General features: G+C 31.5%; 4 protein-coding genes across 4 annotated transcripts; 3 read left to right on the top strand and 1 right to left on the bottom strand.

Moving 5' to 3' along the window:
• Window positions 1-20,523: 20,523 nt before the first annotated feature.
• LOC103491945 (aluminum-activated malate transporter 2-like) lies at window positions 20,524-29,345 on the top strand. The gene is made up of 6 exons (XM_051081746.1): window positions 20,524-20,864; window positions 21,630-21,770; window positions 24,484-24,756; window positions 28,803-28,915; window positions 29,089-29,232; window positions 29,337-29,345. The coding sequence occupies exons 1-6, from the start codon at window positions 20,597-20,599 to the stop codon at window positions 29,343-29,345; spliced, it is 948 nt and encodes a 315-aa protein (XP_050937703.1). The 5' UTR covers window positions 20,524-20,596.
• Window positions 29,346-30,186: 841 nt separating this feature from the next.
• On the top strand, window positions 30,187-30,716 carry LOC127147755 (aluminum-activated malate transporter 8-like). The gene has a single exon (XM_051080900.1). It carries the CDS (start codon window positions 30,220-30,222, stop codon window positions 30,616-30,618), a length of 399 nt encoding a protein of 132 aa, XP_050936857.1. The 5' UTR covers window positions 30,187-30,219; the 3' UTR covers window positions 30,619-30,716.
• A 19,221-nt stretch (window positions 30,717-49,937) lies between these two features.
• Window positions 49,938-54,470, top strand: LOC103491946 (aluminum-activated malate transporter 2-like). Its single transcript, XM_008452074.2, has 5 exons — window positions 49,938-50,402; window positions 50,510-50,650; window positions 51,869-52,141; window positions 52,824-53,065; window positions 53,883-54,470. Exons 1-5 carry the CDS (start codon window positions 50,123-50,125, stop codon window positions 54,309-54,311), a joined length of 1,365 nt encoding a protein of 454 aa, XP_008450296.2. The 5' UTR covers window positions 49,938-50,122; the 3' UTR covers window positions 54,312-54,470.
• Window positions 54,471-56,093: 1,623 nt separating this feature from the next.
• Window positions 56,094-60,236, bottom strand: LOC103491947 (aluminum-activated malate transporter 2-like). Its single transcript, XM_008452075.2, has 6 exons — window positions 59,932-60,236; window positions 59,378-59,518; window positions 57,692-57,964; window positions 57,448-57,551; window positions 57,174-57,320; window positions 56,094-56,898 (listed from the first exon to the last, which is right to left on the bottom strand). The coding sequence occupies exons 1-6, from the start codon at window positions 60,215-60,217 to the stop codon at window positions 56,434-56,436; spliced, it is 1,416 nt and encodes a 471-aa protein (XP_008450297.2). The 5' UTR covers window positions 60,218-60,236; the 3' UTR covers window positions 56,094-56,433.
• Window positions 60,237-72,089: the final 11,853 nt, after the last annotated feature.

Below are 72,089 nucleotides of genomic sequence, written 5' to 3'. Positions count from 1 at the left end.
AAAAATATTATAGAACGGAGGTTTTCTTAACACAAGATATGTGTCACGAATGGATGCCTCTACCGACGAGGCGTTGTCACAAGGTATTTTGATGCCGCATTGGTGGTTCATTTATTCTGGTGTACACGACGACATCGAAAGTACAGTATCGTCAATGTGTTGACGGGACGTAGGCAGTACCCTATTTGTGACCCTCTAACCAAACGTTGGCATTGCCCCACTGTCGACGTGCTTACCATGTCGATGAATCATGAGTCGCATTACCCCTTTAGCGACGTCATCTTATTTTTGTGTTGACGTTTCTTTTCATGATGCGTCACTCACGACACGCTTGCCAATGTCCGTTTCTGCATCGGCGTAGCTTTTCTCGATGCATTTTTTATTTTTGACGACGCATGTATGCGTCAGCAAAACCCCTAGTTCTTGTAGTTAACATCGTAATTGTTTGACATGTTGATATTAGTAGATTATATTTCCTGAGCAAACTATCCCCAATCGTAAGTGTTGAATCACCAAACTAGGTTATCAATTCCTGTGTGTTTTATTGTTTCACTACAATAAATATGACCTATGATGTCGGTTGGAAGAAATGAAAACCGATGTTCGATGTTAGATTTTAAAATGGAGATCTTTAATGTGAAGTTTAAACCGACTTAGAGAAGAATGATTAATGTTAATTAAAATCGACATTAAAATTATCCTTTACTTTTTTTTTGTAAAATTAATATTTATCTTTTCTTCTCTAAGATTTCCCCTCTCAACCTACCCTCCTTGATCAAACTCTCTTTTCTCATTCACTATCTTGTCGTCATTCAAGCCCCGTCTGTCATCATCGTAGCTCATCGCATGTCCACCATGCGTCATCATCGTAGCTCATCACGTGTCTACCTTACTTGTTCTTGTTGATTCAACAATATCCTAATTCGTTCTTATTGCTCGGGTAGCTAAACACAATTCAATCCTTTTCTACATTGGCCTGCTTCACTCTACAGTCCACCACGCAATCATTTTCTACATGGCTGCCCTTCACTCCTTATTTATACATAACAATCAGCTCATTTATAAGAAGTAGATTAATGGTTTGAACACAATTTCATAATCATTGAAATTCATAAAACTTGCTTGAAACATAATAAACATGCTTCAAACATAGAACAGACTTTACTTAGAAATCTCTTTAGAAATATTTGTATTGAAATCATCACTTCAAATCAATAAACATTTTAATAAAGAAGGCTTGAAATAATTTAAATACTTTGAAGAAAACACTCACAACACTTTATGAACTAAACTCATAATGCCTTTCTTCTTCCTCTTCTCGAGTAGCCTAGCAGCAAAACTTCAGAATTTTGCCTTTTCCTCTTTAAACTTTCAGAATAACAACACTCAACATTCTAATCTTATCCTTTATTTATACTAGTCTTAAAATAGCTTAGTCACCCTTAAACTCTTATTAAATTGCCACCTCCTGCTTCTTTTTGGTACACGTGTGATCTTAAGATTTAACTTAATCATGCTTAACTTAAACTTTAATGACACGTGGGCCATTAAGTACATTTAGGAAATTTCTGAAAATTTCCTTATTTTTTCTCTCCAAGTTCCATTTCGCAAAGAACTCTCATTGCCTAACCTTTCAAAAGTCTTGTCGCATAACCTTTCTCGTAGTAACCAACCTCTTCTTGGATAGACCACCCAAAATACCTATTTTAGGACACTTAGTCAAATTTTACTTCTTATATTAGCTACAGGTCTTACATAAATAACAAAACCTTTCAAAGACCCAAAGTAAATTCTCAAATTGCTTAGAACACAAAGACAAAAACATTTAAAGTAATGAGATTGGGAGAATGATAATGATAAAAGATATGCATTGTACTGAATAATAATATAGGACTCTCGATCATGGACTCCATAATGTTCAAACAATACATAAAGAAATATTAAAACTAGAAAGTAGGAAATAGTGTTGAGTTGTAGGATGCAATGCTATGCATTCCTAGGCTCTTTTACAAGTTTTCGGAATGACTAGCGGACTTCTCTCTTTAGTCTCTATCTATGCTCTCACTCGGAATTTGATTAGAGAAGAAGTGGGGAAAGGTAGGCTTCTACAGAATTTGGGCACTTGTTTTATGTATTTGTTCTATTCTATTCTATCTATTTCTAGTGGAGTTGAAGGGTATTTATAGGCATGCTTAGGCGGGAACTATACCCGAGCCCTATTGTGCAACTTGTTCTTATTCTCTGAACATGCCAGCGTCGATGCCAGTCTCGTCAGCATACATCAACACCACTACCCACTTTTGTCTTCGAGCTAGCGAATCCACACGTGTTATGAGATTGTTGTCAAAATGCATCGTGATTTGGATCATTTGTCATCTTCTCATTGCCTAATTTATCGACGTGTTCCTCTACGATTCACTTTATTTCTTATTGTAATTATCATGCGCTTAAAAACACTTAAATTTATAATTAATCAGACGTAATGGCTTGCGTAAGTTGCTCTCCTTAAGTTTATAATTTCGCAACAAAAGCTACATGTTTTGGTCTTTTACTTCATGTTTTGACTCCACTGTTTTACATAAAAGACCATAACAACTTGTATTTTTACAAGTTATCACGCCCTAAAATTTAAAATAATGTTTGTCCTCAAGCATAACTCTACACCCAAGAGCCTTTATTTTCCTCCTCGTGTTCAGTTTTGAATACTTCCTACTATGAAAATGTTTCCAAGTTCAGAACGCTGCAAGCTTAAGTCTCAAAATACTCTTATCCATTTCTAGAAAATCTTATTTTCCTTTTTTAGCACTAAGCATTTTGTTTAAAAGAATAATCTTTGTTCTTCTTGACTTACTTAAATTACATGAGACGTTGATCAGCAAATCTTAGATTACAAGGAGAAGCTAGAGGAAATTAGCCTTTCAATTTAAAGCTCAACTTTGATTTGATTTTGTATGTGATAGGGGAATTATCTCTGTCATGTTAGCTTAGATTGCTCTAGTTAGTAGTGGGTACTTTTAATTCCTAAACAATTTGAGTTGTATTAGGAGTTTCAACTTGAACTTGATTCGATGATGATTAGACTCTACAATAATCCAACAAAAAAGGAGGTTCTCACAGTTAGACGATATTTGAACATGCAAAGTCCTTGGGATTAATTGCGTTTTATTTTAAAGCAAGATAAGACATAAAGGTAATATTTTAGCTAACCATCAACTTTACAGTCATAATATATTGTTCCCAAAATGTTATATATGAGAATACAAAATCATCTGTCAAAGTAGAGGTACATATTCAAACCAAATTTAAAAACATATTCCAACTCCAATGCTCCTATCCATTGTTAATAGTCACCTCTCCATCTCAAGTTAAAACTAGCCAAGTCTTTTTCTTAAGAAAAAAAATATATTTTCATATGAATATTTGATACCGTGAGAAACTGGTTATGAACCACTACAAAAGCATTACTTTAATGGATTTTAATTTCTTTATATTTACATGAGAATATATAATATTCTCTACTTTGAATGTTTGCATGATTTTATAATAATGGAATTTTACGATTGAAATTTTTGTCTTTATTCATATTCCTAAAATCTTTCTCTTCCTGTATATTTAATCATAGAAAGATAGAAACACCTCAGATTACAAAGATAAATGAGTTGATACTCCTCTTTTATTATTAATTTGGTTTAGAAATGTAACAAACTATTTATTCTATATTTTATCAGAGCTTCAAAAAGACAAAACATGATTCTGAAAAATAAAATCCTTGTGAACCCAAATAATTACCATATATATATTTAGGGCATAATATCTCTTGATCACTCACGTTGCACAGATATCAAAAGAAAAAAAGTCATTAAAATGCTAGTATGAAGAAAAGAACCTTTGGTTTTCCATTTTTTGGGTGGCTGCAAACATTTAATTTTTTCTTATAGAATTAAGTTTCTTTTAACACAATTACTTAAGAATAGTTTTAAAATATTTTTAGTATTATATATTATATTAAATTCACTTTTATCCTATTAGTTTAAGTTTTTGGATTGAATTAGTGATTTAAGATTGTACAAGAGCAGAATGTTCTTGGTTTAAGTCTTAGCTTTGTTGTTTCTTCCAAAAAAAATTAATTTCCACCTATTGGGTCATTCTCCATAGTTCAAGTCCACAAGGGAGAGGAGTACTTAAACTTTGGTGATTTAAAGATCTAGTTAAATATTTAAATTCTTAGACAAATTTCAAAAACAAAAACTAATTAATTTTAAAAATCGACTGGAGGGCACTCCTAAAATATAGACAAGAAAGCATAAAAATTGATGGATAAACATCACCTATATAATTTATAGGTTTTGTTTAAAAAAAAAATCCAAAAGTAAAATGTATAGTTATGGTGAGGGACTTAGAAACTATACCGTTTGAAACCTTTTATACATTTAGAAGGGGAGAAGTAAAAGAAAAGTAAAAAGAAATAAGGTTCTTGAAAGATGACCAAAGTTAAAGCCAAGTAATTATTGCACCATTCATTAGTTTCTCTACTCTTAAATCAACTTGGGGTTTCAAAGTAAGCAAACAAGTTGAATGCCATGATTTGTGGCAGTCAAATGAAAGAATAAAGAAATTTCTGTCAATATTTAATGTATGGTAGAAATTATAAATGTCTGCCAATGAATTTTGGGGTACATATTTTGCATTTTCCATTGAAAAAGATAAATCAAATTAAAGATATTTGATATTGTAAAGAATAAAAAGAGATCACCCCTTGATAAGTATATGAAGTACAAGTACTCTAGCTAGTCTACAACTCTAGTCTACGAGTAAATAAAATGAGATTGTGATGTAAAAAAGTTAGGAAAAAGAAAATTAGAAATTCATTTAATGGAAAGACAATAACTTCGAAAGTAGTCTCTATCATTCCAAAGAAAAAAAAATGAATAAATTATATGCAAAATTATAATCTGTCTCTCACTCACTTTTCTCTTTTATTTATTTATTTATTTATTTATTATTATTATTTTATAATTAAAGAACATTTTAATATTCGGTTTTCCATTCATAATGGTTTACATTTCTAAATCTAAATAGGAGAAATGAAAAGGAACTAAGATTATAGCTGCTTCATAGTACATAAAAAAGTTGCAAGGGAAGGAGCAAGGATCATTTTGGTTTATGGAGAGGAACATATTCAAACCATATTATATAAACATTAAACAATATAATCTTACTTTTTTTAAAATAAGATTATCTGCAACATTTAGATATTATAATAATGTTACACATGATGCTCCCACATTTGCAAATAACAACCAAAAAGATGCGAGAAATAAATTTTGAAAGATAAGTCACAAGGTCGCTTGAAAAACATGCACTTATAAAACCCCTAATACTAATGTCTAAAAGAATATATTGACAACAATTTTTTCATTATGTTCAGTCTAATAAAACAAAATTTAGATTTTGGTCATAAGTTTACATATTTATTGAAAATAGGAGAGGCTAATTAAATAATTCTAACTAAGGTTGCACCAAACTTTAAATTGTATACGTCTTTGAATAAGAAGTAAAAGTTGTGAACTTCTGTAGTTCTATCGTTATTTGATGTGTTATAGGAGCTCTATCAAATAAAGAGTGATTAGAGACATGAATTACTGTTTGAAGGACACAGATAAAAACGACCCCTTCACTCTCCAACTGACTCGATTCTTTCGTTCTTTAACCAACTGATTTCGGTTTAGTTAATTGGCTCAGTTTTTCGATTTATCATGTTCACTTTCTATTATGCTACATAAAGTTCGAAATTAAGAATTTGACGCTTATCAGATATTTAAACGGATCAAAAGGGTAATTTAGCAAGAAAGATCCTTTGTTTGATCTCTTAGGTCTTAGTAATATCATATTTTCTTCGGTGGTAATGAGAGGATTTAAATTTAATTATCATAATAATTTGTTTTAAGTTATTTGTACAATAATGATTGGACAATTACAATCATATATTGTTCGTAATGTCCAACTTAGAGGTAATTTTATTCTAATTATTTTGAATTAATTAAGTGTGTCAGTTAGTTTATATAAGATTAAGTTCTTATGGATGTTGAATTAATTGAATTTGGAAGTTCTGAAAATAAAAGTTGTGATATGGTGAATCTGGTTAAGTAATTAATATATAAATTTTAGGTAAATTTAAATAAGGGGTTTTTTTCGAAAATATAGCAAAGTGTCAAAATATTTAAAGATTTTAACCACTATAACCCAATATAGAATGTCTTATTACAAGTTTGATCTAATATTGTCAAAATTTTCATAAATGTTTCAATGAGCTTCAATTTTATACAAATGTAGAGCCTAAAAGACCAAACTACTCATTTTTATTATTAATAACATATTAAAAAAATTTTAAAAATGAAATAAGGAAAGTGGACTCAGATTTGCTTTTATTAGATAGCATATCTGAATATGGTATGTAATTAATTCTATTATGTTAATATTATAATCAAAATTACCCTATAATTAATTTTCTTTTGGTGATTTTGTTAAAAAAAATTTACTCCATCCGATCTCTCTCTCTGCCCATTATTTCTCTCTGCCCATTATTTCTTATTTTGTTCATCTTCTTCAAAAAAATTTGGTGAGTAAGGGTTTATTGATTATATACAAAATTTCTTAGTTCATGCTTTGGAAAATTTTTAGGGTATATAAAAAATATATAGTATATTATGTAATTCATGTTTCGAAATTTTTTTAGGATATATGAAAAAATATATAGTATATTATGTAGTTCTCAATAAAAAAATTAAAGTATATGAAAAAAAATGTATAGTATATTACGAAAAATATATAGTATATTATGTATGTATATGAAAAATATAAAACGTGAGAACAAAAATGTGAAAAAATTAGATGAAATTTTGAGATATTTGTTTAAAATTATCTCTAGAGTATGTGATTTTTTAAATATTTTTTATTCTTATTATTATTTCATCATAATTAATTTTAAAACACAGAATAACTCTTCTTATCATTATTCCAACACAACCTCCCTTCTCACCGTTTGATCTTCATTCCCGACAACGATTCTGATCGTCTCATCTTCCAGGGCAATGATGGAATCTCACTCGTTGATTTTTGCTTATGTGATGGCTCCCACATTTACATCTTTTTCTGTCCCCTCGATACCGATGATGATGATGAGATTGAAGCTCGCCGGATGAAAATTGATGATGTTTTATGTGGTAATGAAAATAATCTTGATGATTTCTTGTATGTTAAATTTAATAACTAAAATATTTCCATATTAGAAGGGATTTTATTTGATAATAATTGTAAATCTACCATAAATGATAACGTAAAATATTGAATGTGATTAAAATTGCATTTTAATTATTAGCATAAGTAAGGGAGTAATAAATTATATAATAAATTTAATATAATGTAAGTAAGGAAATATTTTGTATTTAGTTTTAAAAATCATTTATAACTAATATTTATGATAAGGTTATAATTGTCCTAAAAATATACTAAATTCTAATCCACTTTAATCAAGATAATAAATTTTATTTTAAGACATTAATGAAAATTTCTAGCAAAACCAGGTCTTTTCTCTAAATGTTTCAAATATTTACACTATATATAACAGTTCCGAAAATGGAAAAAGCTCACAGACCCATAATAGAAAATACAAAAAATGTCTCGTCATCCATGCCGTCAACAAAGCACGTAATATATTTGGTACACGATCATTTAGATTTGGTTATTATTTGGTACACGATCGTCGAGATTTGATCGTTTAGATTTGGATAGTCAATTCTAAACCACTTTTTTTCAAGATTCTCTATGCATAATCATTTAATTTGGTTATCCGATCGTTTAGATTCGGTACACGATCATTTAGATTCGTTTAGATTTAGGTAGCCAAATCTAAACTTATCTTTTTCCAAGATTCTTTGGTACACGATCGTTTAGATTTGGCTATATGATCGTTTAGATTTGGCTACATGATAGTTTAGATTTGGCTACATGATCGTTTAGATTTGGCTAAATGATTTTTTCAAGATCTTTTGGTTTTAGACTTGGCTGCAAAATCGTTTATTTTTTTGCACACGATCATTTAGATTTGGCTACTCAAATCTTAATGATTTTTTAAAGATTCTTTGGTACATGATCGTTTATATTTGGCTACCCAAATCTAAATGACGTTTTCTAAGATATTTTACATTTACTACACGATCTTGAACAACCATATAATAGTTTAAAAAAATAGATCTTTTATATTTGATATATGATCTTGAACCAAATAACAATTTTAAAAAAATAAGAGGAAGAGAAGAAAAACGATGGAAAGAAAAAAAATCACACAAAAAGAGGAGAAAAAAGACGATAAAAGAGAAGGCAAATCTGGAATATTTAAAAAAAATGTCCAACTTCATGGGCTTTTTCATTTTGTTACACGGGCCGTATATATTTTACTCATTTGTTATATTTATGAAAATTTCCCTATAAATAAATATAATAGAAGTGTTAAATATTTCCGGTCTATATAACAATTTAAGAAAAGCCTTGAAGCCAATTACTTTTTCATAAATTCCATATTTACCAGCCTTACTGGATTTTGATTATTGTGGGATGATTTTTCAGTTCTTTTTCTTATTCTTCTTTGTGATTTATTCTTCTCTTCTTCATATTATTACTTCTCCTCTTCATATTTCCACTCTTTTTTTGCAATTTCTTCATTTACTCTTCGAGAATTTCTTCCTTCTTCTTCATTTCTCATCTTTTTTTTTCTTCTTGGGACAAAATCTAAATGATATTGGTACAGGATCTAAACGATCGTGTACCAATATATAAATAATCAGTTGTTTATCCTAGGTAGATAGAGATTCAACACCATCACTAATAAATCGTTTAGATTTGGTACAAGATTATTTAGACTAAGTGCACGAGTACTAGAGTGGATACAAGATTATAAGATCGTTTAGACTTAGTACAAGGGTACAAGATTGTTTAGACTTGCTGCGAGATCATTTAGACTTGCTACAAGATTGTTAAGATTGGGTAAATCATTTAGGCTTGGTACAAGGTACAAGATCATTTAGATTTGCTACGAGATTGTTTAGACCGGGTATGAGATCATTTAGACGGGGTACAAAATCATTATTTCACGCATGTGTGATCGATTAATCGTGGGGTATTTTTGTTATTTCACGTTTTGGGCTTTTTGTGGGCTTTTTCCTTTTTTTTTAAATTGTTTTATACGGTGTAATATTTTTGCATTTTGTTCTATTTTTGAAAAAACCTATATTATATATATATATTCAGTACTTACAATTTAATTTAGCACATAATCTAATATGCATTGTTATTTGATTTTGTGTTATAATGTCCTTTACAAGTAGGTACTGTTGAATGTGGATATTATATCATGAGAGACATGTATGGAATCGTGAGTAAGGACACAAGCATTATTACTGATGTGGTATGTTTTTAAACTACTTACATTGTAATTTTATAAATAGTTTAATATGACTAATTTTTATTTTAACAAAGTGTATATTTGACTTTTTATGATTTATAGGTTGATACAAGAAACTCATACTCATAGCTTAAATTAGATAAAGTACGAATGGAGTGGGCTGAATTTTTAACTCGGTACATATGATAGACACACTTAGATATGAGAATGCCCATAACCTTTTTTGTGTAAATGTTTTGTTCATAGTCATTATACTTAAATACACGAGGCAATAGATATAAGGGGATAGACTTTAGTTTTGTTATACAACATATATTTTTAGTTATAGGTCACAGATAGGAAATTTTAGTTGGCTATATTTGGATTAGAATTGTGTAATTGTTGATGACATTGCTGAGAAGAATGAAATTATTGTTGGTTTACTTATTATACTCAATTATTTGTCTTTTTTTTTTTTTTTTTTTTTTTTTGTAACTAATAGTTGAAAAGTTGATTTTGTTGATGGATTTGTTTTATTGAAACGAATGTACCTAATGCAAGAAACAGAAAATGAAAAATTTGTATATTTAATATATTAATAAACAGTATGCATGACGTTAAATACATGTCAAGTATACTATCTTACTTAAATCAAATATATTATTTTACTTGATGGTTTTTTAGTGTCAACTATACAACTTTATTTGACATGTAAACAGTGTCAAGTATATTATTTTACGTAACGTGTAAATAGTGTCAAGTATACGATCTTACTGGATGTGTAAAAACCGTGAAGTATACGTTTACTTCACATGTAAAATGCGTCAAATATACGACCTTACTTGGCACATAAAAAGCATCAAATGCGATGAATTACTTGACATTAATACAGTGTCAAGTAAACGTATACTTGACGGTTTTTTTCGTGTCAAGTAATCTTACTATACTTGAAGTTTATTACTTGACGCTTTGAAAAACGTCAAGTGAAGGTTTACTTGACACTGTATTAATGTCATGTAATCCAATTTCTATAGTAGTGTTAATAGCAGTATAGAGATCTCAAACAAGCCAAAAAAAAACTACACAAAAATATTCCTAAGAAAAACATCAACATCGCAACCAATCCCTCTTGCAGATTGACAAATAAACTAAGAAGCGGGTCAAGGAGATTCAAAAGGTCACCCTTGAGAGTCAACAATTAACGAATGTATAGCATGTAACACATAATCAATAGCAACACTGCCACTAGTAAGACCAGAGACAACCCTTTGCAAGCCTTGAATGGAAACACTTAGAGAACGTGATTCCTCTGACAGTAGTTAAACCACTTGAGTAGCCGAATCAGAAGAGAAGTGTAATCTATTTGACGAAATCCTCATATTATTATTGCCTGCAAAAGATTGAGGACTAGAAAAAGAAGGTACGTCGAAAACTAGCAGGAAGATTTGGTACATGAGACCCCTAAAACAATAGATAACCGAGAGGCAACAAAACTTTAGAAGCAAGACAAATAACATTAGCTTCAATGAGGATGGAAGGATGCTGGGACAATAAAAAGCCACATAGCAGATAAGGGAAACAGATAGAAATGTTGATACTAAATGTATCAATATGTTGCCGAATACATCTCAAAAAAATAAAGTCACCTACATCGACCTTGGAACCAGTTCCAACCAAATAAATTAAATTTGCCAGAGTGGTAGAGATAGTGGAGACATAAGAAGAAGGGTACCAATTGATACTCAACTTGATGGTAGAGAATTGACCATCTAATAGGCCATGAATGAACAGTTCCCCCATAAAGCTCCAACACTAGTTGTTTAGGAGTAGGCAGAGACACTGCAAAGTCAGTAGGTAGAGTTGTCATTAGGAAAGAATTGAAAAGAGTTGGAGAGATATTGAAGCATTATATTGACCATGAACATGAACTTTTTTTATACTCTGAAGCCCTAAAATCATTAAGATCAGCTGCTAAAATGGCGATAAATTTTCGAATAAGCTGAGGATAGAAGAGACCTACCTAAATAATTGTAGAAAGCAAGCCAACCTTAGCAACCAGATCAAGAGAACTTGAGTACAGGAACGATATGGGTACATGATCGTTTAGCTCTTAATACACGATCATGTACACAATTTAAATGTTATATATTGGTACAGGATCTTATACCAAATATGAAAGATATTGATACACGATCGTGAATAAAGATCGTTTAGATCTTGTATACGATCTTTTAGTTTTTGATATGTGATCGTGTACTAATATCTAACCGATCTTAGTTCATGATCGTTTAGAAAAAGAATTACACACAATCGTGTGGTTGATCTTGATACTTCCTACACAATCGTGTATTATTTTTTACATGATCGTGTGCCACTTTCTACACGATCGCGTATCATAATCGTTTAGAAGAAGAATTACATGCGCGTGTGTAGTCGATTAATTGCATATTGACTATGACATTTTTGGTATTTTTCATCGTGAGCCTATGAACTTTTTTCGTTTTCAAAATTGTTTTATACTGTATAAGTATTTGCTGGTTTGTTATATTTTTTACAAAACCCCTCTTCTTTACTTGTTAAATTTCCTTTACGATATTTAAAAGTTCTTTGAATTATATCTTTTGTGATTAATTAAAAGAACTAATATGTATTATTTCAACACTTCTATTTTTTTTTTTTTTTTATCTTTCTAACAAGCATATCCTTTCTATAAATTTTTCGACGGTGGAATATAAAAATTTTGGGAGTTCAATTTTCTAGAATTCTTGTGGTGAGGAAATTAAATTTTTTGGAGTTCAAGATTGATCACCAATATGTCTTTATTAAAATCTTAAGATGCTTATTTACTCTTATTTTTACCTATCTAATTTTCATATTAAGTCTCATTTTGATTTCCTTTTCAAATTTATAAATCTTTTAAATTAAAATTTTTAATGTTTAAAAGCTCTGTTATTTAAATTTCTCCCTGAGTTTTAAAATATTTTAAAATACTTTTTTTAAATCATTTAGAAAACATTTCTTTAAAGTTATAATCATTTATGTTTCCAAATGTTTAAAATTCAATCTATGATTATATTTCATAAGATATTGTAATCAATCTTTTCTAATAACTGATACTATTTTCCTTAAACAAATTCTTACAACGTAATCTAGGAAAGTTGGGAATCCAATTTTCTAGAATTTTTAGGTGAGGAATCACATCTATGGGGTACGAGAATTGATCCAAATAAAAATGATTTAAATTAATGTTTTCTTAAAAGAATTCTCTTTATTAGAAGGTTATTCTTACAATGGATTTTGAGAAATTGTACTAGTTAATTTTTCACTTTTTTTAGATGAGATCATAATTTTCTTCAATATAGTCTAATTGATGGAATGCTCTTCACTTTTTTTTTTTTTTTTTTTGTGAGAACATTGCTTCAAATATATATTGGAGTAATGAAGGGTAAAATTAAAAAAAATTAAAAAGAAATTAGATAATATAGACAATTCAAGATTTAAACGAGTGTTGTGAAGTGTTAACATCTTCCTTATACTTATACACAAATGACACCCCAACTCAACTCTTGTTTTCACAGACTATTTTTTTATAATTTTATTTAAAAATTATTTACTTTATTTTGATGTCTAAGCACACAGTAGAAAAGATTGGTGGTGACTTTTTTTTTTTTTTTAAATTAACCTATTTTGAGGACGCCGGCCACTCCACATAGTCTCAAACACATGGCAACATTTAGCTTTAATTTGAAATTATTAAAGCCTATGCTTAGCATGTTCCTAATCAGTTTTATTTTCTATATATAAATCTTATATTATATATTTCTATATATATGTAGGACAAAGTACAAAAGAAGAATATATTGTTAATGCATACCAAAACATTTTGTTCCATAATCCTTAAAATTAACGCTCTTTGTTGCAAAATACCTTTCTAATAATAAGCAAAAAAAAGAAAAGTTAGTTTCAGCTGTGATTCATCTGTTCCTATTCTTCTATAAAGGTAAAATTTTGAGATTTTGAAAACATTAAATTTTATCTCAATTTTCAAATATATACATTGTCAAAATTCTTATAAATGTTTTTAAAAACTAAAGTAGCATATTTTTTTTATAATATACCTTTACAACAAGGCATGTGATAAGATATTGTAGCCTGTTTCTCATTTGGCATCTTATTATATTCTTATAATAAATTATAAGAAAAGTAACTTGCTATATGTTCATATAATTATATAATATATAACAGAATCACGTCAAATTCTTTAAAATATTTACAAATGTATTAAAATTGACGAATCTATCTCGATAGATAAATCATTGGTATAATTATGAAATTTTGTTATATATTTGTAAATATTATTTTGGTTCGCTTTACTATATTTTGAAATAGTATCATGTATAATTTTCTTTTTCTTTTTGGAATTTTTCTAATCCATACTTTTGAAAAAAAGAAAAAAAAAAAACTATTCCCTACCACCTAAGAACAAGTTAAATGAACGAAATAATAGATGAAGTACATTGGTTATAGAAGATGGGTGGCCAAAAATAAAACTCCAGCTAAAAAGAAAATTGGAGGGAAAGAAAAGATGGTTGGCAGAGGCAGCCAAGTTTTTGATGCCTCAGCAGATTTTGCAGAGAAAGTTCCTATGATCACCAAGTTTATTGGAATCAGAATATGTCAAATGTTTGATTCTTGCTTGCAAACTTTGTAATGATTTTTATTTTTCTAATTTTCAAGTTGGGGGATTCATTTGATTTGAAAGCCAAGTTTCTTTTCTTTTATAGTTTATTTTGAAGGGAGAATATATATATATATGAAAAAGTAAATAATGAAAATTTTTCTTCTTCTCCAGCGAAATAAGTTAAAAAAAATTAGATCTATGATACAAACTTATTTACTTTTGAAAAATAGCAAAAAAAGCTCAATGCAGGTGATATACATGCTATACACTCGGTAAACTTGATCTACCTTGATACACTCTCGATACACTTCGTATAAAACAAATATAGACTTAATACACTCTCAATACACTTGATATAAAACAAATATAGACTTAATACACTATTGATATCTTCTTTGATACTTATTTTGTCACACCCCACCTCGCCAACCACTTTAGGCGAATAGAAGGAGACATGTCGCCTAAACATCCAATGTGTATCTCTTCACAAGATAACCAATTGAACGCTTAGTAAGCGAAATTCTTAACTAATCTCCATCGTGAAGCTCCAACTTTGAACTCGGAATATCTTTCCAACTCATTGCAACGGAAAACGTTAGATCAACAAACTTAGCTTAATCGTCTAGCCTTCAACACTTAACTCAACTTCTCAGAGATAAGCACCATTGAGATACAAACGTAACACAGCAGAAAATACACAACTCTAATTTTATTATTTGGTTCAACACTTTGCAAAAATACATTTCTTCCTCACAAGCCACTTAAATAAACCTAAGTTCTAAGTCCACGCTTTCCTTCATCCACTGGATTACTACTTTTCGCACCAAGGTGTTCGAGAATATAAGAACCTCTTCCTTATCCTTCATCTTGATTGCGTAGCAATTATCTCCCAGACAAGACTTAGCCCACACATAAAATTGTGCTGCAGCCCTCCGTGGACATATAATTAACTCTAAACCATCTGAAGATGGGTAACTTGATCAACTTTACTGCGTCACAACTCATCTTACCTCTTCTTACTTGGCCTCAACGCCCGATAACTTGGGGAAGGAAAACTTAAACAATAAGTTAAATATTTAGTGAGTGAGGAATTTAGAAAACCGTTTTAGGAATACAAGTCAAGCACAAAACATTTTCATTTCTCAAACGCATCTTCATGCCTCACTTCATAAATGACAAAAATCTCACATTAGCTGCTCTTCTTCCTTTCCACCAAGAACATGAATCCTTCTCATCCTTTCTGCCAAGCCTACTGCAATTCACTCTTGTCAGTATCTTGCGATTAAACTACTATGTTGTTCACTCCATCCACAACCTCTGGGAAGTTTCCTGATTCACTTCTTTCTTGTTGCATCGGTCGTCCACACGACGCCATTTGCATTATGCGCACACTACATAAGCACTACTCACTTGATAGGAATAAAGACTAATGGTTTGCATGCATTCATCACGATCATCACATAGAAGACAATCATTTTCTCTTTTCAAATAACAACAACAATAATAATAATGCAAAGATACAAAACACGTTATGCATAACTCAGACTCAGAAGAATCATTTAAGAAAATGTTTACGAAACATTAGCTTTACAAATCACCCTCGCAGGAGTGTTAAGAAAGATCACTCATGTACGAGTGTTTAGTTTAAGAAAATCACTCACGTAGGAGTGTAGACTTTAAGATAGTCACTCAAGAAAGCTTTTGGTCATTTTCTTTCCCGAATGCTTCTCCTTACCTATAAGTCTCTCATTAACAACTCAACTCCTTACACTCTCTTAACGAAGCTTCCAAATAACAAAAAGTCTCTAAGGTCTTTACTCCTATTTATACTCATATTTTGGACTGGTTACTTTCTTTACCCTCCAGTTCAGAATTAAAACTTTACACGCGTCACTTTACCTGTAATGCCCCAAGTTAAGGTAATCTTATTCTTAATTATTTTAAGTTTAATTTAATTATCTTAAGTTTAATTTTGACAATTATTGAAATTACTTTGGGCGCTATTTAGTTTAATTGTTGGAATCATTGATTTGTAGAAAGTTATAATTAATTAGATATTTTAAGAAAAAAATCTAATTAATTATTTGGAATTTGGAATTTATGAGTGAAATTGTTTGTTTTAGTGAATTGTGGTTGGGGAAATTTGTATTTGAGAGAATTGTGATTAATTATACATATGATTATATACTTAATTGAATTTGAAATTAAAATAATTATATTATGAAGATAGTATAATTATTTATGAATATATATTTTTTTGGGAATATGAAAAGAAGATTTGGTGGGAGAAGTTATTGAAGAGAAAGAATATTTAAGTTAAAAGGGGGATTTGATGGGTTTTAAATGAAGAGAGAGGGAATGAGATTTTATTTGGGGATAGAATAAGGAAAAATAAAAGAAAATGTTATAATAATTATATTATTATTATTTTTCTCTAAATAGGACCTCGGGATATGCATAGTAACTATTTATTGTCTTCTTTCTCAAAGAAACCCCAACCTTCAAAACCCTAGCCGCCTCCACCAACCTCTGTCGCCGTAGTCGTTTTCCTCTATCTCTGTTCGACAGCCGTCACAAAACGCCCACGATCGTCGCATCTCCTCCATCGCAGCAAGTCGTCTTCCGCCCGTCGTTCCATCGAGCAGTAGCCGTCGATGAACCGTTAGCTGCTGCCAACATCTAACGTTAAACCAAGTCATCTGCCCGATTCGCGCAAGTCATCCAAATAAGTTCGTCAGTGAGCCACTTCCAGCCAAGTTACCGTTCAAGTTGCGTGTGTACGTGCGAGCTGCATCTTCTTTAGTTGTCCGCCCGAGCCGAGTCGTTTGCCTTAGTCGAATCCTACCCAAGCCGCCCTTCGTGAGCCGTCAACCATCCAAGCCACACACATGAGCCATCCTTTTAGCTGAGTCGCATGCGTGAGTCACCTTTTCCCTTGCTAAGCCGTCAAGCCTTTTCGGAGCCGCCAGTCTAAAATTTGATCCTTTTCCCACCTATTTTAGTAAGTTTTGGTAAGTTTGATTGGATTTTGGCATACCCAACAAATATTAATTTTGGACTCTAAATAATTAAATTTTAGATTAATTTGGTTAGATTTAAATGAAAGTTTGGGCTGTGGAATTTTCCCAACCAAAGATAAATTAGATTTGACCTCAACTTCGGGTAAGTTGAATTAAATGAATTTTTGGATCCTTATGCAACTGTTAATTAAGTTATTGAATTTAGTATTTTTCCTTACTATTTAGGACTTCATTGTTTTGGAAAGCTTACTATTGTTGTTAGAACTTGGTTAACCTAATATCCAAGTAAGAGATTCTCCTACTAGACCCTCGTAATAAAGTTAAAGGATTTCCATGTTTTATCCTAGGGTGTCCTTTGGGTTCACCGAAGACCAAATATGTTCCTACGGGATCACAAATTGCACGTGTTCAGGAACGTGTAAATTTAGGGGTACAACTTTACAGGACTCTAATAGGAAGTTAACAGACACCTAGCGGGACTAGCAGTAGGTCCCTTGTACTCACTCTTTAATGTTTAATGTTTCAGGCATAGGTAGAGGTAAGGGCAGAGGAAAACTGGCGAATGACAAGAAGTGACTGTGGCATGCCATAGAAAAACATTTTGCTTCCGCCTTTATGTTATTAGTTTTGATTTCAGTGTTTATGCATATTCATTTTTACTCTTTTAAAACTAGATAGGGCTCGAGCTAGGATTTTAATTTTTTAGATTTATTTCTACTTACATTTGTTTATTTATGATTTTAATGAGTATTTGAGGTTTTGGTTATGAACATTCGTTTTATTTTCCATTTTTTTTTAATTTTTCTTTCAGTAGTAATGATCTCAGCTTAGTATAAAGTGTTGAATCGTTACATTACCACTTTACCAGATTATGTAGCCAAACCATGCTTGACACGTAAGCCAAAGGTCAAATCTCCCAATTTGACATTCCCTTGAGACACCAATCTTATCATCTCGAGATGCCAAACTTTTCATCACCTAAACTTCTCAGGAAGCTAAACTCCTTTTTTCTGCCTCTTTCATCCTCGCGACAGGCTACAACCGCTCACTTCTTTTCTGACTTCTCTTCACATTCACTTCACCCAATTGCCTAACTCTTCTCGCGATAGGACTTCTTTGTCACACCAACGTTTCCTCCATCGCCTTCTCTCAACGCAACTTCCTTCCCTTCAAATTTTTTATCTTGAGAATGATCGTTCCTTTCATCTTGGAAGGATCACGTCTCTTCTTCAACAAGATTCCCTTTCTCGAATCTGTGCCTCACACATTTGATACACATGTTATATGCATTTGACATCCTTCTAATAAACACTTGATATACGACATACATTTGGTACACGTGATATGCAAATACACATTTGACATATAATTCGTAAACACTTGGTACCACTTCAAACACGTGATATACACTTAGTACACTTTTGGTACGCATTAATTGATACAGACTTGAAATACCAAATATTTATGTTTATGATAAAATATTTTAAATTTTTGTTAAATGATTGAAAAAAGAAAGCTATATATTTGTTGTAAGAATATAAAACCACAAGTACCTACTATTATATCCTATAGACAAATTTTGCAGATATGACAAAAAAAAAAAAAAAATCCAATGCAAATGATACACCCAATCTATACTTTATACACTTGTTGCATCTCATAGACACTTAACATACCTAATATACACTTAATACACTTGTGATACCTAATACATATATTTATATAAACATAAATGTTGAAAATGACAAAATATTAAAGATTTTCAATTTAAGGGCAATTAAGTAAAAATGTCTAATGGAATTTAGCTAAATAAAGCAATATGAAATTTTTGTAAATACGTTAATTTTTATGAACTTTAGGGTAAACCTGTGAAATTCTTTTTTAAGGGGCGTTTGGGTCAAAGAGTGAGTTATTATAGTTGATTTTATAATAATTTGTGTTTAAAGCGTGGATTAATTTAGTTTGAGTCATATAGTATGTATTTATGGTTTATGTTTTTATAATAAATATATATTCTTTTTCCAATTCTTTAACAAAAATTTAAAATATTTTATCATAAACCCAAATATTTGGTATTTCAATTGTGTATCAAGTATATTAAATGTGTATTAGATGTGTACCAAATGTATATCCCGTGTATAAAGTGTGTATTAGAAGGGTATCAAGTATTACATGTGTATCACGTGTATGAAATATATCGATAGTGTATCAAGTGTATATTAATAATGTGTTATAAATATGTCAACTTAATTGAAGAACTATTCTATTGTTTTTTCTAAAATTGTTTTTTCTATATGTGTGTGTTAAATAGTAGATAAACCATCCACTGAAGCATTTTTATGCAAATAGTGCTTAATGTTTGTTTGGGAATGACTCAATCAATGTCACTTGATTTATGACTTTGATTGGTTCATTGTGTGAGTAATATAGATATGATCAACTTTATAAAAGTTGGCCTTCAATGGCTGAAATTGATACCATATGGTTAAGGAATATATGCAATAGCACATAACCCCATAACCAAGAAGATCAAGCCCTTCTCACACTAATGGTTGCAAAAATCTTAAACCTTTACTTTACCTTTAGCGGAGTAGTGAGCACCTTTTCACCCGTGTGCCTCACACGCTTTTCAAATTATATTTTTATGCAAAACGTTTTTTTTTTTTTTTTTTTCCTTTTTGTAATGATTTTTAACCAAAATGTTAATTATATAACAAATTGATTTTCTTGGCACTTAAAAAGATATTCCTAAGTTAAAAAGAAAACAATGTTTATAGGTATTTAAAAACTCCAAATGTTTATCTTATAATGATTGTGAACATTATCTATTTTTTGATGGTAAGATTCTTGGCATGTCTTTCAAGATAATGCTCCTATTAATACAGGTTTAAAGTTCTTACCTCATATATAAATGTATAGATAATCAATTTTTGGACTTAATAGGTTTTGTTATCATATTATAATATGAACATAAGATTTGATTTCAAAATTGATTGACTATACGAAGAAGAAGAGTAAGACTCATAGATCTTATAAAAATTCTTCCCACTTTTTAACCCTCATTTCAAAGTTAATTATCTAGTTTAAAACACTAGTTTCTTCAATTTTAACCAAAACACTTTACAATTTAAAACAAATACTTTAAAGAGACATATTTGCGAAACACACACCTCAGAAAAAGTTAATGGATGACAACAAGAATCCAAGTTGGGAGTACATTTTCAAACAACTTTCAGTAACCTTTCATTTGGTTACTTTTACAATTTACAGAAAAAAAAAAAGAAGAAGAAGAAGAAAAAAAAAATGTAGAGACAAACATAATATTTTGGGTTATTATATATATAATAGATATGCTCCAACACACACACATTCCACAAAGCCATTGAATACCCTTTTGAATTGCCAACAATTCTTCTTTCTCTCTAGCTATATCCCTTTTTTTCCTCTCTTAAGCAAATGGAAATGGAGTGTGATGAAAAAGTAAGGGTATGGAGGAGAATGTCTTTATGGGTGAAGAGTTTATTTGCAAAATTAGTGGAAATTGGAAAGAAGGCAAAAGCTCTGGGGAAAGATGATCCAAGAAGGGTTATTCATGCACTAAAATTAGGGCTTACACTCACAATTGTCTCACTACTTTACTATTACAAACCACTTTATGATAACTTTGGAGTTTCAGCAATGTGGGCTGTCATGACTGTTGTTGTTGTTCTTGAATTCTCAGTAGGTATGATTACTTTTTTTTTTTTTTTTTAATTTTTAATTTTTAATTTTTTAACTTTTGGCCTTTTGACTCTCTTCTCTTGTTGTTGTCTTTGAATTTTCAGTGATTGTTCATCACTTTTTACACTTCTTTTTACCCAACATCTAAGAATAAAGCTTACCCCATGTGCCAATCTTTTTTTATTTAACTCATCCAAGAAAAACAAAATTCAGGAATCTTTCTCCATCGACCAAGATTTTACTGGTCAAAAGCAAGTTTTATTTGCTTTTAACCTAGTTAGCACAGGTAATTATGTTTAAGCTTTAGACACATTCTTTAAGGAAAAAGGACAGTGTTAAACTACGTTTTGTTAGTTAAATATAATATATAACAAAATTTGGCTGTATATGATCAGAGGTGCCCTTAAAATTTTTAATAACTTTACAGTATATGATGGATTTTTTTAAAGGATTAAAAACCATTTTATTGTTTTCAAAATCTTTTTAAACAGTGAAGATTAGATTTGAATTATAAAATGAAGATTTTGGAATGATTTAAAAACGTGATAAAAATGATTTTAATGGTTTGAAATTTGTCCCAATATCAATTATGTCAAAACCATGTTTGCTAACCAAACACAATGTGAAATTCAATATATTGGAATGCAATAAAATGTGTGAAAATGTTTGAATGGTAGAGTGGAAAATATGAGTTTGATATATGTGTGTGTGTGTATATTGTAACGAAGCATTGTATATTATAATTATATGATGGAAAAAATAATGACAGGGGCAACACTGGGAAAAGGGTTGAATAGAGCATTTGCAACACTGTTTGCTGGTGGTTTAGGAGCTGGAGCTCATCACTTGGCTGCTCTATCTGGACATGTTGGCCAACCAATCATTACTAGTATCTTTGTCTTTTTAACAGGTAAACTATATTTTCTTCTCCATATATTTTTCATACTTTTAATGAAATAACGGTTTTCTTAGTATCTAAATTTACAAGAATATATGTTTGATCTCTAGTTTTTTTACAACATACTTTATTAACTCTTATCCTTTTTTTCCATTGTTTTATATAATGATATGACATTTCAAATGAGAAAAATAATCGTAAATATTATTTAAGAGTTTTATCGAAAGTATAATAAATTGGCAAAATATTTACACTTTATAAAACAATTTCGAAAAAAAATCCACAAACACACAATGAAAATACCAAAAATGCCCCCATCAACACGATCTTATATTTGCATAATATATTTGGTTCACAATCTTGTACCACGATCGTTTAGATTTGGATATACGATCTTTCAAATTAACAATTTTTTATTTGCTACACGATCGATTAAATTTGATTACTCAAATCTAAACATTTTTTTTAAAGATTTTTTGGTACACGATCCAAATCTAAACGACGATCGTGTAGCAATATTCGAACAAGTTTTTTTTTAAAGATTTTTTGTATTTGGTACACGATCTTGAACAACAAAATAACAATTTGAAATAAAATATAAAAGAAAAATAGATATTTTATATTTGGTACACGATCTTGAACCAAATAATAGTTTGAAAAAAATAAAAGAAAAATATTTTTTATATTTGGTATACGAGAAGAAGAAGAGAAAGAGAATAGAAAGAAAAAGAAAAACTCCACAAGGAAGAAGATGGAGGTTAAAGGAAGGGTAAACCTGAAACATTTTTAAGAAAAATTCCAATTTCATGGACTTTATAATTTTGTTATACGGACCGTAAATATTTGGTTGTTTTGTTATAATTATAAAAATTTTCCATTTATTTATCATGTCTTTTTTCTTGTTCTTCTTTCCTTCCTTAACTAATCAATAGATAATTAATGGATATGAATCACTCCAAATTTTCTCTCTTTTTATTTAATTAGTAGATAATTTCAAACTTCCTTGTCTCCCTTTCCCTTCGACAGATAAAAAGATTTTTTTTTTTAATTTTAAACCTAACAAAATCAACTAAAATATATTTAAAAAATATAACAAAATTAAATCTACATTAGGATAAATATCTATCTTTACTAAAAATCTATCAATATATGTATCATTATTAAATCTGAAATTTTATTGTATTTTATAAATATTTTAAAGTTTTATCATTTGTAATAATTTTTTCACACAAAAATAGGTTATTATTATTAATTTTATCTCTTTCTAATTTAGGGTTTTAGTGTAAAGGAAACCGAGGAGATGGAAGAGAGAATTTTGTAATTTATTTTTATAATTTAAAATCCCATTTCGTATTAAAATAATAATAAAAGATGAGGTCAAGTACTACTTAGTAAACATATTCTTAAAATGGGAAGACTAAACTTAATACTTTAATGGGTATAGAGAAGTGTTTTTATTTTAAAATAGTTGCTGTTGTTTTTGGTAAAAAATTGTAAAGAATAGTGAAAAAAGTTTTTTTTTTTTTTTACACAGTCCTTTACTAACTTTTTATAATCAAAAGTTGTTTGAAAAATAATTGTAAAATCAGATTTTTTTTTTAAAAAAAAAAAAACCCCACTTTAAAAGTGTGTTTTTGACTATTTCAATAGTGCTTATGGAAGAAGTTAAAAACATATATATGTAAACATATATACATATATCTATATATTATATTCTTTAAAAGGCATGTGCTACTACATAGTAAAAGTTTTGTTGATTTTTAATTAATTTGATCTATAAAGTCCAAAAAAAAAAAAATCCAATTTATCCATAAACTTTCTATGTTACGAGAAAAGTAATTATAATTTTTCTTTAATTTTGAAAAAGTCTAGTTCCCCATCTCATTATTTCATAAAAATCCACTTCCTTTCCTACCCAAAAATTTTCCCATTCATCTCTACTGTTTTAACTTAATCAAACTCTACCATCCATCTAAAGTTTGAAAAGCTATAGATCTTTTCAAGGGAATGTAACCAAACATTAACAACTAAAATTAACTTTATAAAACCAATGATAAGAATAAAATCAACAAATTCCAAATCATGTAAAGAAGTAGATTAAAAAAAATAAAAAACAATGGACAATGTAGTTGTAAAATTAAATGTATTAGTTAGTTAACTAATATAACGGTTTAATGAAAAATTCTTTATGCGTGATAACACATTCCAAGGAGTAAGCTATATGAATGATAGTCTTGAGAGTCCTACCTAATAAAGTTTTCAATTATGTGATATTGATCATAACTATGTGATAATACTAGCTATGCGAAATGCTAAAATATCTCATCTCACATGCTGACATCTTAGGCGAGATGACCAAGTGAGATGAGATGTGATGAATGACATGATTTTTGTCACATTGTTAAAGAATCAAATATTTTATTGTGCAACAACAATAACTTACCCAAAATAATCTTAAATCACCAATCTAACTCTAAAAATCATCTCTTTTAATAACTGTTTGATTAATCATTTTTTTAACAACATTTAAACATGAAGAGATAAGTGATGCATCGGAAAATCTCAATTAGGTTGAGCTAATTCTATTATGATTATTGTATGCATGTTTCTTCTATATTGATTATCAATGAAGCATCTCTTATGAAAAAAATTTAATTATGTCAGTATTTTAATGGTAATTAAAGTCAGGACAGTAGGAATGATTTGTTTTTTTGGTGTTGAACAGCTTGCACATTGACGTTTATGAGGTTTTTTCCAAGCATCAAAGCAAAATATGATTATGGAATGATGATCTCCATTTTATCATTCTCTTTGGTATCCATATCGGGGCTTCGAGATGATGAAATATTTTTGCTTCTTCAGAAGAGGGTTTCTACAATCTTCCTTGGTGTTTGTGTCTGTCTTATCATTTCTATCTCTATTTCCCCGTTTTGGGCTGGTCAAGATCTTCACAATCGAATTGCTCTCAACATTGAATACCTAGCTCTCTTCTTTGAAGGTATACATATCTATAATATTTATTTACATAACAAACTATTTGCACGTTAGAGCCCAAATAATATAACAACATACTTGGATCACTTCCAAGACAATCAACCCAACCATAGTACTACTCAAGTGCACCACAAATTAATCACCAACCAATCAACACATAATGGATAGCAATAAAACCATAAAATCTTTGAAGATAACACAAAGAACACAGGAACTATACATGGAAAAACCACGGGACATTTGAAAAGCCAATCCTTGTCACCTTCTCTTATTATTATAAAATTGAAGGAGAAAAAATCAAAATGAGTCGTACAACAATTTATTACCCACCAAATACTTTCATACATAAGAGGTAACACTAATAAAAGGAATGAAAAATCACCCGTTTTATAGATTATGTTCGGTAACAATTACGAATAAACGAAAAGTTAAAACAACGATCCAATCGTTCAAAAAAAATTCAGCAAGATCCAACAACTCAAACTTTGGCATTGGCAAAATATTGTGTGGAAGCTGTCCTCGAAAAAGCCCAAACTGCGTCTGCTTCTCTCTTATTTCTGTCTCTTCTTTTTGTTTTTTTTTTTTTTCTGTTTCCCTCTCCTTCTGCTTGGGTCATACCCATATAACATGAAAGAAAACATAATGCTTTCAAAATGGGTCGACCAAAAGTTAATCCTAGTTGGGCTAAACATATAACCCAATATTTTGGGCATACAAAACACAAGTTTAAAAATAGAATCTTTGCTTGTGCAACAAGTGGGCTCAACACCCACAACACTATAGTCTAAGTATGTTATAGTTACAACTATTTTATAACACTTTATGACTAATACTATGCTCTAACATTATAACACTTTTAACCTACAATCTGAGTGACAAAGTGATATCGATGATCCCTAAATTATAAACCGTCGTCTTAAACACCAAACAATAATGGGTTTGAAGCTATTTTCTATTGAAGTAGAATAGAGGTGGCTTTAGCTAACTAAAGATAATTAGATTAATCTGATCTATTTGGGTATATTTGAGGTTAGGAGTGGAGTGCACTATAATAGTCCATTTCTTGTTTGACGCAAAATTTAGTTTTAGTTGAGGATGAGGATTATGATTTAAAATAACCCACATGTTATTACTATTTTTAAACCCTAGAAGCATTTGTTTTAAGAGTTGTGAAGTTCGTCGACCAACTTTCGAACACCACCTCTAGTGATCGTTGTCGGCCAATCTCCGACCACCACCTCCAGTGGTTCCATTTGCGAACTTCTGACAAAAAATTCCGATGCAAGTTGTCAACCAACCTTTGGTTTTGCCACTGATCAACCTTGAAATTTTTTAATATAAAAGTATTTTTATGGTTTAGGCTAATCTCCAGTGATCGTTTTTGGCCAATATCTTCGATTCTATCATCGAACTTCTGACAACCAACTCTAGCTACTGTCGCCATTGGTCAATCTTGAAAAGCTTTAATAAAAACATTTTTAACATATAAAATAAACAAAAGAAACTTACATATACATTTTAAAAAAAGGTTTTAAAACACATAATGCTTTTATGTTAAGAAGTTTTTATCAAAAGAGTTTACATAAAAATGAATTATTGAAAAACCTTTTCCTAAGTCCTTCCAAATATACATTTATTTAATTATAATATTTTTTTTAAAATACACTTTCTTATGCTTTTTTTTTGCAAAATTATTTTATCTACTTATTAAACTTTTAATAGTCATACATAGAGATCGTAGTTAAATTTATTAAAAGAACAATTTAATTAACAAGATTTAATTAAATCACATGTTAAATTTGAGAAAATGTCAAAAATGACAAATTTGACAAAATATTTACACCATATAACAAAATTTTAGATTCTATAAATGATAGACATTGACATGTTTCTATCAGTGATATTTTGATAGACAGTAATAGATGTCTATTAGTGTCTATCATCGATAGAATCCAAAAATTTTCTATATATTGTAAATATTTTAGTTTATTTTACTACATTTAAAAATGTCTTTATTAATTTCTATAAAATATGTTACAGTATAAAATTGTGGAACACAACATCTCATCTAGTAATAAACTAGTTTGTATAAAAATTAGTGGAAGTTAAATATTGATAGACTTTTATTAGCGTTTATCAATGCATTTAAAGTTCAACGGAACAAAATTAAAAAATAATACTCATAACGTTAATTTGTTTTAAGGATGAAAATCACCGATACTTTGTTTTAAAAAATAGAAATTTTTTTATAAAGATAATAAACTACTAAAATATTTACGAATCGTGTAACAAAGCCATAAAGTTAGCATTTTTTTAAATATTCCAGGTTTGACTTTCTCTCTTTATCCTCCTCTTCGCTGCCATCTTTTTCTATCGTCTTTTTTCCTTTCCTCTCCTATTTTTTTCACTGCGATTTTTTTCTATTGTCTTTCTTCTTTTCCTCTTCTTTTGTTTTTTGCTGCGATTTCTTTCCATCGTCTTTCTTCTTTTCCTACTCTTTTTTACGTCGTTTAGATTATGGTAATCAAATCTAAAAGATCGTGTGTATAAAGAATCTTGAAAAAAATCATTTAGATTGAAGTAGCCAAATCTAAATGATCGTGTAAAAAAATAAATGATCGTGTATCAAAAGAATTAAAAAACATCTTTTAGTCAAATCTAAACGACCATAGTAAAGAATAATTAAAAAATAAACGATCGTATAAACAAATCTAAACGATCCTATACCAACGATCGTATAGAAAACTTTTTTAAAAAAAGCATTTAGATTTGGGGTAACCAAATCTAAACGACATTAGCCAAATTTAACCGATCGAATCTAAACGATTGTGTAACCAAATTAAACCATAAAATTGAAAAAATAAATCGTTTATATTTGGCTTCAAATTAAAACGACCAAATCTAAATGATCGTGTACCAAAAGTTAAATCTAAACGATCCTATGCCAAATATTTTAGGCCCGTTTTTAACGACGTGGTTGACGGGGCATTTTTGATATTTTCTATTAATGGGTCTGTGAGCTTTTCTCGTTTTTTCGGAATTGTTTTAGAGTGTAAATATTTTGTCGATTTGTTATATTTTTTAAAAAAATCCAAAAAAATATGTATTTAACTTTTAAATACGTTTCATTAATTCTCTTAAGCATCCGATGCGCGTGAAGAGAAATACTATTAATTAATCGAACAAAAATTGTTAGTATCTCAGTTTTTTAAAAAAACTTCCGAGAGAGTGGTATGGGTTGATAAGGATAGTGCCCTACCTTTAAAGAAAAGGTCAAAAATTAAAATGTTTTTATTGTTAGTGCATCCATGAAAATGGTTTACCCAGATTGCTTCTCCTTCTTTCATTACCTCACTTATATATGTTCTTCAATCTATAGCTTCACTTTAATTTCTCATTTCTTCCCTAATTGTTTCTCTCGTTCCTTCAATGCCACTTCCTAACCTCTTTCTTTCTCTTTATTAAATTTTATAATTTTTCTGTTAGCTTCTCTCTTCTTTGATATTCTCATTCCTTCGCCTCCTCCTATTTTTCCCAATTTCTTCTACCGATAATCTCAGCAACCAAAGAGGACTCAGGACTTCAAATATAAGTACAAAGTTCCCAAAAACCAAATGCAGAAAGAGTCAAAAGATCAGATGGAGATTAAGTGCGTGTTAGAAATGTAGTAGACCCTTACAATATGAATTAAGAAACATGAGTAGAAGATTGTTTGTTCTCCTACCCTAGGGAAAAATAAGAAACTTGAATATTTGGTAAATGATTTCACTTTTCTTTTCTTCCTTTTTATCTTACTTACAAATGAGAAATCTTACGTATATTTATATTGGGTAAAAAAAGCCTCAACCTTATATTCAACCATACACAAAATATGTATCAAATGTATTTAGTAATTCATGTATTATTCAATATATATATATATATATATATATATATATATATATATATTTAGTACTTCAATACTCGATCAAATAATAATAATAATGATATAAAAACTATATGCTTTCATAAATTTTCCTTTCTAAGAAGATTTTGGAATATTTTCCACAGGATATGGATCAGAATACTTCAAAACTTTACAAGATAGAGAGGCCAACAAAGATGAAAATTTTAGTCAATTATACAAAAGTATTCTCAAATCAAGTGGCATTGAAGATACGTTGGTATATTTCTCTCTTTTCACTTTTATCTCTAATTTCATACTAATTTCAATAATTTATGGAAATGTTGATGAAAACCTTAATTAATGTCTTATCTATTGCAGTCTATACTTAGATTTACCTCTCTCATTTAATTTTATTGTACACGGATTTGTGACATTGACATCTTTTCACAGTATAATTTTGCAAGGTGGGAGCCTGGCCATGGATGTTTCCAATTTCGTCATCCATGGAAGCAGTACCTCAAAATTGGATCCCTAACTTACCAATGTGCCTTTAGAGTTGATGCTCTTCATCGCAATCTCCATTCAAATGTTCAAGTAATAATATTCTCTTGCTTCTTTATTGTCAAATAAGCGTCAAATTTTCATCAAAATATCATTTTAGTCTTTACAACTTAACGTTTGTTTGGAGTCTTTATTAGTTTCAGTAATTCTTGAAAATGGTACACATACTTTAATATTACATTCACTTTCACCTTTCTTTTTATGAATTTATAATTCCATTATGACTTCTAAACTTTTAAAATGTCTGTAAGTTATACTCTAATTCAATTTTAATTTATTCTATAGAAATCTCTCTGAACTTTCTAAACATTTATTTACGGTTATGAATTATTTTGAAAAGAATCTATGAAGCTACTGATCTCTATTAGGATTCAACAAATGGTAAAGGTGAAAATGAGCATGTATATTAAAGTGTTTTAATTAATGTGGACATAATACTAATTTATGAATTTGTAATTACATATTTTTCTTTTAAAAAAATGTGTACATGTATTAAATGTTGGAAGCGTGCAACAATTAAAATCCTACATTCAATTGAGTTCAAGACCAAAATAGTAAAATTTAAACCTATAATTTGTCAGATTAGTTTAATTAAGTACATAAACTAATTGATTTAAGGTTCATGGATGAAGTGTTAAATCACCGATTTGATTCGTTAAATAAGTTTAAATATTAAATCGAACACTTTGACACTTCCATTATATTTCCTTACTGGGTGGGCTTTGGTAATTTGTCAAGGACAGCATCAAGTACAATTCAATTTAGGATTAATCACATTGGAAAACAGACTAATGAGTTCGAACTCCAGGACCATCTACATGATCTGATTTCATTTTAAATTACAAGTTAACGTTAAAACTTTTGTAGGTTTAGGGTTTAAATTTCATATCAAACACTCTAATCCAAATTCTGTTATCGCTCTTTGTAAGCCACCAAAAGGGTTTTTTTGCCCCATCTAAGAATCACCATTTATTGTTGTAGCTATCACAAGAGATTCGATCAGAAATTCAAGAACCATGCATGGAGATGAGCATGGAATCAGGTAAGGTACTACGGAAGTTAGTTTCATCCATAAGGGAAATAACTCAACCAACTCAAGCAGAAATCCACATACACAACTCAAAAGCAGCTGCCAAAAAGCTCAAAGCCTCTCTCAAATCATCACGCGTGTGGGAAAATTGTGATCTTTTGACACTCGTCCCGGCAGCCACCATCGGATCACTGCTCATCGACGTCGTTGATTGTACCGAGAAAATTGCAGAGGCTGTTCAAGAACTTGCCTCTTTGGCACATTTCAAGAGGGCCAAGCCTGGTATGGTGTCTGTGGTGAAATCAGAGGCCGCAGTACAAAGTGGAAAGGAAAAGGTGCAGCCTAATATTGGTATTCCTTTTGTTACAATACCAATCAGTACAGGGTGAAATTGAGAATGTGATTATATGGAAATGAAACCAACAAATAATCAGCTTTGGTCTTTACGTCTTATGATTGTAGTAAATTTGGTTGAGGCTGATGTTGTTGGTTGATCTTCAAAGGGCTTATTTTGGGTAGTTTTTATTCAGTAATCTAAATTAAACATTATATTATTTTCAGTTGATTAGTGGACTGTTGAGACAGATATATTTATAAAACACAACAGAAGAAATTTCGACCCTAGAAAGTGTGGTGTAAAAGTTTAGCTAATAACATAAATTTTTCTTTTTGGTGGATGTTTATATGGGATGTTTTTGGACTGGAGTGCAAAATCGTCGTAGAATAGAAATAGAAACAAAAAACAAAAAAGGTTTGGGTGACAGATGGCACCCTAGACCCACTAAACCTAGGAGAGAAGTTTAGTTCTTTTGAAAGCCCAAATTAACATCGTCCCACACATGCACTGGCCCAAAGCATCAGCCCCCCAGAACAAAAAATCGGCCTCATAGGAAGATGCCCACTTCTGCCAGGCTTAAGTCAACCCAAATGTGAAACTCGGGCATGCCCTCCGACTCAATAAGTTGTACGATTATCTTAAGGGATAGTTGCAAATGTATCAATTATATTCAAAATAATTAAGTATATAGCAACATTTTAAAAAAATTACAAATATAGCAAAATTTGTCAATGATAGGAGTCTATCATTGATAGACCATGTAGTAAATGTTGGTCTATCACTGATAAACCATAAGGGTCTATCAACGATAGAAGTCTATCATTGATAAACTTTGCTATATTTGCAATTTTTTAAAAATATTACTACATACTTAATAATTATTCTAAAAATTGCTACCTTTTATAATTATCCTTATCTTAAAGCGATTCTGGAATCTATCACACTACAACACTTTTGACAATGTCATATGGTATTTTATTAAATGATGATGGATGGACTACATGGTGACGGTTTTGGAAAAAACGCCTCTTTTCAAGGTAAAACTAAAATATGAAGTCTAACGTTGATGTCAATATGTAAGTGTTGCATTTCGGTGGAGCTAAGCGTCGTAGTTGGAAAACATGCAAAACATAAGCACATTAACAAAATAGTTGAGTTGCGGATCTCGCTTTCATTAAGATGTTTCATGAATCTGCTCGAATGGGCAAATAGGTGTAAAGAGCCCCATCGTTCTTAAGATAAAACAACCTCTAATTCGTTGGTAGGAACTGCACTAGAACCAACGGGTGTATCAACACTCGGTAGATACTTAATTGTTCGAAAAATTTAAAAAAAAAACAGGTTAAAGTAAAGGAAGATAGAAAAGATGAGAGATTAAAGAAAATGAGAGAGCTTAATCATTTGTGTTATTGGATGATAATGAAATGAGAAGGGAAGGCACATATTTGTAGATGTGAAAGCCTTGTAGTAGGAAGGAATTTATGATGACACGATCAAAAAATGGTGTAGTGGTTGGGATATTCTTACAATTAAAACATAACGGTTCAACATTGAAAATGTAAAGGGTTGAAAACGGTTCTATTAACGATTGGTAACGGCTTAACAATTCAGAAAATTAAATATAATTAAATTCCACCGTTTTAAACCAAAAATAAAAAAAAAAACCGATTTCAAAATAATTTTTTTGGCAATAATATTATTTTATTCCTCACCTCTGGATGAACGGTGGCGGTGCCATGCTCGTGTGGAGATATTGGTGAAGCCACTTTTTCCTATCTCCTCTCCCTCTCCAATATACATGGGTACCCCTTGGGGCCCAAACCCACAATTGAATGTTGTTTTCTTAGCAATGTAGGAATTTCATCTTAAATAAAATAATATTTTTTTGCTTTCTAAACAATTGTTCATTAACAATCCCCCACTTGAAAATTTTAATTTTTTTTCATCGAGTAGTATCTATCTATGTAATACTCTGCTTATGATCTAGTATAGGATGTCATTTGCTTGTTGTGTGTTCTGGGATTGGAAGATGCGTTATGAGTGATGGAATTGATAGAGAAACTGTTGTTGTGTTGAGATTACTCCGCACAGTTGCAACTTAACAAAAGAGTGTGGTAAACGCTTGAGCTGAGGAGGGTACGAAGATGTAATTAAGTATACAGAATGACTATGTGATATGATCCACGTAATGCGTTATGTGAAATAACTTTCGTATGTGTTGGGAGTTATGATGAATAGTTTGAAAGGAAAGGGCTTTCATATGATTCATAAATATTTGTTAATGAGATTTGACTTGTTTAAATTGCCTAATGCATTGAGATGATTTACTTCGAACTTAGAATTACTATTGAAATGTATAACTATTTGAATCACGTGGTTTAACGAAAATAATTGCAACCCGTTACAACTAAAATTTATTCATTAAATGTATTGGTGAAAAACTCCACTCACAAGTCGCTTTCGTCTAATCTTTCAAATGTTTTGTTTTATTTCCTCCCCCTAGGTAGGAAAGCACAGGTAGGAACAATTAGTGTTTAACTTGCTAACTTGATCGCCTGCTATGCCATAAAAGCACCGCATCTTCTTGGTAGTCACCATTGTCAGCTTACATAACATGTAGAGCTAGGCGAGCAGAATCAAATGTTATTTTTTAGACTTGTATATTATCATATTGTGAAAACTTCTTGTACTTGTTTCAAATGTACTCTTGATAATATAAATGAAGTATTTGTTATCCTAAAAAGAGTTCTTATCTCGCGTTAAGCTTGTTTGTTGTGTTTAATGTGCCTACTAGGTGTTTAGTGTGTTATCTCATGGAGAGATACACATTGAGTGTACATGGTCACATAAAGTAATATTTGACGGGGCGTGACATGTTGGTATTATAGCATAAGTTATTAGGAAGAGTCTTAGTTAGAGTCATGCATGTAGAGAGTCACACAATAGAGTTCTAATTGTTTATTGTAATGATGTGTTATAGGAAGTTATGGCACCACGAGGAAGCTGAGGTGAGGTAGGCAAGTGAAAATGGGTGTTTTCATTACTACGAGTGCTAATAGAGTGCAAGAATCTAACGATATTTCTAGTAATCTTCATGACCCTGTTGGGCAAAACGCAGAGGAAAGAATGTTTGACCGCTTTGCTCAAAGATTGGTTGATTGCTTTATGCCTACCACTTCCACTGTAGATAAGAGACTTCGCATTGAAATATTGAAGGCATTGGAGGCAATGACCTTTGAAGGAACAACAAACCCAACTGATGCGAAAAAGTGGTTAAGTTTGATAGAAAACAAAATTCGGGTGATGGAGTGCCCTAAAGACAAGAAAGTGAAGTTAGCTTTCTGTTGGAAGGTAGTGCTGAAGACTAATGGACTCTTCATACAGCAAAAATTGAAGGAATAAGCTCTGTCTCATGGGAGAAGTTTAGAAAAGCATTTCAAAATAAGTTTTATCCTCGTTCATTTTGTGATCCGAAAGGGAACGAGTTTATGAGTTTAGTACAAGGTGACATAACGATCATGGAGTACGAGAAGAAGTTTACTGAACTAGCTAAGTATCCATTAGCATTTGTGTTTGAAGAGATGGACAAATGTAAGCATTTTGAAGATGGTCTAAGAACAGAAATTCGAGCATGGTGACAGCCAATGTAGACTGGTCAGATTTCTCTAAATTGATTTAGGCTACCATGTGAGTTGAGAGATGCTTAGCTGATGAAAAGAAGAATAAGAATGTGAAGGGAGGACAAAGCGGCCAAAGCATTTACAGTACGCGAGAAAACGAATGACGTGATGAACACACGTGTTTTGTGTCAAGCGTTTAGAGAGGGAATTTTTTATCTCATTCTCATGCTTATTTTTTATCCAGAATAAACTATAGTGGGAATTTTCAAAGACAGAGCAAGAATCTACAGAGAGGAAATGTCCTAATATGGTTAGAGGAAGCTTTACAGAAAAGACAGACGGCTAGACCAAATCCAAACCTTGGAGGAAGGCCTGGTTTTTCCAAGTTTTGTTTCAATTGGGGTCAATGAGGACATTTTAGTAAATATTGTCCTAAATTTGGAGCTCAAAATACCCAAGGAGCTATATCACAATCTGTGAACCAACCTTATCACCCAAGTGGAGTTGAAGAAGGATCAAGTAGAGTTAAAGGATCTGAAAGACCCAAGTCTCAAGGAAACGTTTGAGCTATGACTCAGAGTGAGGCTAGAGCAAGTCCTCATCTAATTACAGGTTAGTTAATGATTTGTGACTTTCTTACTCTTGTGTTATTTGATTTTAAAGCTACGAATTCTTTTATTTTTATATCACATGCTAAGTCCTTGAATTATAAGATAGAACCTGTGAGGGTGGGATGTTAATTAGTACACCTTGAGTTAAAGTATTTGTAGAATTAGTATGTAAGAATTGCGAGTTGAGAATGTCATATGCGAGTAGACTTGATTTTATTCGAATTTGTTGAATTACACATATAATCTTGGGAATGGATTTCCTCACCAAGTACCATGCAGTGTTATATTGTTCCAATAAGGAGGTAGTGAAAGACCCTTGAAAGTTTGAAGTTAACTTTGTAAGCAATAAGAAGGTAGAGTTGGCATGCATAATTTTTGTATTCAAAGCAAGGAAGTTAACAAAAAAGGCCATACCGCCTACCTTACTTGCGTAGTTGATACTTTGACAATAAGAGAGGAATCAAGAAGTGTGGCAATATTTTGTGAGCATCTAGATGTATTTCTGGAAGAAATCAGTAGGTTACCCCCGAGAAGAGAAATAGAGTTCAATATTGAAGTGGTACCAGGAACTATACAAATTTCTTAAACCCCTTATCATATGGCACCAAGCAAGCTGAATGAACTAAAGAGCTAGATAGAAGAATTATTGAAAAAAGATTATATTCGACCTAATACCACACTTTAGAGATCACATGTTCTATTCGTAAAGAAAAATGATGGTTCAATGAGGTTATGTATTGATTACCGACAATTGAACATGGTAATAATTCGAATAAGGTAACATTTAGGAACAAGTACCCTTTGCCAACTAAAAGGAGCCTCAATGTTCTAAAAAAGAAACTTTCATTCAAGTTATCATCAACTAAGAATTAATGAATCAAATATACCAAAGATATCCTTCAGGACGCGTTATGGGCATTATGAGTTTCTAGTAATGCCTTTTGGCTTGACCAATGCCCCAACTACTTTTATGGATTTGATTAATAGATTGTTGCATCGTTACTTGGATCAGTTTGTCATAATTTTTATTGATGACATTTTGATCTATTCACAAGACGATAAGTGACATGCGAAACACCTAAGGTGTGTGCTACAAACCTTTAGAGAAGAAAAGTTATTTCAAAATTCATCGTGATATTTTGTTAAATCAAGTTATGTTCTTTTCTCACATTCTATCTTCAAAAGGATTGAAAGTTGATTCGTAAAAGATTGAGGCAATTGAAAGTTCGGTACGCCTTAAAACAACTCCTAGAGTTCGAAGTTTTTCTTGGATTGGCATATATACTAGTACAAAACTGGACTTTATTGTCGGTTTAAAATCGAAATTAAAGGCCTTTGATGTCGGTCGGAAATCGACATCTTTGATAGTGTCATAAAAGCCCTTTAATGTCGGTTTAAAAGTGACATTAAAGAAACCTTTAATGTCAGTTTAAAACAAACATTAAAGGCCTTCAATGTCGGTTTTGGATTGACATATTTAATAGTGTTATTAAAGGCCTTTAATGTCCATTTAAAATTAATATTAAAGTGGCTAACAATGTTGGTTTAAAACAGACATTAAAGATCTTCAATAATATCAGTTCAAAACCGACATTAAAGCCTTGTTTCTGGATGCATTTTTACAGATTTATTTTTATTAAATTGTTGCATAATTGTCCATTTTTTATGACTCAAAATAGTTAAAAACCGACATTATGGGTCCGTATACAAAAATAATTTTTCTTATGCCAAAAAATAAATACAATTAATATTCTTTTATAAACTATAATATATCTCTTTTACATATGTATATACAAAATGGAATCTTGTTATTATGTTTATATATATATATATATATATATATATATACATATATATATATATATATATTCTACAACAGTACATGAAACAAGACCCTAATACAACTTAAATAAGAAATCCTAAACTCCTTCGCAATCTTAACCTTCAACGATCGCTTAGGTTTTTACCTGGTCGCCTGGCTATCTACATGATAGCTTAGCTTTTAACCCAATCGTCTGGCTACAAGGAATATATCCTTAACTTCATATTTAAGGGATTAATTTTCCTCCTCCCCCACCCTTTGACTGTTTTGTTTCTTTAAGCACAACCTGTGAAATTGAAAGTATAATCAAACATAATCTTTTTGTATTTGTTGTTTCATGCATAAGAACTAATGATCATATATAGATATGACTTCAGTCATTCTATAAACACTATCTAAATCAACCATTTAATCTTTAGAATTCTAACAAAGTAGCTTTAAAAAAAATGTGGCATCCTAGCAGCTTCAATGCATTTAATATTTCAATGGTTAGAGCTAAACTTCCCTATATTCGCGATCATAAATCTTACAAATCTGATGTTGTAAATACCTCTCTCTGGCGTAGTGCAAATTTTGTCCTACATTATTAACAGCACTGTAACGCTCCAAAATTTGGAATTTAATTTATTATCTTAAGAGTAGTTATTGAAATTTTGGATGTTTTGAATTAAGTGACTTATGAACATTTGATTTTTATTAGACATCAAGAAAATATCTAATGGTGATATTTATTTGGGAAAAAGATTGAGGTGATGGGTTGATTTTGATTTTTTATAATGGAGATTTGTTGGGTTTAATTAAGAAAGAGATTAGGTGATTTAATTGATTAAATTAGGGAAAAGAGAAAAGAAGAATAATAATAAGCATATTATTTTTTTTCTCTTTAAAAGGCCCATTGGGACCCGTGCACCATTAAACTACCATCCCCTTCATTGAGAAAGAAAAGAAAACAAAAAAAAACCCTAGCTGCCGCCACTCCGCCGCCACTGTCGACCACAGCCCTCCGTCCATCGTTCTCCAGCCAAGCGTCGCTCGTGAAGCTTCGTCGGTCGCCGTCGTCTCACGCCGACCATTCTCCACGGATCGAAACCCGACCCACCCAGCCGACCGCTCCCGATCGAAGCGCTCGTCAGACCCGCATCTCCAGCCGTCCGTTCTCCATCGCCGCGTGCAACCCAACCCGCGTCTCCTCTGCCTGCAAGCCGTCGTCAAGCGGTCGCGTTCTGTCTCTGTCGCTCGAACCCAGAAGCTCGACCCGCACGTTCATGCCTCCATCACTACGTGAGGCCGACCCGACCCATGTCCCTTCTCCGCGACTCGAGCAGCGCCCGCACCATTCCGCGTCGAGCTGTACACGCGTCGTGCCTCACCGTAGCCTAACCGCACGTCCGCGTAAGCCACGTGCGCCCTAGTCGAGCCGCGCCTTCTGCCGCAAGCCGCGCCCACGTCCCAGCCTAGCCGCTTCACCTGTCTCGAGCTAACCAGCCGGTTCCTCTCTCCAGCCGAGCCAGTGGAGCCGCCAAGCTCCTTTTAACCCTATTTTGACCCATATTTTCTCGGTAAGTCTCGGTAGGTTTGATTTTGGTTTTAATCTATCCAGCTAAGGTTATTTTGACCCTAACTAAGTCAATTGTTGGATTAAATTGACTATAGTTAATTGGAAGTCGAGCTGGTAATTTGTCCAACTAAGTCTAAACCGAGTTCGGCCTTGATCTTGGATAAGTCACTTCAAGTGGACTTTTGGACCTAAATTCTTTGAGGGTTAAATTATTAAATTTTGGTTTCCTAACCATTTAGGACTTTCGCTGCTTGGGGAGCGTGATTTTACTGCTAGAACTCGTTAAGCAACCTCCAGGTAAGAGATTCTCCTACTAGACCTTCAAATTACATTAAAGAGACTGCATGTATGAGTATATGGTTACGCACGATTAATAGCTAAGTATATAACTCGAGGTTATTGAGGGAGAGACTGATATTGAAATTGTGCCTACTGGTTGAATCTATGGGTAGCGTGAATAGCACGTCGATGCTACCGCCTTCGTCTTAATGACATAGTTTTATGGTTGAGGATGACGAGATATGATATGTCATGGTTTGATATGTTAGGCATGATGTGACATAATTATGACATGTTATAATAGGCTATGATGTGATTGATGAGATGTGTACATGTTATGGGTAGGGTGTATGTTAGCTTCTATTAGAGTCGTACCCATATAGGTGTCCTTCAGGATCACCACTATTATGACACAGACATGATGGAGAGATCCGACAAGGTTGCTCAAGCTTATGACTGCGTATTCCGACGAAATTACCAGTCTGACATTGACATTGACATAGACATGATGTGAGTGATCCGATGGGACCACTCACCGCCCGATCGTCTTAGGTGTCCCCTTGGGTTCACCAAAGACTAGCTTGTTCCTACGGGATCACAGATTGCACGTGTTCGGGGACGTGCCAGTTCAGGGGTACCACTCTTCAGAACTCTAATAGGAAGTTAACAGACATCTAGTGGGACTAGTAGTGGGTCCCTAGTAGTGGGTCCCTTACTGAGTATTTTATACTCACTCTTTCCATTTCCATTTTTCAGACAGAGGTAGAGGTAAGGGCAAGGGCAAGCTGGCAAGCGACCAGAAGTGACTGTGGCGAGCCATAGGGATCTTATGCTTTCGCTTCACGTCATAGTTCAGACCTTGACGTTTGCATTTTAGTTTATTCGTTATTTGTCATTTTATCTCTTTAAAATTTAGATAGAGCCCGAGTTAGGATTTCATTTCTATATTTGTCTCAAATCACATTTGTCCATGCTTTTTAAATGAAAATTTTGAGGTTTTTGTTTTATTTTATTTTTCTAAACTTTACAAATTTATTTATCTTTTAAATTAGTAATGACTTCGACTTAGTATAAGGAGTTGGGCCGTTACAAGCACAAACATCATTTTATACATATCAGGAAGGAATAGATAATTAAATTTTCAGACCAAAATCAGATCTTTCAAGCAAACGATAAAGACAAAAGCAAATAATCCAAATTACGAAAGCTTTATGAACCTTCACATGCACACATCTAATGGTAATTACTTACTCTCTGCATTTTCTATTTTGGCAAATCCACCCACAAGAATGTTGTAAGTTACCAAGCTCATTTCTATGCCTTCTTCTTTCATTTTTCTAACACAAGATAGTGCTTCTTCCTTGTCTTACGAACTGCATAAGCATGAATAAGGTTTCACATCATTGAAGCTTACTGTTATCGCAAGATGACACACTTGAAAAAACATTTAGATTGAATTAATATAGTAAATGTACTTTGGCAATGACATTTCTACCATCATAATATATGTTTCAAGCATAAAATACTCAATTGACCTTCTATACACACCAATCAAACTTTAACCATATATGTCAATAATGAAGCAAAAATGTTAAGCTAACATTAAGCTCAAATTAACGTATGACAAAAGAATAGTGGAAAAATAGAAATAGTTATTACTTTGTGTAGACATGAGACAATGTTCTATTCCCCTAGCTCGTATCTTTTCAAAGGTTTCACGTGCACGATGCATATCACCTCTCCTTGCGTAATAATTCACCATCAAACCATACTCTTTACTAGAAGACTTAAAGATAATAGATTTCATCCCAAAACAACAAAAAAGATCAAAACAATTAATATTAAAATGCTCAAATTTAGACTTTTCACTTTTTATGTATAAAATTCAGCAAAAGGTGAATGCGAGATGCCTTAGAGCTTGCTTACAATCATGCTCATGAATAGATCATCGTTAGTGAAAAGTTTGGCCAACAAAAGGCATTTAAATCTCTCACGGACCTAGAAAAACTACCTAAAACAATGACTCAAGAAGAGAAATAAACTATGGAAAATGCAGTCTATGGTGCCATAGTTCTAAATCTAAGTAACAATGTTCTTAGGGAGGTCATTGGTGAAGAAACAACCTATGGAATGTGGAAGAAATTGGAAGAACTTTATCAGCACAAAGACTTACCTAATCGTGCATTTGTGAGGGAGAGGTTCTTTACCTTCAAGATGGATGACAACAAGTTAGTGACAGAGAATCTTGAAGAATTCAAGAAGCTGTCTTCAGAATTCAAAGAATTGGGAGACAAGATTGCTGATGAAAAAAAATCGTTCATTCTACTCAACTCACTTCTAGAAGCATATAAAGAAGTCAAAATGGCTCTCAAATATGAAAGGAAAAAAATCACCACAGATGATGTCATTTCAGCAATAAAAACTAGAGAACTAGAGTTAATTTCACAATGGAGAGATCAATCAAATGGTGAAAGTCTATTCTCAAAAGGTAAAAGCAAAAACCACTCAAAAGAAATCAAGAATTAGAAGAATAAATCAAAGCTTGAATGCACATTTTGCCACAAACGGGGACACCTCAAACAAGATTGTTTCTTTCTAAAGAAAAAGCAAAATCAAAAGAAGCAAAAAGAAAAACATCAAGAAAAACCAAAGGCAGAAGCATCAGTTGTAGATCAAACTCCATTTATGTATTCAAACGCTTTAACCATTTCAGAAAGTCAATGAAAACATAAGGTAATAAAGAAACTTATGATTGGGTTCTTGTTTAGGGTGTTCATTCCATATGACACCATTAGAGGGATGATTTACAACATACAAAGTTTGGGATGGAGGCCTAGTATACATGGAAAATGACAATGCTTGCAAGATTGTAGGTATTGGATCTATTACTCTTAAATTCAAAGATGGGACAGCAACACTTCTTAGAAATGTGAGGCTTGTTCTATCCTTGAAAAGAAATTTAATTTCTCTTGTTATGCTAGACTCCATAGGCTGTAAATACAAAGGTTCTGCTGGAAGGTTTTATATATTAAAAGACTCCAAGATTGTTCTTATTGGCACAAAAATCAATACCCTTTCTTATCGAAGAAGTGCCCATGAACCATGCTACACTAATTGTTTCTAATGATAAGCTAACTGAAGGGGATTTGTGGCATAGAAGACTTTCCTATATAAGTGAAAAGGGATTGAAAATATTGTCAGAACAGGGCATTATTCTTAAAGGAGTGGCTGAAAAACTTTCTTTTTGTGAGCATTGTGTAGTGGGTAAGTCCACAAGGCAAAGTTTTCAAAAGGCTAATCACAAGACCAAAGACATCCTAGATTACATCCATTCCGACCTATGGGGACCCTCACAAACACCATCTTTAAACAATTCTAGGTATTTTCTATCCTTTACTGATGATTTTTATAGAAAAAGTTGGGTTTATTTCTTAAAATCTAAAGACCAAACTCTAGGAAGGTTTAAAGAATGGAAAATCATGGTAGAAAAACAAACTTCTAAATAAATTAAATGCCTAAGAACTGATAATGGTTTAGAATTTTGTAGTGAGGAGTTCAATAATTTTTGTAAAGAACATGGAATAAGGAGACATAAGACTGTTAGATATACCCCCAACAAAATGGTGTTGTTGAAAGACTAAATAGAACAATAATGGAAAGAGTTAGATGTCAAATGTCAAATGGTTTAATTCCAGAAAAATTTGGGCAGAAGTTGTTTCTTATACTGTTTATACTTTTAATAGATGTCCTCATCACTCTACAAATTTCCTAACACCTGAAGAAAAATGGTCTAAACACCCTCCAAATTTACAAAACCTTAGACTTTTTTGTTGTATGGGCTTTGTTCATCAAAGTCAAGGGAAATTAAAACCTAGAGCTATAAAATGTATGTTCCTAGGTTTTACAGAAGGTGTTAAAGGTTTTAGAATGTGACATCCTATTGAAAAAAGATGTATAACTAGTAGAGATGTGGTTTTTAAGGAAGATATTATGTTTATGTTTGATAAATCTAATGAAACATTTTATTCAAATTTATAAGTCTAATAAGATTGAGGTGGAGCAACCACCAAACTATGAATCGAATAAACTTCCTAGTACCATTGAGGAAGAATTAGAATCAAGTAGCTCCATATCACCTACTTTAGAAGAAGCTTCTCAAGAAGAAGAAGATTTATCACATTATTCTTTGGCTAGAGATAGACAAATAACAACTATTGTTCCTCCTAGATACAGTGGGGCAGATTTTATAAGCTTTGCCCTAAATGATATGAATCATCTAAATGATGATGAACCAAAAACATTTGATGAGGTTGTAAGCTACCCTAAGGCTAAACATTTGATAAATGCCATGAATGATGAAATGGAATCTCTCACTATTAATGATACATGGACTTTCGTAAAACTACCTAGAGATTATAAATCATATCGTGCAAATGGATTTATAAACTAAACGAAGGAGTTCCCAGTCTCCAACCTCCTAGATATAAAGCTAGGCTTGTTGCCAAAGACTTTACACAAAGAGAGAATTGACTTGTAACGATCCAACTCCTTATACTAAGCCGAAATCATTACTAATTTAAAAGGTAAATAAATATCATAAATTAAAAAATATAGAAAATAAAACAAAACCTCCAATACTCATTAAAATCATAAACAAATGTATGTAAAGATAAAATTAAATAAAAATTCTAACTCGAACCCTATCTAGTTTTAAAATAAAATATATAAAACAAAATAGAAAGTGCATCAAATCAAATGTCATAAAACGGAAGCAAAATGATCCCTATGGCTCGCCATTGTCACTTCTTGTCAGTCGCCAGCTTCCCTATACTCTTACCTCTAATTCTGCCTGTAAAATTTAAACATGAAAGATTGAGTGCAAAAATATACTCAATAAGGGACTCATTACTAGTCCCGCTAGATGTATGTTAACTTCCTATTAGAGTCCTGAAAAAGTAGTACCCCTGAACTGACACATTTCGAGCATGTGCAACCTGTGGTCCCGTAGGAACATATCTAGTTTTCGGTGAACCCCAAGGAACACTTAGGACAAATTGGTCTTTTGTGTACCCGAAGGGAACACTAAGACAATCGGGTTGTGAGTGACCTCATCGAATCACTCATAATCATGTCTATGTCAATGTCAATATCCTAATGGACTGGTGATTCCATCGGACTAAACAATCATAAAAGGTAGTGATCCTAAGGGACACCCATGTGTGTACGACTCTAATAGATGAAGCTAACAGTACACCCTATCCATAGCATGTAATGTGTCATAACATTATCACAAACATGGCATAACATAACAATCATAGCATACTTATCCAAATATCTTAATCATAAACATAGCACAGTCGTCCTCATCAACATACTACTATTCATAACATAAAATCAGTCATCAACATCAATCATTATTACAATGTCAATCATCCTAAATAACATCGAGTTATGCAATTTAGCTATCGTCCATGCATAACCATACACACATATGATCTCTTAATTTCAGTCGAAAGTCTAGTAGTAGAATCTCTTACTTGAAGATTAGTTAAACCAAGATTTTCCTAGCAGTCATGGTCAAGCTTCTCAAAGGAAAAAATCCTAAGCAACAAGGGTAAGTAACTAAGTTTAATAATTTAACTCGCATATGACCAAGGATCCAAAAATCCAGTTGGTTTAACTTACTCAAAAATCGAGGTCGAAATCGATTTAGACTTAGTTGGACAAATTCCCAGATTGGTTTCGAGTTAAATCTAGCCAATTTAATCCAACAATTAATTAATTAGACTTCGAAATTAATATTTGTTGGGCACTAACCAAAACCCACTCAAACTTACCAAAAATTAGGAAAACAAATATCCAAAATAGGTTTGGCAGCTCAAAAAGGTCAGGTGGCTCAGCTCGGCTCAGGCTAAGGCTGGCAGTGGCTCAGATGGCTCACAAATGCAAGGGCGGCTTGGGTAAGGGTTTACGTTCGGCTCGGCTGGGCTTGGACGGCTGAGGGTCGCACTGAGGATACGGCTCGCACGCGTGCTCGACTGGGGAAGTCAACGACGCGGGTTAAGACTATCGCAGCTCGGGCTTTTTGTGCGTGATTCGTGGCGGATGAAACGATGGTAGACGGCGGCTACCGACGGTGGATGGAGATGCTGGCAGAGACGGAGACAGATGGCTGACAACGAACCTTGACAGTAGCAGACGAGCAGCGACTCGCGACGGAGACGAACGGAGGAGATGCAGACGGAGGCAAGGTGCTTGGGATAGTCAACTTGCGAAGACGAGAAGACGGCTCAGGTCAGTTAGGTCGGGCGATTGGCTGAAGGAGGGGCTCGCAGACGGCAATGACGGCTGACGACGGGGGAAGACGCAACGACCTTCGTGGCTTCGTGCAGGGGCGGAGAAGGTGGCGGCAGCTAGGATTGATCGAAAATTATTTAGGGTTTGGTTGAAGAAGATGCTTGATGTTCCCGAGGCTTTAATAATAATAATAAGTATTATTAATATAATTTTTTCTTTTCCTTAATTTCCCAATTAAACCAAACAAATCTTCTCCCACTTCATTTAAAACTCATCAAATCTCCTATTTAAACTCAAATTTCTCTCTCTCTCCAAACCAATCCATCTTTTATCTTTAAATAAATATCCTTACTGGAAGTCATACTCATATCACATAAAAGAATACGAAGGTGTGGCATTCAAGATGGGCTGACCCAAAACTAATCCCAATCCCACTAAACATACAGCCCAACAATTTTGGATTTAGAAAACGCATGTAGATAATAAAGTCTTAACTTGTACAACAAGTGAACTAGACCCCAGAACAAGATAATCCTTCTCACAGAGTCATTTATTTTATGAATTTCATTTTATTGAAGAAGCTGCCCTTCACAAAAGTGATTTGGGTGCTATATTATTAATTTGATGACATTATATGTGTCGAAGAAGTTAGGTCTCGAAGAATTTGATGGTCGTTCTCCTACCTATTCTAATAGAATATTATTGATACCGTTTTAGTTAAGATTTAACTTTGCTACTCAATTTAGTTCAACTATTTGAGCTTTTGACTATGTTTGTGGAATTATGTAATGGAAAGCCACATTCTTTTGCCCACATATATGAGCGTGATCCTCAATAATCATGTTTAATCATTTCAATTTGGAACAATAATTAGTTATATAAGCTTTGAAAAATAAACTATATATTTTGATCCAATAATCCTTATAACTGTAATTTTTAAAAAAATATAATGTAAACGGTGGGACTTGAATTAGAATCTCAATGGAATATCACTTTACTTACTTCCAGTATGGATGAAAATCTTGAATTACATCAAGGTGTCATATTTTATTTCATTTTGTTTTAAAAGAAAATGTGTCTACTACTCATTGCTTCATGCTCTTAAATATAATATAATTATTTGTTCCACGTAGAATCTCGCTCTATATTGTATTTTTTTCAAGAATGTCTTTTTCTTCGTACATCCAATTATTTTACAGAGCTAATTATGTTATTTAACTCACTGTCATTTTCATATTTGATTGGGATTTCTATATGATCATTTCATGAAGAACTATTATACAAAAGCAATATTTGTAACTTATCAAATCATCCTTGGCCTAAATTACAATAAGAAGGAAACAAATTTGAAAGAAACCGTTGCATTCTTCAAAAGAATATTCTTTTTCTTTTTTCTTTTAATTCAATAAACCTCAAATAATAACGTTTTAGTAGGTTGAAACATGCATATAACCTTTTTTTTTAGTAAATTAAATAATTGGAAGTACGAAAGATTCGAATCACAGACGTGATTATTAGTACGCACTTGAATTTGGGTAGAGCTAAATTCACTTTTTAAATTTCAAATCACCACCCTATCTCTCTCAACTTCTTAAATTTTATCCAAAATCTTAACCATTTCAGACGTTGAAACCTGTTATAAAAGTGATATTGCAAAGGAATATAAGTAAAATTGGTATATTTTATGGAAATTACTTTCATTTGATCTATTATTAAATAAAAAATAATTATATTTAAATAACTTATAGGCAAAGTTAAAAGAAGGAAAGGTTTTAGGATGAACTCATTGAAATAAGTAATGTGTATGGAAATTTTAGCGGTGAATATTTTGGTGCCGGTAAGTTGACTTAATAGTTAATATTCCAATATCGGACACGTAAATGTAAGAGAAAAAATTAAACAGAAAGAGATAATAGATAATTGGGAATAAAAATAATTAAGTTATGATTTAAAGTTTGATATGTAGAAGAAATATATAATAATAATAAATAAATAAATAAATAAATAAAATGGGATACAGATGGCATTGTGAATGAATGATTTGTGGAAGACATAGCTGGAAGCTGATGACTCAAAACGTTAGGTAATCAAAACACTAATACATCCTTTTAACCAAACATAAACAATTAAGTTCAAATTTGTCTTTTCTCCCATTTATTTAAAATTACTTGATTTTAGAAAAGTGTTTCAGGTGCATATTCTCCTGTATACCCATGTGCAACTTATTTCCTTCTTCAACCTAACATTAAATTCATGTGCTCTATCACTAGTAACAGTGATATAGTTCATCTCTTAAACCATTTTTTTTATTAGCCTAAACCCCATTGTAACTATTATTATTTGTTTATTTATGATTGGACTGAGTTGAATAAATATATATTCACAATTTCAACCCATAATACAATGATCTTAGTTTCATCAATTCAGAATAGAGAAAGAAGTAAAACAAAAAAAAAAAAAAAAAAAAAGAAAAGTTAGTATGGAACTCATGTAATTAATCTAAATATTTACTTGTGCAAGGCACGGGGTAATACATTAGTGATTCTAGGATTTAACCTATCATTTATTAATTCTCTGTTTTTGGAGGAGAGAGTGAGGATTTTAAATAGGTTGTGTTTTTAGAAAAAGGTCATATTCCAAAAAGTTTAGTATCTGGCATGAAGTATGTGTGTAATTTGGTAATTGGTAGGTATAGATGGGTGAGAGAGGGTGTCAAAACACGGTCGTTTTGGTAGGTTCTGGAAACTAAATCGAAAACCACAAACCACACCACGAAATTTCTTCCACAATTCCTTTTTGTTCCACAACACATCCCTCGACACGTGTCTCTTACTAACCCAAATATCACTCTTTTTACGTGACTCCCATTTCAAAACAACCACTATCGCCACAAATCTCTATTATCTTCTTTTTCCTTTCCTTCGGTTATTTTTTTATACCCAAAATATTTATACCGTATAAAATAATTTTAAAAATAGAAAAAACTTATCGATTCACGATAAAAAATATAAAAAAAATGTCACATCGCCAATAACGTACATAATATATTTGGTATACGATCGTTTTGATTTGAGTATTGTTTCATACACGATCTTTTAAATTTGGTCGTTTATATTTGGATAGCCATTTATTTTTTCAATTCTATCTTTTAATTTGGTTACATCATCGTTTAATTTGGTTATACAATCATTTAGATTTGATTGTTTAGATTTGAGTAACTTAAATCTAAACGACTTTTTTTTCCAAAAATTTAGTACACCATCCTTTAGATTTTGCTAAACGGTTTTTTTAAATAAATTTGGTAAACGATCGTTTAGATTTAGTTACTGCAATCTAAACGATCTTTTTCAAGATTTTTTATACGCTATCTTTTAGATTTAGTTACCCTAATAGAAATATAAAAAATACGATAGAAATAAATCGAAAAGAAAAAAACGATGGAAAGAAATTGTAGCGAAAAAAAAAGAACATGAAAGGACGATAGAAAGAAATCGTAGCAAAGATGACAACAAAGACAGAAGGACAAACCTCGAATATTTGAAAAATGACTAATATGTTTTATTACACGCGCCTAAATTTTTAGTAGTTTGTTATATTTACATCCGTTTATATTAATCTACATACTCTCTTTTTCACTTACTATCATATTTTCTTGGATCTAATTAGTTTTAGACTTCCTAATTTTTTTATCTTAAAATAGATAACTCAACTACTACATATTAAAAAGTTTTATTCTCTTGTTTTTTAGGTGTCTTTTTACAAATAGAACAAAGCTGCAAAATATTTACATTGTATAAAACAATTTCGAAAACAGAAAAAGCTCACAGGTTCACCGTGTAAAATACCAAAAATGTCCCGTCAACAACGCGCGCATAATATATTTGGTATACTATCATTTAGATTTGGTCATTTAATTCGGCAATTATTTTTTAATTATGTTGTTTAATTTGGTTACATTTAAAATTGGTTACACGATCGTTTAGATTTGGGTAGGCTAATCGTTTTTCTTTTGGTACACAATCGTTTATATTTGGCTAAACGATTTTTAAAATTTTTTTTGTATGCGATAAATTACTTTTTTTTTACACGATCGTTTATATTATTTTTTTAGACGATCGTTTAGATTTGTCTATACAATCATTTATTTTTTCAAGATTATTTAGTACACGATCGTTTAGATTTGGATAAATGATTTTTTTAATCATTTTGGCACGCGATCGTTGAGATTTACTTACACGATGATTTGTTTTTTACACGATATCATTTACTTTTTTTACACGATTGTTTACATTTGGCTACTCTAATCTAAATGATTTTTTTCAAGATTTTTTTCAAGATTCTTTATACACGATATTTTAGATTCTGCTGTTTTTTGTATACGCTAGTTTAGATTTAGTTACCCAAATTTAAGCAACATAAAAAAGAAGAAGAAGAAAAGAAGAAAGATGATTGAAAGATTAAACGTCGTATAAAAAAAAGAGGAAAAGAAGAAAGACGATGGAAAGAAATCGCAGCAGAAAAAAAAGAAGAGAAAAAAAAGAAAAACGACACAAATCGCAGCAAGGAAGAAGACGATAAAAGAAATCGCACGAGGAAGAGAAGAAATTAGGCGAAAGAGCAAAGCTGAAATATTTAAAAAATGACTAATTTTATAAGGTTTTGTTACATGAACATAAATAGTTTGATATTTCGTTACTTCATCGCAATTTCCTATTTTTTATAATGAATTGTAGCATTAAATTATCTATAACTTTTAAAGACGTAAAGATATTTATACAATAATGTTACACAACACTCATAATATTTATAATATTTTTGGTATTTAAAATAGAGATATTTGTTTCTTATCTTTTAAATAAAAATCATTTATGTGCAAAAAGCTATAAACTGTATAACAATGAAGATTTTCCCATCTTATACTTATATTTATGATATCAACTTTTCCATTTTTACTTATTAATGTTTGGCTGACGTTGGCACTCCTTTTATACATCTTATTTTGTTTAGGGGAATACTGTCGTAGAATTAAAGTGTACGTAAAGATATTTTAACCTTAATTTAAAAGGAGAATTAAACCCACTTGAGTAATAATAATAATAATAAAAATTATACAACTTGAAAACCATATATATCTAAGACACACACCAATAATAGTTGATACTTTCTGTTTGTCACACACTCTCAAGCTAGCTATCATCTTGGATCTTCCATCTTTACTTTCACGCGTAGTTTCCTTTCCTTCTATATATATGTATATGTACACAGACTCCATTACTAATAAATTCTCATAAAAAGTGAGAATTTTTAATTAGACCATCTCTTTCTTCTTCCATTCCAAATACAAACTAATTTTGAGGTGGTTTTGAACCATGGAGATGTCTAATGAGAAGAGTGGGGGAGCTTTGGCTCGTTGGAGTGATGTTCTCAAAGCCAAAATTTCAAAGCTAAAGGCCAAGGTGATTGAGTTATTTAAGAAGACAAAGAAACTAGCCAAGGATGATCCAAGGAGAATAGTTCATTCGCTCAAAGTTGGTTTAGCCATCACTTTGGTGTCATTGTTTTACTACTTCGAGCCTCTGTACGATGGTCTCGGCGCCTCTGCTATGTGGGCTATCTTAACTGTTGTTGTCGTTTTTGAGTTCTCCGTAGGTAAATATGTATGTTTGTTTATGTTGTAAATTTTAATAAAGTAGTATATGTTTTAACTACTAAACTATTATCGTTGGTTTTGTCTGTCGCAATGTTTGTTAAAATAGGAGCAACGTTTGGACGAGGATTGAATAGGGTTTTGGCGACGTTTCTAGCTGCGGCTTTGGGATTTGGAGTCCATTTTTTGGCGGATTTGGCTGGAGATAAAGCCCAACCTATTATGTTGTCGCTCTCTGTTTTCTTTCTTGGTATGCAATTACAGTTCTAAGCTTTTCAACTATATAATTTCTTTTATTCATACTATACTATACTAGAGATTATTGTTTTACAACTTCAAACAAAATTCAATTACCTTTCAAATCATCATTCACTTTGCCCATCAACATTGAATATTGTATTACATTTTATTCTTCAGTCATGAGACTAGTCATTATTTTTATTCGTAATTATTTCTAAAATTTTATTATATTTTCCACCTTCTCTTGATTCTCTTGCTTCATCATTCTATGAATATATATATATTTTTAAAGATAAATTAATACTTTAAACTCTGTGAGAATACACAATTAGTGGGACATCCAGATGTTTCTTTTTAAATATATATAAATTTGAGCAATAATTTCTTACATTTTCTTTAATTCATTTCCATGTGATAATCGTAAACAAATAAATTATTTTAATTTAAAATAAAAATAAAATATAACATAATTAGATTATGAGTTCTGGCACTATGAACTTAATTTAAGTTTGGTTAAATGTATGGGTTTTAAATGTTTTGACTTCACTTTAATTTGGTAATTTCTATAAACTTAGCAGTTTCAATTATCACTTTAGTGTTTTTTGTCCAAGAATATTTTGTCATTTAGTGGGGAAATAAAATGCCTATCTTCGGTCTAAATACATCTTAGTTATCTCTCTTAAATTGATCTCATTCATCTCACCTTAAAACATGTCCATTTAAATATATATATCTCAATTGGTACTTAGACAAGGTTTGTTTGGTACCCTCATTTTGTGTTTTTTTTTTTTTTTTTTTTTTTTTTTTTTTTTTTTTTATAAAAGAATTAACTTTGTAAATACTATTTTTAATCTCGACTGTCTTTCCTTGTTACCTATGATATATCAATAGAATTTAAAAAATCTAGTCAAAATTTAAAAACTAAAACGTATTGTTTTAAAAAAGTTGTTTATGTTTTTAAAAGATGCCAGGGATCCTAAGAAAATAGAAAAATAGAACTTTTAAGAACAAAAACAGAAAATGAGGTGGGTATTATTATTTTTTGAAAAGAAAACCCTCCAAAATATTAAGCTGTAGTAGTAGTAATAACAAGCAGGTTAAAAGTTTCCGACCCGATCTAATTGTTTAGTAGGAGGACATATATCTTAATCAATTTAGATTTGCTTAATTGGCCGTGTGCATGTTCACCTATGTCGATCCTATGTTTGATATGAGTATGAATACGCAGCTGCAATAACGACATTCGTGCGTTTCTTCCCTCGAATAAAGGCGAGATACGACTATGGCTTCCTCATCTTCATCCTGACGTTCTGTTTAGTATCGGTGTCAGGATATAGAGAAGATGAGATTCTTAAAGTTGCCTACCGGAGAGCTCTTACAATTCTCATTGGAACCTTCATTGCCATTCTCATCTGCATATTGATATGCCCTGTTTGGGCTGGTGATGATCTTCATTCTCTTGTCTCCAACAACATTGAGCAACTCGCCAACTTCTTCCAAGGTATATGTTCCCACTAGCTCTTATCTCTTTTTCGTTGGGTCACATGCTCTTATCTCTTTTTCGTTGGGGCCACCAAAATGTGACCGATAGTTTCACATTGATCAACGTAAAAAATAGTAACAGTACTAATAAAAATACCTGGATTTTTTTATCCAATACTTATAATTGGGGACAGGCAAATTTAATGATTTACATCTAGTCATGTTATGACAACTTTTAAGAAATCAATTATCAAAACTTGATTAGAAAAACATAAAAAAAGAAGAATCAACATACATATTCACATTGTTTGTTAGTTATGCATGGGGCACAAGAAGTAGAGCAATTTTATTATTAGGAACAATAATACCATATTACACATTGGACAGATCTCTAGGGTTAGGAAATTTAAATTGGTATAAATTATAAATTGCAAAGACTAAAATGAAGAGATGATTTCATATATAAATAAAATGAACCAAAATATTTATGGATATAGTAAAATATGATAATTAAGAGCTCACTAGAACTACCCTATATCTGATATGTGTAAATGTTTTAAACATGTAAAATAATTTTATTTCATTAAACTAACTAGAATTTCAGTAGTATAAAATGGTTATATCTATAGAAGGTTAGGGATTAAAAGTGATTTTGAAAAACTTAGTTTTGATATGATAGGGTTGATTTGTTATTTTTGAAGGTTTTGGGGTCGAATATTCAAATGAATGGAAAGAAGACGAGAGGATTGTTGAAGGATTTAAGAGTGTATTGTCATCAAGACAAACTGAAGAGTCACTTGTTAACTTTGCAAGATGGGAACCACCCCATGGCACCTTCAAGTTTCGTCATCCATGGAAGCAATATAGCAGGATTGGAAGCTTGACTAGGCAATGTGCTTATCGACTCGAATCTCTTAACACCTACCTTCTCGCTGAATCTCAAGTAACAAACTTTCTTCCTTCCAAACATTTTATCATAGCATTTATTTCATTTAGTTTAACTTTAAAGTGTTTTATTCTAAAATTCAGTCATACTTTTGCAAAGAATTGAAGTTTTGTTTTGTTAAACCTACTTAAAACGAACCCAAGTCTAGACTAAAAAACTATAAAAAGTAGTTTTTAACTAAAAGTTTAATTTTTGTTTTTTTTTTTTTCATTTTAATTTGACTTTGAATTTAAAAGTATTTGTTCGGAAGGCTAATTATTAAAAAGTCACTAAGAGAAATTAAAATTAAACCAATATAATTAAAATAATTAACAAAATATTAGCCATAATAGAGAATTAAGAGTACATAACATCTTAATTAGGTCGACATATTCTTAACACTTTTTATCATATTCTCTGTTTCCAAAATAATGTATTCGTTAATTTTAAAAAATAAAGAATATTATAAAAAATTATCATCAAATTTAGGGTTTAGGAATGAATATTTAGCCATGGAGTGAGGTAAAGACAAACTCACCTTTTAGAGATCATTATTTCAAAAGTGTGAATATGAACCTATAGTTTCCACTCATGTCAAAAGGTCACGCTTTCAAATGTGTTCCACCAACGTAGAGTTGTACACCATGATTAATATCAAACCAAATCATATCATTAAAAAATAAATTGAGCTCCTAAAATTACCAGACTACAAAAATAACTAATGTCAAATAACCATGGGAAACCAAATACAAAATTTAACCTAGGAAGTAATACATTTGTCTATTTGAGATGCTCAGAAAAGTAAAATTAACAAACATTCTGTTGTTTTATACAGACTCCATTACATATCCGAGACCAACTCAAGGAATCTTGCACGAAAATGAGCACTGAATCAGGCAAAGCTCTGAAGGATCTAGCATCTTCCATAAGAACAATGACTCTACCGAGGTTGCCAAACCCTCACATCGAGAAGTCAAAGGCAGCAGCGAAGGACCTGAAGGCAGCGTTGAAGATCAGACCGTGCAATAGCAGCATTGATCTCCTGGAAATAGTACCGATGGCGACTGTGGCTTCTTTGCTCATTGATTCCATTTCTTGTATTGAGAAGATTGCAGAGTCAGTTGGTGAATTGGCGTCACTTGCAAATTTTAAGTGTCTTGAGGTTGGGAAATCAGCTAGTTTGAAATTTCAACAAGAACAGCAGCAAAAGTTGGCAACTCCAGCAATTGTTAGTGGCCATTGTCATGTCGTTACTGTAGATTAGTGATAATGCTTCTTTACAAAATCTTTTTTTTTTCTTTTATCTGTGGAATTGAAGTTCACTTCATTGTGAACCATATTGTATAATAAGAGATTTAGGAACAACTATACAAAATGACTACATTTTTAGAATACAGTTTAAGAGCCTTTGGTTTTAAATTAATGACTAACCTTCGTTTGAAAATATTTCACACTTCCTTACATTTATTATATTGAAATTTTGTTAGGAAAATTCTTTAGGACCAGCAACATCATGTTAACATTTGTCACTCTTTTTCTTAAAATACTATGACTGGAGCAATATATACACTACAAGAAATTATTGCTCTTCCGATGCCCATTTAGACCGTCGGGAGAACAAGCATCAGGAGGTACAATATTTCCTGACACCATAGACAAAGCGTCGAACTATATCTTGACGTGTGACTTGAATCGTCAGGAGATAGAGTGGCACTCCCGACACAGACAAATCAGCGTCGAGATATATTGGAGCATTCCCAACGTTTTGTTGGCTACATCAAGAGTATCACTATATCTCCCAATACCGTCATTGAAGCATTGGGAGATATCAAAGCATTAAAAAATTCGAGAAGGTTCTCCCGACGACTGAGTTCTGGCGTCAGGAGTAGTGTCAACTCCTGATTCTTATCAAGGTGTGTTGAGAGTTGCCTTATAAAAATCCTCCTCAATTTGTATTTTCTAGATTTGAGAAGGGACAACAAGAGAGAACGCCGAATGCCACTGCACAACGCCCCCTTGCCACCGCTGGCCATTCCACCCTTGTCGTCGTCGACCCGTTTCCTCCCTTGCCAAAATTGTCCCCTAGCTTTCATCTATGATCCCCCACCACCCTTTCCCTCACATGTCGCCATCGCCTCCTTTCGGTATATAATTTCTTTCCTCATCAATATATGTAAATGTTGTTGTTGTTTTGTTATTGTTGTTGTTGCTGTGGAATGTTGTCGTCGTTATTTTTGTTGACGTTGTTGTTGTGGGTGATGCTTTGTTAAATTTATTGTGAGTTTGGAAATGAATTTGGCAACTACAATGTGAATTTGGAAATGGATTTGGAAACTACAATGTGTTTCAAATTTTGGGATGTTTGAAATTGGCTTACCTATGCGCTCCTCATTGCTATATTACATGAAGAAGTTGCTTTTAGATCTTATTTTTGCCAAAGTAGGGGACAGAGAATTGAGGGTCCTTTAAATCTATCCCGGGTTACCTAAGTTGAAAAATTATTTTGTTTGAGAAATTAACGTGATTCTTGAATTCGACCTAGACTTACCACTAAGATTTCTTGAATTCGACCTAGACTTACCACTAAGATTGGCGTGTGACACGGATTTGGGCAACCAAATCCATTTGTCATACATGTTTTTTGCAAATTGTTTTTATACAACCCTAAATCTATCATTTATTCTAACTATATCCAAACTATACACAATAATTTGAAATTTAACCAAATTTATAATACATTACATAATAATATTTTAATTTTTTTAAAAATTTAATTTGAGCTTATAACATGATATTGTATACTATATTTCTGAATATGTTTTACTTTATTTGATATAATTCTGCATTTAAAATTTTTAAATTTAAATTTTAGATCCAAGGAAAACATAAAATTGTTAGTTTTTAGAATTACATTATTGTTTGGAACACATATTCACTAAAGTTGAAAACATAAAATAAAAATCTTGATTGAGAACCAAAAAGATCCTGATTTTGAGAAGGATACCCTGATTTGAGATTGGATATATTTGGAACTAAAAAAGGAAAATGGGAAGAAAAATAGATCTCTGTTTAGTCTTTATATATAAAAGATTGTGTATTGTAGACCGTCTAATGAAGCTTAAATGATCAGTCTTTGGTAAAAATAATTGAAGTACGACCTAATAATGATAAATCCGAAAAAGTGCTCTTAAGAGACACATATTAAGGAGGATCTCACACATCCAGCAGATGAAAAAACCTCAAACAATCTAGACTCCATACGTAGATTAATTCCTCTCATTACTTATTGATTTTGAGAGATGGAACCACACGTATATAAAATTTTATACTCTCTTTTATGTTTTAACTACCAAATCCATTTTAAATGTGAAAATGTTTCCAAAATATTAACAAGGACTTTGTTCATCGATGGTAATGGCATGATGAGCTAAAAGGACAGCAGCTCCATGGGATGGCTGCAATGAATATTGATCTTGATCTTGCAAATCCATTTGTTGTTCTGGTGCCACACTAGATTGTACTTCCACAGCTTTGAAACCTGCCATTGAAGCCAACTCTTGGACTGAATCCACAATCTTCTCAATGCAACAAATTGTGTCAAATAGAAGTGATGCCAATGAAACAACTTGAACAATCTCCATGGCATTATTTACTTCTTCAAATCTCCATTCTTCCAAATGAGACTTGAGATCTTCAGCTGCAACCTTTGCTTTCTCTATGTGGGATTTGGCTGTTAGTGGAAGAACCATTTTTCTTAGTGCTAATGCTAGTTCTCTTAATCCCCTACTTGATTCACTGCAAATCTTCATACATTCCTCTTTAAATGGACCATGGATTTGTTGTGATGGCATCTGTATAAATGAAAATATCATGAGAATATATACAGGGAAGTCTAAGTTTCTTTATATGTTGGTATGTACATTGTAATCAACATTTTCGAAATATCCCCAAAGTTTCAAAAACAATAAAAGATAGTTGTTAAAAATCCATTCAAGATATACCACCAAGTAAGAATATCATATAAACTATATAGGAGTTGACAAAGAATTCTTTTTTAGATGCAAAATTGAAAGTCAAATCGATACAATTCTAGAAGTGGAGAACAAAAATTTGCACTAAATCTTACTTGAAATTGGTTGGTTTTGAGGTATCCATTAAGAAGTTCAAGGCGATAGGCACACTCTCTATTCAAGCTTCCAATTTTCAAATATTGCTTCCATGGATGGCGATATCTAAACTTCCCATGCCGAGGCTCCCATCTTGCAAGGTTAGTCTGTCCAAACATATACACAACATTAAATTTTACTCAACATTTTTCCTAGCTAGTGATGTGAAGCTATAAGTTAAATATGTCGTTCAAAAAAAAGTTGTGTTTTGTTCTATTGAGCTCGAGTACTCACCAATGATTCTTCATTCGATTTTGAGTTGAGAATAGTTCTATATTTTTGCATGTCATCCTTGGAAACTTCTTCTTGTGATAACCTAAAAAATTCAGCCCCGAAGCCTGACAAAGATTCACATATACATCCATCAATAATCAAGTCAAAAGAAGAGTGATTAATATATAATTTTATCATATCAAAATGAATTTTCTGAAAACTATTTTTTTCTCTAGTCAACCCAAATACTTCTGCTAGATCATACCTTGAAAGAATAGGGCAAGGGATTGAATGTTGTTGGCAACCAAACAGTGAAGATCAGTGCCAGCCCAAACAGGTCTCACAAAAATGCAAACAAAGAGTGTGAAACAGCAACCAATGAGAATTGTTAAAATTCTACTTAATGCAAGCTTTGCAATTTCATCATCTCTGTATCCTGATAGTGATACCATACAGAATGTCAATATGAATATCAGCATCCCATAGTCATATCTTGCCTTTATCTTTGGGAAGAATCTTGTGAATGTTGATATTGAAGCTGCCATCCATTCAAAATACAAATTGAAAAATTAATTAAGTATAAATTGCACTCTCAAAGTTTTCTCTTTAGTTTCTTTCTTTGTTATTTTGATCGTGAAGAGGGGCTTTGGATTGACATTTTTTTTTGTGAAAATAAATCATTAGATGACTAATGTAGGGGTGAGAATGAAAATATTTAATCTTTTTGTTAGAGATACATGGTAGTTTCTTAATCTGTTTAAGTATATGTTAATTAAGGTGTTACCGTCTAATTAAAGTTAGGTTTAATAAAAGAGCTTGGATATAATGAGTTCAACCTTTTATATTCATATATGATATAATGAATTCAATCCCTTAAGATTATCTATCTACTATTTAATATCTTACAAGTGTCTTTAACACTTAAATATAACAAAATTAGTTAAATGGTCGATCTTTTGTCCACTCTTATAGATAAGAAAAGAACGAAAAAGAAAAAAAGAGTTAAATATAATAGTAACTATTAAACTAACATATAGAAAAACAAACCTTCAAAGTTGTTAAGTTAGTATTTGAAAAAGTTATTTGTTTGAGAAAATATATTATAAAATTATTTTTATAATTTTAATGAAAATCAATATTGAAAAAAGTATATGATAGTTATGTTCATAGTATAATATATATATTGGTAATTAAGATATAGTTTTTCTGTCGAAATCGAAAGATTAAATATGATTCTCATAAGACACACTGTTGTAGTAAAATATATATTGGTTTAATTTACAATATAATAGTCACACAAAAATGAAACAAATAAACAAAATTAAAATATTTGAGTTGGGCAGTGCAACTTCATCGATACGCTACTTGCATGATTTAAAAAGAAGAAAAATTAAGAAAAAGAAATCAATAAACTTCTCTCGGTCACTATTAATGTATTGGTAGAGGTGGCGTTTATACGGATAGTAAAAAAAATTATGATAATAGAATTTTTATCATTATATTTTCATTTTAAAAAATTTAAAAGTAGATAGTCCTCTACCTTTTTGATATATTTAATTATTTATCATATTTGTCATATTTACAATATATAAAGTAGAGGTGTTATGGACTGTTTTTTTTTTAAATATTTTTATTATCTGATGCAATTTTTTTTAGAATCTATCATTTTTAGAATATAACATTTTGTTATATTTTATAAATATATTTAACAATTTACCATTTACAATCATTTCTTTGGTCTTTTCAAAGATCTAATAAAACTTAATGATTGTCTCTTTTCTTTTTAAGTTTTAATTTTTTTAAAAAAATTAGAGATGTTTTCAAATATAATAAAATGAATCAAATAAACTTTTTACTTTCCATTAATAATAAATTGAGGATATCGAAGGGTAAAAGAAAGTAAAATGTTACACAGTTATAAAAATATGAGGTGGTTGAAGCAGAAATATACCTAATAAGAACACAAAGAAGGCAAGTATTATTGGACGGCCAGTGTCTCCACCCAAGCTTGCCAAATAATGAGCCCCAAACCCTAGACCCCCAGCTAAAAGAGTTGCCATCACTCTATTTAAACCTCGCCCTAGTGTCCCTCCTGTTCAAATAAAACATGTCTATGATGTAAAACAATTCAGTAATACATAAAATCTATCATCAACTATCCACTTCAATTTTTAGCTGATCTATGATTTATAGTTTATTAGCCGTACTATTAAAATAGGGAATGTTTTCAAAATTTTATTTAGTATTTGGAACTACTGAGTACGATTTTGACTTTAAAGTTTAGAAAAAAATTGTTATACAAAATCAATCTCTTTCTGTTTGTGAAAATACCAAACGCATTTTTGATAACTATGTAAATCTCTATATTCATTATTTTTTTTTGTGTATTTATATTTGTTGATTTCATCATAACATTCATGATCTTTAGTTGTTGAGTATTATTATATAATTCAATATAAATATGAAAAAAAATTAATTGAAAACTTCTACCAATATTTCACTTACCAACTGAAAACTCATCGACGACAATGACAGTAACAATAGCCCACATCGTAGAGGTTCCAAATCCATCATACAAAGCTTTGAAATAGTACAACAAAGACACCAAGGATATTGCTAACCCAACCTTGAAAGCGTGAACTACCCTTCTCGAGTCGTCTTTCGCTAGCTTCTTCGTCATTGTTGCTAGCTTGACCGCCTTGTTCGAGAGTTTTGCAAATATGGGCTTTAACCATCTCAAGCATAAAGGTAGCAACCCTTCATAGCCATTGGAGTTTTTCTCAGTTGCCATTTATTGTAGTGTTAGAGTGAAGGCTTGTGAGTATTAGAATGATGGCATGTATCTCTGCTTATATTAAGTGTTTGTATTCCGCGTCAAGAGAAAAAGAATAAAGCACTTACATGTGAATACTGAAAAATTTGTTCAATGTCTTATAGTTTATTAATTTCTTTCATATGGCATTTATGAGTGTACTCTCCTTTTGACTCTCCTTGGTTAACGTACAAACAATTTCTTTTTTTATTATTTTCTTTCAAAAAATGTATTCACATCTCATCTGATAAATCCATGTTTTGAATACCACATTTTAAATATGTCACTCAATTTCTTAGTTTATAAAATATTATTTTAAAGAATTAGGTACTGACGTTTCGATAATTGAGCAGTATATACGCTTATATAATTAATGATACATTACGATTTGCTTATCACAGGTATCTTGGCTGTCACATTAAAAAATTTACTGACAATATTCATGTCTCTGTATGTTGGAAAAGAATTTTGAAAGGGTTAAACAGAGGAAAAAAGGTTATTACTTGTGTTATTAGATATTTCTAATTTTTCTTTTTGGCTCCATACAAATCAATCACTCGTATTTATATTAGTTGGCATATTCATAAATCTAACGGTAGGATTTTGCTAATATATAACACTTTTTTTTTAATCTAATGGTTAGAAATGTCTCTCTAGACTACTCTCTACAATTATATTTTTTTTCTCATTTACTATATATTTCTACTCTAAATATCTCTTACAATTAATTTTCCTACGGCATTATAGTAGTACTTTTAGAAACGAGGTTTTAACTACTATAGCATAAATAAGGATGCCTTATGACAAGTTTTTTTTAGAAGGAAATATGGGGACGGTGAAACTACCGGTAATACCGATAGATTCACGTACCCACAAATATTATTAATAGAGGGCTAGAGAGAAGCCCGGAGTTAGTTGTAGAGAGCTTGTAAATTAAGAGCAATTAAGCTTGAATCATAATTTTTAAACAAAGAACTTCTACACTGCACCATAGGCCTACTAGGTTGACTTAATTTTTTAAACAGTTTGGGTGTGTTTATCTGACCATGGTTTTGGATTTTCTTTAACCTTCGGTATAGTGGTTTACAAATGGGTTTCAGGTTTTGGATAAAATCAGATAAATAATTTAAATAGCTCAAAAATATTTGAAGTTGGATTTTATCTAGGATTTGGTCAGGAAAATTTTAAGCAAATTCAATTGATCTCTGAATGAGCTTAATTTTTCCTAGATATTCTAAATCCAAAAATCTTATTTTTGTTTCAAATAATTTTGGTAAAGAGACTGCCAAGCCATTTTTTTTATAACATCTATAAAAATTTTAATATGTTTAAAATATTTTTCTATGCTTGAAGAAAAAACCAAAACATCATCAATATAAACAATTGTAAAATCTTGAAAATTATTAAAAATATCATTCATAATTTTTTGAAATTATGATGTAGCCCGAAACACATTACATTCCATTCGTATTGTCCAAATGGAACATTAAAAGCAGTTTTGTATTTATCTTTTTTAGAAATTTGAATTTGCCAAAATCTGGATTTCGTATCAAAATTTGAAAATATTTTTGTATTTGCAATTCTTTTGAATAAATCTTGTTTATTGAGAATTGGATATCTAATCCATTCAAAAACTTTGTGTTTGTAGTTGATTACTAACCTTGGAACTCCACGCTCATTTTCGGTAGCATTGTTGACATAAAAGGCAGCACGTGACCATGAAAGTTTTGAAGGTTTATTAGATGTTGATCTAATAAGTCTTCAATTTCTTTCCTACAATGTGTTAGCAAGTCTGAATTCATTTGAATCGGTCTAGCCTTAATTGAGATATCCGATTCTTTGAATCTTTTGGAATATAGAAGATCAACTATGTGTTTTTTTCTTTCCCAAAATGCATTTGGTAAATGGGAACAAATTTCTTTTTAATTTTTAATTGAATTTCTTTTATTCTATTTTGAATTGAAAATTCATTCACATTTTCTTCAATACTTTTATCAATTTCTTCTTTTAGAAAACTAATTTGTTTTTGTTTTCTTTTTATTTGCTCACTTTTCAAAACATTAAAAAGTTTATGAGGTAAAATTGGAGTAATAAATTCTTCATCAAATTTCTTTGTTATTAAAAAATTTTCTGTTAGCGTTAAAGGATACAATTGAGTAATAAAAGATGTTCCAATAATTAATTCTTGGCGAAGATCTTTAACTAAAAGAAAAGATGTTTTGAAAACAATGTTCTTTATTACAAATATGTATTTTTGAAAGTTTAAATTTGATATTATATATTTTTCCATTTGCTCAAGTAAGAACCTTGTGGTTTTTTCAAAATATTTTGTAGCAATTAAACCTTCTTGAATACAATTTTGATGAGCACATAAGTCTATTAGTGCTTTTAAGGTAATTTTGAAATCTTTTAATTTTAGTGTAATTAAATAATATCATTTTTGGAAACTTATTCTTGAAATTAAATTAATTTCATGATTTAAATTACTTAAAAAAACCGTTTCCTAAATCTCCTAAATTATTCTTTTGTTTCATTTGAGAAATTTCCTTTTTAATTACTAAAATTTCATACTGAGAAATTTCTCTTTTTAAACAATTGATTTCAAATTTTAAATCATCAATAGAAACTCGTGTTTCTTCCTTTGGAGTTTTTAAAATTTCAGAAAAACTTTTTTCAAGAATTGTTTTTCTTTTTTAAAATGGTTTTGAGGAAGACTCATTGGTTAAAAAGTCTCAAAGTGTTTCTAAAATATTTCTTTTTAATTTTTCATTTGAAACATGGTTAATAGTTTGAAATAATAAATCCTGTTCGAAAGTTAAAACATTTATTTCATTTAAAACACATTTACATGGGTATTTAATACAACTACATGCTCTTTGTCCCTCATCTGAGGAAGATTGGCTTGAAACTTCTTAATTGATTTCATTTACAATTTCCTGCAAATTAAAGTCAGAAATTTAGGATGAATTTGAAGAATATTCTTCTTCGTTTATCTCATGGATACCTCTTTGTGGACACTTATTGGCATAATGTCCTTTTATGCATTTATAACAAAAAACCCTTTTTATTTGATTTTCCTCTTTTTTGAGTTTCCTTTTGCTGTTTTTCATCGAGTTTCTTGTAATTTGAATATTTGTGATACCTCTTAGGGGTATAAGGTTTGTTATACCTTCGATATTTTCTATAATACGTGGGTTTCATTTTATAGTTTTTCAGACAAACTTTTCTTGAAGATGAACCTGGTTCTTTGATTTTCTCAAATCCATATAGAGAACAAAAAGTCTTCATTTCTTTCTTATGAAGATTTGAATGCTTTTGAACTTTGATTTGAATCTTTATTTCGTTGCAAATATCTAAACCACACTCTATAATTTTAGAGGTTAATTGAGCATAAGTATAGTTCTCCCAAGGTATTTGCTCGGGGTAAGCTTTGTTAAGAGAGTTGTAGACACATGTTCTACCAAAAAGTTAGGAAGTTTATCAATGAACATTTCTTTCCAGTGTCTAGCATTGCAATCCTTGAAGATATAAATTCTTAATAAGAACATATCCTTATACCATCTAACATTTTTCATAGAGGAACATTTTAGGTTCTTTATTATTTTCCTTTGATTTTCTACATCAGTGTCACTTCCTAGACCGAATTGCAGGTTAATTGCGAGAGAAGAGTTTCTACAGTGTTCTCTATTTCTTCTTCCACCTCTTGAGTAGCTGAAGTTCCTTCTTAAATTTTAATTGTTATTCTAACATTTGTCTTATGTCTTTTTATTGCTTCTTTTTGTTCAGTGGTTAGAGCAAGATCCCACCACAATTTGAGACTTCCACTAAATCCATTAATTAAAAGCATGACAGCTTCTCTATTTGAATGACCATTAGATTCATAGCCTATGGCACAAGTCAACATATTCTTTAATATGTCATAGATTTGAAATTCTGGAGTTCCATCAAAGTTTCAAACATATATGGATTCTTCATTAAACTCAGTATTCATTAAATATCTTTGTCTTTGCATTAAGCCTTCTCCTGGAAATAAACGTCGAGGATAGAAATTAATTTGATCTCTCTTGTTGACATATCTTCCAAAGTTTATTTTATTGATTTTTTTCTTCATCTTTATTGACAGAGAGATTTTCAAAATCTTCCATGAATTGGGCTGCATCTTCTTCGTAAATGACATTGATCGAACTTTCACCCTTTAAGCTATCTAGGCGTTTGCTAATTTCATTTAGAAGTTTTTGTTTCTGAGTTTTTATCTTGACCTTTTCTAAAGGTTGAAAAAGACTAGGAGTTTCTTCTGAAGAAAGAGGATTGATAATTTCTTCTAATTTAAAAACTTGGTTTGTAATTGAAAAAAGCATTCTGTTGGAATAATTGTTCTGAACTTGGATACTTTTTATTTCGTTATTTGTAGGAGCCTTTTGCTCTTCCGATTCTTTTATAATTTGAAAGGGTTTTGCTATAACATTTCCGTTATAAAAACTTTTGAACTCATCATCTTCCATTGATGGAAAATCAACTATGATTTTTCCTCTTTGAGTTTTCCATGATTCTTTTTCTTTGATTGTACAAAAATAGTCAAATTATTTTCTTTGGTTAAACCATCTAAAAAATGCAATATGCTCTTGAAGTATTTCGAGGGTTTTGAAATACTCTTCTGTGAACAACTTTCTTTCTGTTTCAGAGTAGTTTTTGAAAAAAAGCAATTCTTTCAATATGGTTTTTATTAGACATAAATTTCTTTTGAAGGGATTTTTTGTCAAGCTCAAACTTTGATTCTGAAATAATTACATTCAATTGAGAACTAGTATCCATTTATGTTTGGGTTGGAGAATTTGGAATGTTTTCTTCATAAATAATATTCAGTATTCCTTGATTTATTTTAACAGATTTAATTTTGAGATTAAGAATTGACTCACTTCTGCTCGAGGAATTTGGTCTTGAACTCATGAAATCATGAATTTCTTATACAACATTGACCATTCAAGTCAAAGTCAAACTTTGACTTTTTCGAGTGAAAAGACAACATTTTTTATTTTTTACCATTTTGTCCATCTTGAGTAATTTACCTCCCGAGCATGAATCCATATTCATTTTTTCAAAATCCAAAACACATTTAAATATAAAACCAGTCAAAGTTTGAATTTTCAAGAATTTTTGTGATAAATTTCTTAAGGATTTTTATGAATAAAATGGTATTATTCATGAATTTACTGCCCTTTATTCACCAAGCAAACTGGTATAGCAGAGCGGAAAAATAGAGTCCTGAAGAAAATGATGAATGCTATGTTATTAAGTTTTGGACTATCTTATAATATGTAAGGGGAAGCTGTGTTGTTTGCATATTTTATTCTTAACAAGATTCCTCACAGAAAATTAGATAAAACTCCTTACGAACTTTGGAAAGTAAATGCACCTAATCTTTCTTACTTGAGGGTTTGGAGATGATTGGCTAAGGTTCCATATCCTACATTCAAAAAATCTACGGTCGGGTCTAAGACCTTTGACTGTGTATTTATAAGTTATGCTAAAAATAGTGTTGCATATAGATTTATGTGTTTAAATGAAAAAACCATAAGAGAATACAAAGATGTAAAGTTCTTTAATCATGTTTTTCCATTAAAAGAAGGAATTAAATCTCTGATGTTCCTTGCCTGTCTAGCAGTACGCATGATCTTGAAAACACTTTCATTGGTAGTAAAATATTCGAATCTAAAACTGTTATGCTTATGATGTAATATGTGAATTGAAACCTAGAAGAAGTAGAAAGGCAGAGAACTGAGAAAAGTTTTGGATTGGATTTCTTAACCACTTTTGTAGTGAAAAGACACGATGAAATCGACTGTAACTTTACATGTTTGTATCTAATAGATGAGGATTCTAATCCTTACCAATAAGCCTTAAACTTTCTAGACTCAAGTATATGGACAAAAGCTATTAAGACTGAACAAGATTCTCTAACCATGAATCAAACATGGGAATTGGTAAACCTTCCCAAAATGAGTAAACCAATTAAGTGTAAGTGGATTTTCAAAAGAAAAATAAGACCAGATGAGTCAATTGAAAGATACAAGACTAGATTAGTAGTGGTAGGGTACACTAAGAAACAAGGTATTGATTATTTTGACACGTATTCCTTTGTAATCAAGATAGCTATAATTAAGGCATTGATTGCTCTATCCGCCATACACAGTCTTCTTATTCACCAAATGGATGTAAAAATTTCTTTTCTAAATGGTGAACTAGAAGAAGAAATTTATATGACACAACTATAAGGGTTCAAGGTTACTGGTCAAGAGAATAAAGTATGTAAACTTTGAAAATCTCTGTATGGTCTTAAACAATGGTCTGAACAATGGAATGAAAAATTTAATAATACTTTGATAAGCAATGGATTTAAGATAAATTCCTATGATACATGCGTTTATTCAAAGTTGTTTGGAGTTATTGTATGATAATATGTCTGTATGTTGATGACATGTTGATCATTAGAAAAAACATAGAATTAATAAATAATACCAAGTTGCCTTTTTTTTCATCACATTTGAAATGAAAGATCTAGGAGAAGCAGACGTAATTCTTGGTGTTAAAATCCAAAAAATCGAAAATGGTTTGTTCTTGTGTCAATCTCATTATATTGAGAAAATACTACAGAAATTTGATAGATTTGATGTTCCTCCAGGGAGAACTCTCTATGATTCTAGTAAAAATCTTATGAAGAATAAGGATTATAGCTAGTGTTATGTATTTAATAAACTACACTAGACCTGATATAGTATATGTTGTCAGTAGGTTAAGTAGATACACACATAATCCTGATACATATTAGTGGGATGCTTTACGTCATCTGTTGATATATTTTAAAGGCACAAAAAATTATTATTTGCACTTTAATAGATTTCCTACTGTATTAGAAGGATATTGTGATGCAAATTGGGTTACAGATAATGACAAAATTAACTCTACTAGTGGCTATGTATTTTTGCTCGGAGGTCGAGCAATATCTTGGAAGTTTACAAAACATACTTGTATAGCTAAATCTACTGTGAATTCTAAATTTATTGCATTAAAATTGGCAGGACAAGAGACTAAATGGATTAAAAGCCTACTAGGAGATGTATCATTGTGAGGGATATCTGTACCAGTGTTTATATACAGTGATTGATAGGCTGCCATAGGTATTGTCAAGAATAGTGTTTATAAGGACAAAAAACGACATATACATCTTAGACATGGAGCTGTAAAACAATTATTGAAAGAAGGAGCTATTTTCTTAGAATTTGTTCAATCTGAGAAGAACCTAGTTGATCATTTAACCAAAGGACTAACTAGAAAAGTGGTTCTAGATTCTGCAGTGAACATGAGCCTGAAGCCTAACAATGATCTATAGCACTTGATATTAGGTGGTCTATTGCGATAAACTTGATAGTCCATAGTCTCTTACTGGAGGGTCTGTTGCAATAGACTTAATGGTCCATAGCCCATGGTGTGGATAGTCCTTAAATGGACTTGATGGATGAGACTAAAATCTTTTGAGTGGTCCATATAATTTATAACAATGATGATGAAGTCTTTCTAGTTGTTTTTTAATGGTTTGTTTTGACAGACTTGATGAAGCACATAACGTGATAGTGAATGTGTAGTCGCCTTCTATGAACAAGTTTAAAGGTCTCTTTATAGAGTTTCATGGTGACCTAAAGTTAATGTGCATGACCATACTAAGCACAAATCTATATTGTAGAAACAATATAAAGACTATGAATAAAGCATGTTGTAAGGGTCTAAACCAGTGTTATTGAAAGTTCAAGATATAAATCATTCTCTTTAACAAGGTTGTTGTGTTGCTTCACTATACATCAATTCAAATCTTCAGATATTGATTTTTAAGCTTGATATCCTATCTTATCTCATATCAGAATCATCAAAATCTCATTCTCATTTATCTTCCTGGTAACTTTGCTGTTATAGTCATTTGTGGAGGATTGTTGGAAATGACTTATAGACCTAAGCCCATTAGTAAAGTTGAGAGAATTTAATTTTTTTTGTCCCACATTGAAAGATTTAGAAGAGGAGTGAGGGTATAAATACCAAAAAAGCTTAATTAGAAGGCAAAGTATGTTGGTGATGATAGCATAAGTCTGTCACCATATGCACGCATCGCTGTTGTGTCTATTTGGTCCTTTTGTATGATATGTGTTTCATCACTTTTGTATCTAAAAAAGCAGTGGTTCGTCATGACATACCAATTCTTTTCCAACAAAAATGCTTTTCATTAATGTTTTTATTTAAAACAAATCTCTTTATTAGAAGGTCATTCCTATGACAAATTTCTTACTTTATTGAGGTAAGAAATCTTTTATCAATATAGTCTAATTGATGGAACCATTTATGGGATTATTGCTTCAAATATTGGAGTGATGGGTAGTGAAATAAGAGATTTATAAAAATAAATGTTTTCTAAATAAATATTTCATTTAAATAAGAATTTAAATTCAAGATATAAAATTTGGCCATCATTTTCTTAACGGGTGTTGTGTGATGCTAACACCTTGCTCGTATGAAAACGACTCTCAAACTCAACTCTAGTTTACGCAGACCATATTAAAAAGTGTTTACTTTATTTTGGTGTCCAATCATGTAATAAAAAAGATTGGTTATGACTTATGTTTTTATTTTGTTTTAGAATTAACTCATTTTGAGGATGTTGACTGCTCTACATTGTCTTGATCATGAGGCAACAAACACATTTTCTATTTTGGAAACCTCTTGGAAGAAAAGTCTTCAGTTTGAACACTATCAAAATTTGTGTAGACAAAAAACAAAAGATGAAAATAACTAAAGTTGAATTACGAGGAACGAGAATATAAATGCGATCCTGCCTAATTGAAGGAGTTATAGTCTATTACACAAAAAATTTATTTGAAGTTAACCAGCAAATGCTTAAGGTAAATCCGAGTATCTTTGGGAGGTTAAGTCATTAAGTCTATATTTGTATGGCCTAATGTAACTTAGTTGAAGACAGAGGTTCAATTCTATGTCTATAGGCTCCTCATTTCTATTGCTTTTATCTCTTCCACAACTAATTACCTAACCGTTTTAGTACTACCCAAGATTTTAAATATATCAATTTAGGTACGTGATCCATCTAAAATAATAATAAGTATAAAAAATCAATAAAAACAAACCTACCATTGAAAACTTTCTCAATCACATATTTAAACTCCCACGATAAAAATTAGTTTATAATTTAAACACGATAAAAGTTAGTTCATAATTAAAACATGTTAAAAATTATTTTATAATTAACACGATAAACATTAGAGAAGATGTAAAGTGTTAAATAAGATTTCGATGATTATAAGTAACTCGATCTCCATCTCTATTAGTTATGAAACTTTTAAATGAAGACAATCCTTTGAGTCGTATGAGAGAGAGTAGTATGTGTCATTGGTTCAGTAAACCTACTGTTATGGGGATTTATCCAAGTAAGAAGTTGAGAACGCATAACTATACACAAGATAAAGTGCCCTTCTTTCTACGGTTAGGATAATTATAAGTAGATGAATTACTTTCATATATGCTAACTTCATGTCTTGAACAAAGTTGTCCTTCTTCTTATTAGCCTAAGTTGTTTATAGTAAGACCATAAACAAGTTACTCAATAGAGGATTAGTGGTAGTTAAGCAGCAAAACGTAATTATATGGGTGAAATTGTAATTTGACCATTTGTAATTATTAACGAAATTAGAGCAACTATCGTGGAGGAGATTATTCTGTATTTAACACCATTATTCTTTCCTTATTTAGCCTTAATTTTGTATATAATTATACATGTATGTTGTAATAATTCAATAAGAAATACATAGAAAATCAATAAAAGTCACATGGTATCAGAGCCTCATTTTCTAACCTAGTCGCCATCGCCGCCGTCACCTTCATCTCGTTTTCTGGTATCAATTTTCTGCACCCATCCGTGAATCAGCTTTCTGCGCAGTCTCCTACTCGATTTGTTCATCCATCTGCGCCCATCCATCCGCCGCCCGATTTCCGCCATAGCTCGAATTCTGCCCGTCCTCTAGTTTATTCCACTTCCACATCTGAATTCTGCTGTGAGATTTGTTCATCCATCCGTGCTCCTATCCGTGGCCCTCAATCTATGCTCCAGTCTGTTCCGATTTTCGTCCGCCGCTCGATTTTTGCCACAGCCCAATTTTCGCTTCCACATCCAAATTTCGCTTCCACAGAACTCTCGAATTCCACCGGTCCTCAATCCGTGCTCGAGTCTGTTCCGCTTCCACATCCGCCCCTCTCTGTCCGACCTTGAGGAAATCAGCCGTGAGATTTACAGTCCGACCGCCTGAAGAACCAAGTTCGCCCCCTCTTTCCAACTGTGAGGAAGTCCGCCGTGAGATCTATAGATCGACCACGTGAAAATTCGACCATCCGTCGCCACGTGAAGCTGCCAAGTCACCCGTCTTTGGAACCATTCCGACCGTACTCCAGATCTGTGCTAGCTAATCCGTGAGATTAAGTTCCCGTGACTGTATTTGACTCATTAATTTTTGCCACTTTAATCCTTAGAGATGGAGAAAAATGACGTAGCTCGCCCCATTAGCACCATCCTTGATGGCACAAATTATATTACTTGAGCCCACCAAATGAGGAGTTTTCTAATAGGTTGAAAGTTATGACGTATCGTCACGGGAGATATCACCAAACCTGTCAAACCTACTCTTCCAATGAAAAATATCGGTAAGAACAGCACTGAACATAATGATGCAAATACTTCTGATATCATTGTCCATGAAACCATTGCAGAGGATATTCAGTACATTGAAAGACTTAAGGACTGGGACAGCAAAAATCACCAAATTATCACCTGGTTAGGTAATACTTCTATTCCAGCCATCCATACTCAGTTTGATGCTTTTAATAGTGCGAAAGAACTCTGAGATTTTCTATACACACGTTTTCAGTCTATAGGACTGGCTCATTATTATCAGTTGCATTCTACACTTGTTAGTCTAAATAAGGAAGTGGGACAATTTGCGAACGAATATCTAGCTACTCTTCAGCCTATTTGGACTCAGTTGGATCAGGAAAAATTTAGCCCTGACCATATTCGTCTCATCAAAGTCTTAATGAGTCTCCGACCAAAATATGAATCCGTTCGTGCTACTCCGTTACATCACAATCCTCTGCCATCTCTTGATTGCTGTTCAAGAAATTTTATTTGAGGAGAAAAGACTTGGCATTGTCTCCTCTCTGCCCTCTGATGTCGCCCTTGCAACTACTCATCTCCGACATCACTGAACCTTCTAGTCTTACCAAAAATTGCAAACTTCATGGCCATAAGTTTGCTAATTGTCCTACCATTGAGTGCAGGTATTGTCACAAACGAGGTCACACTTTGGATAATTGTCCAACCCACCCACCCCGTCCTTCTGGTCACTCACACAAACCCAAGTTTTCCCATAAAGTCGGTTCTTCATCTGTTGTTGTTGCTACTACATCATCCGACATCACTGAACCTTCTAGTCTTCAGTTGACTGATCTTCATGATTTACTGAAACAGGTGATCTTTTCCCAATCTACTGCTCTTGCTGTCACCCCAAGTACCTCTTGGCTCCTTGACTCTGCCTGTTGTAATCACATGACTTCTCACATTTCAATATTATCCTCTCATGTTCTTGTTCAATCACTTCCCCCGATTCACTCTGCTGATGGTGATCCCATATCTATTTCTCACATTGGTACTAGTAATATACCAACCATAAAACTTTCCAACACCTACCATGTCCCAAATCTCACATTCAACCTAGCCTCTGTTGGCTAATTATGTGATCTCGGACTT

The sequence above is a fragment of the Cucumis melo genome, chromosome 2, assembly GCF_025177605.1.
Source record: "Cucumis melo cultivar AY chromosome 2, USDA_Cmelo_AY_1.0, whole genome shotgun sequence".
Classification (NCBI taxonomy): Eukaryota; Viridiplantae; Streptophyta; class Magnoliopsida; order Cucurbitales; family Cucurbitaceae; genus Cucumis; species Cucumis melo.
This window is presented reverse-complemented; position numbering and strand designations above follow the sequence as displayed.

Bases quoted from the DNA above. Each gene is read 5' to 3' on its own strand.
- LOC103491946 (XM_008452074.2), top strand. From the start codon at position 50,123: ATGGAGATGTCTAATGAGAAGAGTGGGGGAGCTTTGGCTCGTTGGAGT. The intron at 52,142-52,823 runs GTATATGTTCCC...TTATTTTTGAAG, and splicing joins ACTCGCCAACTTCTTCCAAG to GTTTTGGGGTCGAATATTCA. The intron at 53,066-53,882 runs GTAACAAACTTT...TGTTTTATACAG, and splicing joins ACCTTCTCGCTGAATCTCAA to ACTCCATTACATATCCGAGA.
- LOC103491947 (XM_008452075.2), bottom strand. From the start codon at position 60,217: ATGGCAACTGAGAAAAACTCCAATGGCTATGAAGGGTTGCTACCTTTA. The intron at 57,965-59,377 runs GTATATTTCTGC...AATGGATGGCAG, and splicing joins CTTCTTTGTGTTCTTATTAG to CTTCAATATCAACATTCACA. The intron at 56,899-57,173 runs GTAAGATTTAGT...TCATTTATACAG, and splicing joins TCAAAACCAACCAATTTCAA to ATGCCATCACAACAAATCCA.
- LOC127147755 (XM_051080900.1), top strand. From the start codon at position 30,220: ATGGAGATGAGCATGGAATCAGGTAAGGTACTACGGAAGTTAGTTTCA.
- LOC103491945 (XM_051081746.1), top strand. From the start codon at position 20,597: ATGGAAATGGAGTGTGATGAAAAAGTAAGGGTATGGAGGAGAATGTCT. The intron at 21,771-24,483 runs GTAAACTATATT...GGTGTTGAACAG, and splicing joins TATCTTTGTCTTTTTAACAG to CTTGCACATTGACGTTTATG. The intron at 24,757-28,802 runs GTATACATATCT...TATTTTCCACAG, and splicing joins CCTAGCTCTCTTCTTTGAAG to GATATGGATCAGAATACTTC.